Raw genomic sequence first — 70909 nt, forward strand, 5'->3', positions numbered from 1 at the left:
AAAATTGGGGATACTTAATTTTTCGCCCCCCCAAAAAAAACGTAAGGGGTAACACTGTCGGTTTTTTTTTCTGTTAGAAATTTTGAGTTTCCATATCTCAGCTCTGGAAGGGTGTAGAGGCTCCATTTTTGCACTCAGGTCTAAGTCTCATGGCCCTCTGTCATAATCCAGAGTTTCAAGACGATTGGGGATACTTAATTTTTCGCCCAAAAAAAAAAAACGTAAGGGGTAACACTGTCGTTTTTTTTTCTGGTCGAAATTTTGAGTTTCCATATCTCAGCTCTGGAAGGGTCTAGAGCCTCCATTTTTGCACTCAGGTCTAAGTCTCACGGCCCTCTATCATAATCCAGAGTTTCGAGAAAATTGGGGATACTTAATTTTTCGCCCCCCCCAAAAAAACGTAAGGGGTAACACTGTCGTTTTTTTTCTGGTCGAAATTTTGAGTTTCCATATCTCAGCTCTGGAAGGGTCTAGAGCCTCGATTTTTGCACTCAGGTCTAAGTCTCATGGCCCTCTATCATAATCCAGAGTTTCGAGAAAATTGGTGATACTTAATTTATCGCCCAAAAAAAAAAAAACTTAAGGGGTAACACTGTCGTTTTTTTTTCTGGTCGAAATTTTGAGTTTCCATATCTCAGCTCTGGAAGGGTCTAGAGCCTCCATTATTGCACTCAGGTCTAAGTCTCATGGCCCTCTATCATAATCCAGAGTTTCGAGAAAATTGGGGATACTTAATTTTTCGCCCCACCAAAAAAAACGTAAGGGGTAACACTGTCGTTTTTTTTTTCTGGTTGAAATTTTGAGTTTCCATATCTCAGCTCTGGAAGGGTCTAGAGCCTCCATTTTTGCACTCAGGTCTAAGTCTCATGGCCCGCTATCATAATCCAGAGTTTCAAGACGATTGGGGATACTTATTTTTTTGCCCAAAAAAAAAACGTAAGGGGTAACACTGTCGTTTTTTTTTCTGGTCGAATTTTTGAGTTTCCATATCTCAGCTCTGGAAGGGTCTAGAGCCTCCATTTTTGCACTCAGGTCTAAGTCTCATGGCCCGCTATCATAATCCAGAGTTTCAAGAAGATTGGGGATACTTAATTTTTCGCCCAAAAAAAAAAAACGTAAGGGGTAACACTGTCGTTTTTTTTTCTGGTCGAAATTTTGAGTTTCCATATCTCAGCTCTGGAAGGGTCTAGAGCCTCCATTTTTGCACTCAGGTCTAAGTCTCATGGCCCTCTATCATAATCCAGAGTTTCAAGAAGATTGGGGATACTTAATTTTTTCGCCCAAAAAAAACGTAAGGGGTAACACTGTCGTTTTTTTTTCTGGTCGAAATTTTGAGTTTCCATATCTCAGCTCTGGAAGGGTCTAGAGTCTCCATTTTTGCACTCAGGTCTAAGTCTCATGGCCCTCTATCATAATCCAGAGTTTCGAGAAAATTGGGAATACTTAATTTTTCGCCCCCCCCAAAAAAACGTAAGGGGTAACACTGTCGTTTTTTTTCTGGTCGAAATTTTGAGTTTCGATATCTCAGCTCTGGAAGTGTCTAGAGCCTCCATTTTTGCACTCAGGTCTAAGTCTCATGGCCCTCTATCATAATCCAGAGTTTCAAGAAGATTGGGGATACTTAATTTTTCGCCCAAAAAAAAAAAAAACGTAAGGGGTAACACTGTCGGTTTTTTTTCTGGTCGAAATTTTTAGTTTCCATATCTCAGCTCTGGAAGGGTCTAGAGCCTCCATTTTTGCACTCAGGTCTAAGTCTCATGGCCCTCTGTCATAATCCAGAGTTTCAAGAAGATTGGGGATACTTAATTTTTCGCCCAAAAAAAAAACCTAAGGGGTAACACTGTCGTTTTTTTTTTCTGGTCTAAATTTTGAGTTTCCATATCTCAGCTCTGGAAGGGTCTAGAGCCTCCATTTTTGCACTCAGGTCTAAGTCTCATGGCCCTCTATCATAATCCAGAGTTTCGAGAAAATTGGGAATACTTAATTTTTCGCCCCCCCAAAAAAAACGTAAGGGGTAACACTGTCGTTTTTTTTCTGGTCGAAATTTTGAGTTTCGATATCTCAGCTCTGGAAGGGTCTAGAGCCTCCATTTTTGCACTCAGGTCTAAGTCTCATGGCCCTCTGTCATAATCCAGAGTTTCAAGACGATTGGGGATACTTAATTTTTCGCCCAAAAAAAAAAAACGTAAGGGGTAACACTGTCGTTTTTTTTTCTGGTCGAAATTTTGAGTTTCCATATCTCAGCTCTGGAAGGGTTTAGAGCCTCCATTATTGCACTCAGGTCTAAGTCTCATGGCCCTCTATCATAATCCAGAGTTTCGAGAAAATTGGGGATACTTAATTTTTCACCCCCCCAAAAAAAACGTAAGGGGTAACACTGTCGTTTTTTTTTTCTGGTTGAAATTTTGAGTTTCCATATCTCAGCTCTGGAAGGGTCTAGAGCCTCCATTTTTGCACTCAGGTCTAAGTCTCATGGCCCTCTATCATAATCCAGAGTTTCAAGAAGATTGGGGATACTTAATTTTTCGCCCAAAAAAAAAAAACGTAAGGGGTAACACTGTCGTTTTTTTTTCTGGTCGAAATTTTGAGTTTCCATATCTCAGCTCTGGAAGGGTCTAGATCCTCCATTTTTGCACTCAGGTCTAAGTCTCGTGGCCCTCTATCATAATCCAGAGTTTCGAGAAAATTGGGGATACTTAATTTTTCGCCCCAAAAAAAAAAACGTAAGGGGTAACACTGTCGTTTTTTTTTCTGGTCGAAATTTTGAGTTTCCATATCTCAGCTCTGGAAGGGTCTAGAGCCTCCATTTTTGCACTCAGGTCTAAGTCTCATGGCCCTCTATCATAATCCAGAGTTTCAAGACGATTGGGGATACTTATTTTTTTGCCCAAAAAAAAAACCGTAAGGGGTAACACTGTCGTTTTTTTTTCTGGTCGAATTTTTGAGTTTCCATATCTCAGCTCTGGAAGGGTCTAGAGCCTCCATTTTTGCACTCAGGTCTAAGTCTCATGGCCCGCTAACATAATCCAGAGTTTCAAGAAGATTGGGGATACTTAATTTTTCGCCCAAAAAAAAAAATCGTAACGGGTAACACTGTCGTTTTTTTTTCTGGTCGAAATTTTGAGTTTCCATATCTCAGCTCTGGAAGGGTCTAGAGCCTCCATTTTTGCACTCAGGTCTAAGTCTCATGGCCCTCTATCATAATCCAGAGTTTCAAGAACATTGGGGATACTTAATTTTTTCGCCCAAAAAAAAAAACGTAAGGGGTAACACTGTCGTTTTTTTTTCTGGTCGAAATTTTGAGTTTCCATATCTCAGCTCTGGAAGGGTCTAGAGCCTCCATTTTTGCACTCAGGTCTAAGTCTCATGGCTCTCTATCATAATCCAGAGTTTCGAGAAAATTGGGGATACTTAATTTTTCGCCCCCCCAAAAAAAACGTAAGGGGTAACACTGTCGTTTTTTTTTCTGGTCGAAATTTTGAGTTTCCATATCTCAGCTCTGGAAGGGTCTAGAGCCTCCATTTTTGCACTCAGGTCTAAGTCTCATGGCCCTCTATCATAATCCAGAGTTTCGAGAAAATTGGGGATACTTAATTTTTCGCCCCCCCAAAAAAACGTAAGGGGTAACACTGTCGTTTTTTTTTTCTGTTAGAAATTTTGAGTTTCCATATCTCAGCTCTGGAAGGGTGTAGAGGCTCCATTTTTGCACTCAGGTCTAAGTCTTATGGCCCTCTGTCATAATCCAGAGTTTCAAGACGATTGGGGATACTTAATTTTTCGCCCAAAAAAAAAAAACGTAAGGGGTAACACTGTCGTTTTTTTTTTCTGGTCGAAATTTTGAGTTTCCATTTCTCAGCTCTGGAAGGGTCTAGAGCCTCCATTATTGCACTCAGGTCTAAGTCTCATGGCCATCTATCATAATCCAGAGTTTCGAGAAAATTGGGGATACTTAATTTTTCGCCCCCCCGCCAAAAAAAAAAAAAAAACGTAAGGGGTAACACTGTCGTTTTTTTTTTCTGGTCGAAATTTTGAGTTTCAATATCTCAGCTCTGGAAGGGTCTAGAGCCTCCATTTTTGCACTCAGGTCTAAGTCTCATGGCCCTCTATCATAATCCAGAGTTTCAAGAAGATTGGGGATACTTAATTTTTCGCCCAAAAAAAAAACCTAAAGGGTAACACTGTCGTTTTTTTTTTTCTGGTCGAAATTTTGAGTTTCCATATCTCAGCTCTGGAAGGGTCTAGAGCCTCCATTTTTGCACTCAGGTCTAAGTCTCACGGCCCTCTATCATAATCCAGAGTTTCGAGAATATTGGGGATACTTAATTTTTCGCCCCCCCAAAAAAAACGTAAGGGGTAACACTGTCGTTTTTTTTTCTGGTCGAAATTTTGAGTTTCCATATCTCAGCTCTGGAAGGGTCTAGAGCCTCCATTTTTGCACTCAGGTCTAAGTCTCATGGCCCTCTATCATAATCCAGAGTTTCGAGAAAATTGGGGATACTTAATTTTTAGCCCCCCCCAAAAAAACGTAAGGGGTAACACTGTCGTTTTTTTTTTCTGTTCGAAATTTTGAGTTTCCATATCTCAGCTCTGGAAGGGTGTAGAGCCTCCATTTTTGCACTCAGGTCTAAGTCTCGTGGCCCTCTATCATAATCCAGAGTTTCAAGAAGATTGGGGATACTTAATTTTTCGCCCAAAAAAAAAACGTAAGGGGTAACACTGTCGTTTTTTTTTCTGGTCGAAATTTTGAGTTTCCATATCTCAGCTCTGGAAGGGTCTAGAGCCTCCATTTTTGCACTCAGGTCTAAGTCTCATGGCCCTCTATCATAATCCAGAGTTTCAAGACGATTGGGGATACTTAATTTTTCGCCCCCCCAAAAAAAACGTAAGGGGTAAAACTGTCGTTTTTTTTTCTGGTCGAAATTTTGAGTTTCCATATCTCAGCTCTGGAAGGGTCTAGAGCCTCCATTTTTGCACTCAGGTCTAAGTCTCATGGCCCTCTATCATAATCCAGAGTTTCGAGAAAATTGGGGATACTTAATTTTTCGCCCCCCCAAAAAAAACGTAAGGGGTAACACTGTCGTTTTTTTTTTCTGTTAGAAATTTTGAGTTTCCATATCTCAGCTCTGGAACTGTGTAGAGGCTCCATTTTTGCACTCAGGTCTAAGTCTTATGGCCCTCTGTCATAATCCAGAGTTTCAAGACGATTGGGGATACTTAATTTTTCGCCCAAAAAAAAAAAAATGTAAGGGGTAACACTGTCGTTTTTTTTTTCTGGTCGAAATTTTGAGTTTCCATTTCTCAGCTCTGGAAGGGTCTAGAGCCTCCATTATTGCACTCAGGTCTAAGTCTCATGGCCATCTATCATAATCCAGAGTTTCGAGAAAATTGGGGATACTTAATTTTTCGCCCCCCCGCCAAAAAAAAAAAAAACGTAAGGGGTAACACTGTCGTTTTTTTTTTCTGGTCGAAATTTTGAGTTTCAATATCTCAGCTCTGGAAGGGTCTAGAGCCTCCATTTTTTGCACTCAGGTCTAAGTCTCATGGCCCTCTATCATAATCCAGAGTTTCAAGAAGATTGGGGATACTTAATTTTTCGCCCAAAAAAAAAACCTAAAGGGTAACACTGTCGTTTTTTTTTTTCTGGTCGAAATTTTGAGTTTCCATATCTCAGCTCTGGAAGGGTCTAGAGCCTCCATTTTTGCACTCAGGTCTAAGTCTCACGGCCCTCTATCATAATCCAGAGTTTCGAGAATATTGGGGATACTTAATTTTTCGCCCCCCCAAAAAAAACGTAAGGGCTAACACTGTCGTTTTTTTTTCTGGTCGAAATTTTGAGTTTCCATATCTCAGCTCTGGAAGGGTCTAGAGCCTCCATTTTTGCACTCAGGTCTAAGTCTCATGGCCCTCTATCATAATCCAGAGTTTCGAGAAAATTGGGGATACTTAATTTTTAGCCCCCCCCAAAAAAACGTAAGGGGTAACACTGTCGTTTTTTTTTTTCTGTTCGAAATTTTGAGTTTCCATATCTCAGCTCTGGAAGGGTGTAGAGCCTCCATTTTTGCACTCAGGTCTAAGTCTCGTGGCCCTCTATCATAATCCAGAGTTTCAAGAAGATTGGGGATACTTAATTTTTCGCCCAAAAAAAAAACGTAAGGGGTAACACTGTCGTTTTTTTTTCTGGTCGAAATTTTGAGTTTCCATATCTCAGCTCTGGAAGGGTCTAGAGCCTCCATTTTTGCACTCAGGTCTAAGTCTCATGGCCCTCTATCATAATCCAGAGTTTCGAGAAAATTGGGGATACTTAATTTTTCGCCCCCCCAAAAAAAACGTAAGGGGTAACACTGTCGGTTTTTTTTTCTGTTAGAAATTTTGAGTTTCCATATCTCAGCTCTGGAAGGGTGTAGAGGCTCCATTTTTGCACTCAGGTCTAAGTCTTATGGCCCTCTGTCATAATCCAGAGTTTCAAGACGATTGGGGATACTTAATTTTTCGCCCAAAAAAAAAAAACGTAAGGGGTAACACTGTCGTTTTTTTTTTCTGGTCGAAATTTTGAGTTTCCATTTCTCAGCTCTGGAAGGGTCTAGAGCCTCCATTTTTGCACTCAGGTCTAAGTCTCATGGCCCGCTATCATAATCCAGAGTTTCGAGAAAATTGGGGATACTTAATTTTTAGCCCCCCCCAAAAAAACGTAAGGGGTAACACTGTCGTTTTTTTTTTCTGTTCGAAATTTTGAGTTTCCATATCTCAGCTCTGGAAGGGTGTAGAGCCTCCATTTTTGCACTCAGGTCTAAGTCTCGTGGCCCTCTATCATAATCCAGAGTTTCAAGAAGATTGGGGATACTTAATTTTTCGCCCAAAAAAAAAACGTAAGGGGTAACACTGTCGTTTTTTTTTCTGGTCGAAATTTTGAGTTTCCATATCTCAGCTCTGGAAGGGTCTAGAGCCTCGATTTTTGCACTCAGGTCTAAGTCTCATGGCCCTCTATCATAATCCAGAGTTTCGAGAAAATTGGGGATACTTAATTTTTCGCCCCCCCAAAAAAAACGTAAGGGGTAAAACTGTCGTTTTTTTTTCTGGTTGAATTTTTGAGTTTCCATATCTCAGCTCTGGAAGGGTCTAGAGCCTCCATTTTTGCACTCAGGTCTAAGTCTCATGGCCCTCTATCATAATCCTGAGTTTCGAGAAAATTGGGGATACTTAATTTTTCGCCCAAAAAAAAAAAACGTAAGGGGTAACACTGTCGTTTTTTTTTTTCTGGTCGAAATTTTGAGTTTCCATATCTCAGCTCTGGAAGGGTCTAGAGCCTCCATTTTTGCACTCAGGTCTAAGTCTCATGGCCCTCTATCATAATCCAGAGTTTCGAGAAAATTGGGGATACTTAATTTTTCGCCCAAAAAAAAAAAAAACTTAAGGGGTAACACTGTCGTTTTTTTTTCTGGTCGAAATTTTGAGTTTCCATATCTCAGCTCTGGTAGGGTCTAGAGCCTCCATTTTTGCACTCAGGTCTAAGTCTCATGGCCCTCTATCATAATCCAGAGTTTCGAGAAAATTGGGGATACTTAATTTTTCGCCCCCCCCAAAAAAAACGTAAGGGGTAACACTGTCGTTTTTTTTTCTGGTTGAATTTTTGAGTTTCCATATCTCAGCTCTGGAAGGGTCTAGAGCCTCCATTTTTGCACTCAGGTCTAAGTCTCATGGCCCTCTATCATAATCCAGAGTTTCAAGAAGATTGGGGATACTTAATTTTTTGCCCAAAAAAAAAAAAAACGTAAGGGGTAACACTGTCGTTTTTTTTTTCTGGTCGAAATTTTGAGTTTCCATATCTCAGCTCTGGAAGGGTCTAGAGCCTCCATTTTTGCACTCAGGTCTAAGTCTCGTGGCCCTCTATCATAATCCAGAGTTTCGAGAAAATTGGGGATACTTAATTTTTCGCCCCCAAAAAAAAACGTAAGGGGTAACACTGTCGTTTTTTTTTTCTGGTCGAAATTTTGAGTTTCCATATCTCAGCTCTGGAAGGGTCTAGAGCCTCCATTTTTGCACTCAGGTCTAAGTCTCATGGCCCTCTATCATAATCCAGAGTTTCAAGACGATTGGGGATACTTATTTTTTTGCCCAAAAAAAAAAAAACGTAAGGGGTAACACTGTCGTTTTTTTTTCTGGTCGAATTTTTGAGTTTCCATATCTCAGCTCTGGAAGGGTCTAGAGCCTCCATTTTTGCACTCAGGTCTAAGTCTCATGGCCCGCTATCATAATCCAGAGTTTCAAGACGATTGGGGATACTTATTTTTTTGCCCAAAAAAAAAAAACGTAAGGGGTAACACTGTCGTTTTTTTTTCTGGTCGAATTTTTGAGTTTCCATATCTCAGCTCTGGAAGGGTCTAGAGCCTCCATTTTTGCACTCAGGTCTAAGTCTCATGGCCCGCTATCATAATCCAGAGTTTCAAGAAGATTGGGGATACTTAATTTTTCGCCCAAAAAAAAAAAAACGTAAGGGGTAACACTGTCGTTTTTTTTTTTCTGGTCGAAATTTTGAGTTTCCATATCTCAGCTCTGGAAGGGTCTAGAGCCTCCATTTTTGCACTCAGGTCTAAGTCTCATGGCCCTCTATCATAATCCAGAGTTTCGAGAAAATTGGGGATACTTAATTTTTCGCCCAAAAAAAAAAAACTTAAGGGGTAACACTGTCGTTTTTTTTTCTGGTCGAAATTTTGAGTTTCCATATCTCAACTCTGGAAGGGTCTAGAGCCTCCATTTTTGCACTCAGGTCTAAGTCTCATGGCCCTCTATCATAATCCAGAGTTTCGAGAAAATTGGGGATACTTAATTTTTCGCCCCCCCAAAAAAAACGTAAGGGGTAACACTGTCGTTTTTTTTCTGGTTGAATTTTTGAGTTTCCATATCTCAGCTCTGGAAGGGTCTAGAGCCTCCATTTTTGCACTCAGGTCTAAGTCTCATGGCCCTCTATCATAATCCAGAGTTTCAAGACGATTGGGGATACTTAATTTTTCGCCCAAAAAAAAAAAACGTAAGGGGTAACACTGTCGTTTTTTTTTCTGGTCGAAATTTTGAGTTTCCATATCTCAGCTCTGGAAGGGTCTAGAGCCTCCATTTTTGCACTCAGGTCTAAGTCTCGTGGCCCTCTATCATAATCCAGAGTTTCGAGAAAATTGGGGATACTTAATTTTTCGCCCCAAAAAAAAAAACGTAAGGGGTAACACTTTCGTTTTTTTTTTCTGGTCGAAATTTTGAGTTTCCATATCTCAGCTCTGGAAGGGTCTAGAGCCTCCATTTTTGCACTCAGGTCTAAGTCTCATGGCCCTCTATCATAATCCAGAGTTTCAAGACGATTGGGGATACTTATTTTTTTGCCCAAAAAAAAAAAAAACGTAAGGGGTAACACTGTCGTTTTTTTTCTGGTCGAATTTTTGAGTTTCCATATCTCAGCTCTGGAAGGGTCTAGAGCCTCCATTTTTGCACTCAGGTCTAAGTCTCATGGCCCGCTATCATAATCCAGAGTTTCAAGAAGATTGGGGATACTTAATTTTTCGCCCAAAAAAAAAAAAACGTAAGGGGTAACACTATCGTTTTTTTTTCTGGTCGAAATTTTGAGTTTCCATATCTCAGCTCTGGAAGGGTCTAGAGCCTCCATTTTTGCACTCAGGTCTAAGTCTCATGGCCCTCTATCATAATCCAGAGTTTCAAGAAGATTGGGGATACTTAATTTTTCGCCCAAAAAAAAAACGTAAGGGGTAACACTGTCGGTTTTTTTTCTGGTCGAAATTTTTAGTTTCCATATCTCAGCTCTGGAAGGGTCTAGAGCCTCCATTTTTGCACTCAGGTCTAAGTCTCATGGCCCTCTATCATAATCCAGAGTTTCGAGAAAATTGGGAATACTTAATTTTTCGCCCCCCCCCAAAAAAAAACGTAAGGGGTAACACTGTCGTTTTTTTTCTGGTCGAAATTTTGAGTTTCGATATCTCAGCTCTGGAAGGGTCTAGAGCCTCCATTTTTGCACTCAGGTCTAAGTCTCATGGCCCTCTGTCATAATCCAGAGTTTCAAGACGATTGGGGATACTTAATTTTTCGCCCAAAAAAAAAAAACGTAAGGGGTAACACTGTCGTTTTTTTTTCTGGTCGAAATTTTGAGTTTCCATATCTCAGCTCTGGAAGGGTCTAGAGCCTCCATTTTTGCACTCAGGTCTAAGTCTCACGGCCCTCTATCATAATCCAGAGTTTCGAGAAAATTGGGGATACTTAATTTTTCGCCCCCCCCAAAAAAACGTAAGGGGTAACACTGTCGTTTTTTTTTCTGGTCGAAATTTTTGAGTTTCCATATCTCAGCTCTGGAAGGGTCTAGAGCCTCGATTTTTGCACTCAGGTCTAAGTCTCATGGCCCTCTGTCATAATCCAGAGTTTCAAGACGATTGGGGATACTTAATTTTTCGCCCAAAAAAAAAAAACGTAAGGGGAAACACTGTCGTTTTTTTTTCTGGTCGAAATTTTGAGTTTCCATATCTCAGCTCTGGAAGGGTCTAGAGCCTCCATTTTTGCACTCAGGTCTAAGTCTCACGGCCCTCTATCATAATCCAGAGTTTCGAGAAAATTGGGGATACTTAATTTTTCGCCCCCCCCAAAAAAACGTAAGGGGTAACACTGTCGTTTTTTTTTCTGGTCGAAATTTTTGAGTTTCCATATCTCAGCTCTGGAAGGGTCTAGAGCCTCGATTTTTGCACTCAGGTCTAAGTCTCATGGCCCTCTATCATAATCCAGAGTTTCGAGAAAATTGGTGATACTTAATTTATCGCCCAAAAAAAAAAAAACTTAAGGGGTAACACTGTCGTTTTTTTTTCTGGTCGAAATTTTGAGTTTCCATATCTCAGCTCTGGAAGGGTCTAGAGCCTCCATTATTGCACTCAGGTCTAAGTCTCATGGCCCTCTATCATAATCCAGAGTTTCGAGAAAATTGGGGATACTTAATTTTTCGCCCCCCCCAAAAAAAACGTAAGGGGTAACACTGTCGTTTTTTTTTTCTGGTTGAAATTTTGAGTTTCCATATCTCAGCTCTGGAAGGGTCTAGAGCCTCCATTTTTGCACTCAGGTCTAAGTCTCATGGCCCGCTATCATAATCCAGAGTTTCAAGACGATTGGGGATACTTATTTTTTTGCCCAAAAAAAAAAAACGTAAGGGGTAACACTGTCGGTTTTTTTTCTGGTCGAATTTTTGAGTTTCCATATCTCAGCTCTGGAAGGGTCTAGAGCCTCCATTTTTGCACTCAGGTCTAAGTCTCGTGGCCCTCTATCATAATCCAGAGTTTCGAGAAAATTGGGGATACTTAATTTTTCGCCCCAAAAAAAAAAACGTAAGGGGTAACACTGTCGTTTTTTTTTTCTGGTCGAAATTTTGAGTTTCCATATCTCAGCTCTGGAAGGGTCTAGAGCCTCCATTTTTGCACTCAGGTCTAAGTCTCATGGCCCTCTATCATAATCCAGAGTTTCGAGAAAATTGGGGATACTTAATTTTTCGCCCCCCCAAAAAAAACGTAAGGGGTAACACTGTCGTTTTTTTTTTCTGTTAGAAATTTTGAGTTTCCATATCTCAGCTCTGGAACTGTGTAGAGGCTCCATTTTTGCACTCAGGTCTAAGTCTTATGGCCCTCTGTCATAATCCAGAGTTTCAAGACGATTGGGGATACTTAATTTTTCGCCCAAAAAAAAAAAACGTAAGGGGTAACACTGTCGTTTTTTTTTTCTGGTCGAAATTTTGAGTTTCCATTTCTCAGCTCTGGAAGGGTCTAGAGCCTCCATTATTGCACTCAGGTCTAAGTCTCATGGCCATCTATCATAATCCAGAGTTTCGAGAAAATTGGGGATACTTAATTTTTCGCCCCCCCGCCAAAAAAAAAAAAAACGTAAGGGGTAACACTGTCGTTTTTTTTTTCTGGTCGAAATTTTGAGTTTCAATATCTCAGCTCTGGAAGGGTCTAGAGCCTCCATTTTTTGCACTCAGGTCTAAGTCTCATGGCCCTCTATCATAATCCAGAGTTTCAAGAAGATTGGGGATACTTAATTTTTCGCCCAAAAAAAAAAAACGTAAGGGGTAACACTGTCGTTTTTTTTTTTCTGGTCGAAATTTTGAGTTTCCATATCTCAGCTCTGGAAGGGTCTAGAGCCTCCATTTTTGCACTCAGGTCTAAGTCTCACGGCCCTCTATCATAATCCAGAGTTTCGAGAATATTGGGGATACTTAATTTTTCGCCCCCCCAAAAAAAACGTAAGGGGTAACACTGTCGTTTTTTTTTCTGGTCGAAATTTTGAGTTTCCATATCTCAGCTCTGGAAGGGTCTAGAGCCTCCATTTTTGCACTCAGGTCTAAGTCTCATGGCCCTCTATCATAATCCAGAGTTTCGAGAAAATTGGGGATACTTAATTTTTAGCCCCCCCCAAAAAAACGTAAGGGGTAACACTGTCGTTTTTTTTTTCTGTTCGAAATTTTGAGTTTCCATATCTCAGCTCTGGAAGGGTGTAGAGCCTCCATTTTTGCACTCAGGTCTAAGTCTCGTGGCCCTCTATCATAATCCAGAGTTTCAAGAAGATTGGGGATACTTAATTTTTCGCCCAAAAAAAAAACGTAAGGGGTAACACTGTCGTTTTTTTTTCTGGTCGAAATTTTGAGTTTCCATATCTCAGCTCTGGAAGGGTCTAGAGCCTCCATTTTTGCACTCAGGTCTAAGTCTCATGGCCCTCTATCATAATCTAGAGTTTCGAGAAAATTGGGGATACTTAATTTTTCGCCCCCCCAAAAAAAACGTAAGGGGTAAAACTGTCGTTTTTTTTTCTGGTTGAATTTTTGAGTTTCCATATCTCAGCTCTGGAAGGGTCTAGAGCCTCCATTTTTGCACTCAGGTCTAAGTCTCATGGCCCTCTATCATAATCCAGAGTTTCGAGAAAATTGGGGATACTTAATTTTTCGCCCCCCCAAAAAAAACGTAAGGGGTAACACTGTCGGTTTTTTTTTCTGTTAGAAATTTTGAGTTTCCATATCTCAGCTCTGGAAGGGTGTAGAGGCTCCATTTTTGCACTCAGGTCTAAGTCTTATGGCCCTCTGTCATAATCCAGAGTTTCAAGACGATTGGGGATACTTAATTTTTCGCCCAAAAAAAAAAAACGTAAGGGGTAACACTGTCGTTTTTTTTTTCTGGTCGAAATTTTGAGTTTCCATTTCTCAGCTCTGGAAGGGTCTAGAGCCTCCATTTTTGCACTCAGGTCTAAGTCTCATGGCCCGCTATCATAATCCAGAGTTTCGAGAAAATTGGGGATACTTAATTTTTAGCCCCCCCCAAAAAAACGTAAGGGGTAACACTGTCGTTTTTTTTTTCTGTTCGAAATTTTGAGTTTCCATATCTCAGCTCTGGAAGGGTGTAGAGCCTCCATTTTTGCACTCAGGTCTAAGTCTCGTGGCCCTCTATCATAATCCAGAGTTTCAAGAAGATTGGGGATACTTAATTTTTCGCCCAAAAAAAAAACGTAAGGGGTAACACTGTCGTTTTTTTTTCTGGTCGAAATTTTGAGTTTCCATATCTCAGCTCTGGAAGGGTCTAGAGCCTCGATTTTTGCACTCAGGTCTAAGTCTCATGGCCCTCTATCATAATCCAGAGTTTCGAGAAAATTGGGGATACTTAATTTTTCGCCCCCCCCAAAAAAAACGTAAGGGGTAAAACTGTCGTTTTTTTTTCTGGTTGAATTTTTGAGTTTCCATATCTCAGCTCTGGAAGGGTCTAGAGCCTCCATTTTTGCACTCAGGTCTAAGTCTCATGGCCCTCTATCATAATCCTGAGTTTCGAGAAAATTGGGGATACTTAATTTTTCGCCCAAAAAAAAAAAACGTAAGGGGTAACACTGTCGTTTTTTTTTTCTGGTCGAAATTTTGAGTTTCCATATCTCAGCTCTGGAAGGGTCTAGAGCCTCCATTTTTGCACTCAGGTCTAAGTCTCATGGCCCTCTATCATAATCCAGAGTTTCGAGAAAATTGGGGATACTTAATTTTTCGCCCAAAAAAAAAAAAACTTAAGGGGTAACACTGTCGTTTTTTTTTCTGGTCGAAATTTTGAGTTTCCATATCTCAGCTCTGGAAGGGTCTAGAGCCTCCATTTTTGCACTCAGGTCTAAGTCTCATGGCCCTCTATCATAATCCAGAGTTTCGAGAAAATTGGGGATACTTAATTTTTCGCCCCCCCCAAAAAAAACGTAAGGGGTAACACTGTCGTTTTTTTTTCTGGTTGAATTTTTGAGTTTCCATATCTCAGCTCTGGAAGGGTCTAGAGCCTCCATTTTTGCACTCAGGTCTAAGTCTCATGGCCCTCTATCATAATCCAGAGTTTCAAGAAGATTGGGGATACTTAATTTTTTGCCCAAAAAAAAAAAAACGTAAGGGGTAACACTGTCGTTTTTTTTTTCTGGTCGAAATTTTGAGTTTCCATATCTCAGCTCTGGAAGGGTCTAGAGCCTCCATTTTTGCACTCAGGTCTAAGTCTCGTGGCCCTCTATCATAATCCAGAGTTTCGAGAAAATTGGGGATACTTAATTTTTCGCCCCAAAAAAAAAAACGTAAGGGGTAACACTGTCGTTTTTTTTTTCTGGTCGAAATTTTGAGTTTCCATATCTCAGCTCTGGAAGGGTCTAGAGCCTCCATTTTTGCACTCAGGTCTAAGTCTCATGGCCCTCTATCATAATCCAGAGTTTCGAGAAAATTGGGGATACTTAATTTTTCGCCCCCCCAAAAAAAACGTAAGGGGTAACACTGTCGTTTTTTTTTTCTGTTAGAAATTTTGAGTTTCCATATCTCAGCTCTGGAACTGTGTAGAGGCTCCATTTTTGCACTCAGGTCTAAGTCTTATGGCCCTCTGTCATAATCCAGAGTTTCAAGACGATTGGGGATACTTAATTTTTCGCCCAAAAAAAAAAAACGTAAGGGGTAACACTGTCGTTTTTTTTTTCTGGTCGAAATTTTGAGTTTCCATTTCTCAGCTCTGGAAGGGTCTAGAGCCTCCATTATTGCACTCAGGTCTAAGTCTCATGGCCATCTATCATAATCCAGAGTTTCGAGAAAATTGGGGATACTTAATTTTTCGCCCCCCCGCCAAAAAAAAAAAAAACGTAAGGGGTAACACTGTCGTTTTTTTTTTCTGGTCGAAATTTTGAGTTTCAATATCTCAGCTCTGGAAGGGTCTAGAGCCTCCATTTTTTGCACTCAGGTCTAAGTCTCATGGCCCTCTATCATAATCCAGAGTTTCAAGAAGATTGGGGATACTTAATTTTTCGCCCAAAAAAAAAAAACGTAAGGGGTAACACTGTCGTTTTTTTTTTTCTGGTCGAAATTTTGAGTTTCCATATCTCAGCTCTGGAAGGGTCTAGAGCCTCCATTTTTGCACTCAGGTCTAAGTCTCACGGCCCTCTATCATAATCCAGAGTTTCGAGAATATTGGGGATACTTAATTTTTCGCCCCCCCAAAAAAAACGTAAGGGGTAACACTGTCGTTTTTTTTTCTGGTCGAAATTTTGAGTTTCCATATCTCAGCTCTGGAAGGGTCTAGAGCCTCCATTTTTGCACTCAGGTCTAAGTCTCATGGCCCTCTATCATAATCCAGAGTTTCGAGAAAATTGGGGATACTTAATTTTTAGCCCCCCCCAAAAAAACGTAAGGGGTAACACTGTCGTTTTTTTTTTCTGTTCGAAATTTTGAGTTTCCATATCTCAGCTCTGGAAGGGTGTAGAGCCTCCATTTTTGCACTCAGGTCTAAGTCTCGTGGCCCTCTATCATAATCCAGAGTTTCAAGAAGATTGGGGATACTTAATTTTTCGCCCAAAAAAAAAACGTAAGGGGTAACACTGTCGTTTTTTTTTCTGGTCGAAATTTTGAGTTTCCATATCTCAGCTCTGGAAGGGTCTAGAGCCTCCATTTTTGCACTCAGGTCTAAGTCTCATGGCCCTCTATCATAATCTAGAGTTTCGAGAAAATTGGGGATACTTAATTTTTCGCCCCCCCAAAAAAAACGTAAGGGGTAAAACTGTCGTTTTTTTTTCTGGTTGAATTTTTGAGTTTCCATATCTCAGCTCTGGAAGGGTCTAGAGCCTCCATTTTTGCACTCAGGTCTAAGTCTCATGGCCCTCTATCATAATCCAGAGTTTCGAGAAAATTGGGGATACTTAATTTTTCGCCCCCCCAAAAAAAACGTAAGGGGTAACACTGTCGGTTTTTTTTTCTGTTAGAAATTTTGAGTTTCCATATCTCAGCTCTGGAAGGGTGTAGAGGCTCCATTTTTGCACTCAGGTCTAAGTCTTATGGCCCTCTGTCATAATCCAGAGTTTCAAGACGATTGGGGATACTTAATTTTTCGCCCAAAAAAAAAAAACGTAAGGGGTAACACTGTCGTTTTTTTTTTCTGGTCGAAATTTTGAGTTTCCATTTCTCAGCTCTGGAAGGGTCTAGAGCCTCCATTTTTGCACTCAGGTCTAAGTCTCATGGCCCGCTATCATAATCCAGAGTTTCGAGAAAATTGGGGATACTTAATTTTTAGCCCCCCCCAAAAAAACGTAAGGGGTAACACTGTCGTTTTTTTTTTCTGTTCGAAATTTTGAGTTTCCATATCTCAGCTCTGGAAGGGTGTAGAGCCTCCATTTTTGCACTCAGGTCTAAGTCTCGTGGCCCTCTATCATAATCCAGAGTTTCAAGAAGATTGGGGATACTTAATTTTTCGCCCAAAAAAAAAACGTAAGGGGTAACACTGTCGTTTTTTTTTCTGGTCGAAATTTTGAGTTTCCATATCTCAGCTCTGGAAGGGTCTAGAGCCTCGATTTTTGCACTCAGGTCTAAGTCTCATGGCCCTCTATCATAATCCAGAGTTTCGAGAAAATTGGGGATACTTAATTTTTCGCCCCCCCCAAAAAAAACGTAAGGGGTAAAACTGTCGTTTTTTTTTCTGGTTGAATTTTTGAGTTTCCATATCTCAGCTCTGGAAGGGTCTAGAGCCTCCATTTTTGCACTCAGGTCTAAGTCTCATGGCCCTCTATCATAATCCTGAGTTTCGAGAAAATTGGGGATACTTAATTTTTCGCCCAAAAAAAAAAAACGTAAGGGGTAACACTGTCGTTTTTTTTTTTCTGGTCGAAATTTTGAGTTTCCATATCTCAGCTCTGGAAGGGTCTAGAGCCTCCATTTTTGCACTCAGGTCTAAGTCTCATGGCCCTCTATCATAATCCAGAGTTTCGAGAAAATTGGGGATACTTAATTTTTCGCCCAAAAAAAAAAAAACTTAAGGGGTAACACTGTCGTTTTTTTTTCTGGTCGAAATTTTGAGTTTCCATATCTCAGCTCTGGAAGGGTCTAGAGCCTCCATTTTTGCACTCAGGTCTAAGTCTCATGGCCCTCTATCATAATCCAGAGTTTCGAGAAAATTGGGGATACTTAATTTTTCGCCCCCCCCAAAAAAAACGTAAGGGGTAACACTGTCGTTTTTTTTTCTGGTTGAATTTTTGAGTTTCCATATCTCAGCTCTGGAAGGGTCTAGAGCCTCCATTTTTGCACTCAGGTCTAAGTCTCATGGCCCTCTATCATAATCCAGAGTTTCAAGAAGATTGGGGATACTTAATTTTTTGCCCAAAAAAAAAAAAACGTAAGGGGTAACACTGTCGTTTTTTTTTTCTGGTCGAAATTTTGAGTTTCCATATCTCAGCTCTGGAAGGGTCTAGAGCCTCCATTTTTGCACTCAGGTCTAAGTCTCGTGGCCCTCTATCATAATCCAGAGTTTCGAGAAAATTGGGGATACTTAATTTTTCGCCCCAAAAAAAAAACGTAAGGGGTAACACTGTCGTTTTTTTTTTCTGGTCGAAATTTTGAGTTTCCATATCTCAGCTCTGGAAGGGTCTAGAGCCTCCATTTTTGCACTCAGGTCTAAGTCTCATGGCCCTCTATCATAATCCAGAGTTTCAAGACGATTGGGGATACTTATTTTTTTGCCCAAAAAAAAAAACGTAAGGGGTAACACTGTCGTTTTTTTTTCTCGTCGAATTTTTGAGTTTCCATATCTCAGCTCTGGAAGGGTCTAGAGCCTCCATTTTTGCACTCAGGTCTAAGTCTCATGGCCCGCTATCATAATCCAGAGTTTCAAGACGATTGGGGATACTTATTTTTTTGCCCAAAAAAAAAAAACGTAAGGGGTAACACTGTCGTTTTTTTTTCTGGTCGAATTTTTGAGTTTCCATATCTCAGCTCTGGAAGGGTCTAGAGCCTCCATTTTTGCACTCAGGTCTAAGTCTCATGGCCCGCTATCATAATCCAGAGTTTCAAGAAGATTGGGGATACTTAATTTTTCGCCCAAAAAAAAAAAACGTAAGGGGTAACACTGTCGTTTTTTTTTTTCTGGTCGAAATTTTGAGTTTCCATATCTCAGCTCTGGAAGGGTCTAGAGCCTCCTTTTTTGCACTCAGGTCTAAGTCTCATGGCCCTCTATCATAATCCAGAGTTTCGAGAAAATTGGGGATACTTAATTTTTCGCCCCCCCAAAAAAAACGTAAGGGGTAACACTGTCGTTTTTTTTTCTGGTTGAATTTTTGAGTTTCCATATCTCAGCTCTGGAAGGGTCTAGAGCCTCCATTTTTGCACTCAGGTCTAAGTCTCATGGCCCTCTATCATAATCCAGAGTTTCAAGACGATTGGGGATACTTAATTTTTCGCCCAAAAAAAAAAAACGTAAGGGGTAACACTGTCGTTTTTTTTTCTGGTCGAAATTTTGAGTTTCCATATCTCAGCTCTGGAAGGGTCTAGAGCCTCCATTTTTGCACTCAGGTCTAAGTCTCGTGGCCCTCTATCATAATCCAGAGTTTCGAGAAAATTGGGGATACTTAATTTTTCGCCCCAAAAAAAAAAAACGTAAGGGGTAACACTTTCGTTTTTTTTTTCTGGTCGAAATTTTGAGTTTCCATATCTCAGCTCTGGAAGGGTCTAGAGCCTCCATTTTTGCACTCAGGTCTAAGTCTCATGGCCCTCTATCATAATCCAGAGTTTCAAGACGATTGGGGATACTTATTTTTTTGCCCAAAAAAAAAAAAAAACGTAAGGGGTAACACTGTCGTTTTTTTTTCTGGTCGAAATTTTGAGTTTCCATATCTCAGCTCTGGAAGGGTCTAGAGCCTCCATTTTTGCACTCAGGTCTAAGTCTCGTGGCCCTCTATCATAATCCAGAGTTTCGAGAAAATTGGGGATACTTAATTTTTCGCCCAAAAAAAAAAAACGTAAGGGGTAACACTTTCGTTTTTTTTTTCTGGTCGAAATTTTGAGTTTCCATATCTCAGCTCTGGAAGGGTCTAGAGCCTCCATTTTTGCACTCAGGTCTAAGTCTCATGGCCCTCTATCATAATCCAGAGTTTCAAGAAGATTGGGGATACTTAATTTTTCGCCCAAAAAAAAAACGTAAGGGGTAACACTGTCGGTTTTTTTTCTGGTCGAAATTTTTAGTTTCCATATCTCAGCTCTGGAAGGGTCTAGAGCCTCCATTTTTGCACTCAGGTCTAAGTCTCATGGCCCTCTGTCATAATCCAGAGTTTCAAGAAGATTGGGGATACTTAATTTTTCACCCAAAAAAAAAACCTAAGGGGTAACACTGTCGTTTTTTTTTCCTGGTCGAAATTTTGAGTTTCCATATCTCAGCTCTGGAAGGGTCTAGAGCCTCCATTTTTGCACTCAGGTCTAAGTCTCATGGCCCTCTATCATAATCCAGAGTTTCGAGAAAATTGGGAATACTTAATTTTTCGCCCCCCCCCCAAAAAAAAAAACGTAAGGGGTAACACTGTCGTTTTTTTTCTGGTCGAAATTTTGAGTTTCGATATCTCAGCTCTGGAAGGGTCTAGAGCCTCCATTTTTGCACTCAGGTCTAAGTCTCATGGCCCTCTGTCATAATCCAGAGTTTCAAGACGATTGGGGATACTTAATTTTTCGCCCAAAAAAAAAAAACGTAAGGGGTAACACTGTCGTTTTTTTTTCTGGTCGAAATTTTGAGTTTCCATATCTCAGCTCTGGAAGGGTCTAGAGCCTCCATTTTTGCACTCAGGTCTAAGTCTCACGGCCCTCTATCATAATCCAGAGTTTCGAGAAAATTGGGGATACTTAATTTTTCGCCCCCCCCAAAAAAACGTAAGGGGTAACACTGTCGTTTTTTTTTCTGGTCGAAATTTTTGAGTTTCCATATCTCAGCTCTGGAAGGGTCTAGAGCCTCGATTTTTGCACTCAGGTCTAAGTCTCATGGCCCTCTATCATAATCCAGAGTTTCGAGAAAATTGGTGATACTTAATTTATCGCCCAAAAAAAAAAAAACTTAAGGGGTAACACTGTCGTTTTTTTTTCTGGTCGAAATTTTGAGTTTCCATATATCAGCTCTGGAAGGGTCTAGAGCCTCCATTATTGCACTCAGGTCTAAGTCTCATGGCCCTCTATCATAATCCAGAGTTTCGAGAAAATTGGGGATACTTAATTTTTCGCCCCCCCCAAAAAAAACGTAAGGGGTAACACTGTCGTTTTTTTTTTTCTGGTTGAAATTTTGAGTTTCCATATCTCAGCTCTGGAAGGGTCTAGAGCCTCCATTTTTGCACTCAGGTCTAAGTCTCATGGCCCGCTATCATAATCCAGAGTTTCAAGACGATTGGGGATACTTATTTTTTTGCCCAAAAAAAAAAAACGTAAGGGGTAACACTGTCGGTTTTTTTTCTGGTCGAATTTTTTAGTTTCCATATCTCAGCTCTGGAAGGGTCTAGAGCCTCCATTTTTGCACTCAGGTCTAAGTCTCGTGGCCCTCTATCATAATCCAGAGTTTCGAGAAAATTGGGGATACTTAATTTTTCGCCCCAAAAAAAAAAACGTAAGGGGTAACACTGTCGTTTTTTTTTTCTGGTCGAAATTTTGAGTTTCCATATCTCAGCTCTGGAAGGGTCTAGAGCCTCCATTTTTGCACTCAGGTCTAAGTCTCATGGCCCTCTATCATAATCCAGAGTTTCAAGACGATTGGGGATACTTATTTTTTTGCCCAAAAAAAAAAAAACGTAAGGGGTAACACTGTCGTTTTTTTTTCTGGTCGAATTTTTGAGTTTCCATATCTCAGCTCTGGAAGGGTCTAGAGCCTCCATTTTTGCACTCAGGTCTAAGTCTCATGGCCCGCTATCATAATCCAGAGTTTCAAGAAGATTGGGGATACTTAATTTTTTGCCCAAAAAAAAAAAACGTAAGGGGTAACACTGTGTTTTTTTTTTCTGGTCGAAATTTTGAGTTTCCATATCTCAGCTCTGGAAGGGTCTAGAGCCTCCATTTTTGCACTCAGGTCTAAGTCTCATGGCCCTCTATCATAATCCAGAGTTTCAAGAAGATTGGGGATACTTAATTTTTCGCCCAAAAAAAAAACGTAAGGGGTAACACTGTCGGTTTTTTTTCTGGTCGAAATTTTTAGTTTCCATATCTCAGCTCTGGAAGGGTCTAGAGCCTCCATTTTTGCACTCAGGTCTAAGTCTCATGGCCCTCTATCATAATCCAGAGTTTCGAGAAAATTGGGAATACTTAATTTTTCGCCCCCCCCCCCCAAAAAAAAAACGTAAGGGGTAACGCTGTCGTTTTTTTTCTGGTCGAAATTTTGAGTTTCGATATCTCAGCTCTGGAAGGGTCTAGAGCCTCCATTTTTGCACTCAGGTCTAAGTCTCATGGCCCTCTGTCATAATCCAGAGTTTCAAGACGATTGGGGATACTTAATTTTTCGCCCAAAAAAAAAAACGTAAGGGGTAACACTGTCGTTTTTTTTTCTGGTCGAAATTTTGAGTTTCCATATCTCAGCTCTGGAAGGGTCTAGAGCCTCCATTATTGCACTCAGGTCTAAGTCTCATGGCCCTCTATCATAATCCAGAGTTTCGAGAAAATTGGGGATACTTAATTTTTCGCCCCCCCCAAAAAAAACGTAAGGGGTAACACTGTCGTTTTTTTTTTCTGGTTGAAATTTTGAGTTTCCATATCTCAGCTCTGGAAGGGTCTAGAGCCTCCATTTTTGCACTCAGGTCTAAGTCTCATGGCCCGCTATCATAATCCAGAGTTTCAAGACGATTGGGGATACTTATTTTTTTGCCCAAAAAAAAAAAACGTAAGGGGTAACACTGTCGTTTTTTTTTCTGGTCGAATTTTTGAGTTTCCATATCTCAGCTCTGGAAGGGTCTAGAGCCTCCATTTTTGCACTCAGGTCTAAGTCTCGTGGCCCTCTATCATAATCCAGAGTTTCGAGAAAATTGGGGATACTTAATTTTTCGCCCCAAAAAAAAAACGTAAGGGGTAACACTGTCGTTTTTTTTTTCTGGTCGAAATTTTGAGTTTCCATATCTCAGCTCTGGAAGGGTCTAGAGCCTCCATTTTTGCACTCAGGTCTAAGTCTCATGGCCCTCTATCATAATCCAGAGTTTCAAGACGATTGGGGATACTTATTTTTTTGCCCAAAAAAAAAAAAACGTAAGGGGTAACACTGTCGTTTTTTTTTCTGGTCGAATTTTTGAGTTTCCATATCTCAGCTCTGGAAGGGTCTAGAGCCTCCATTTTTGCACTCAGGTCTAAGTCTCATGGCCCGCTATCATAATCCAGAGTTTCAAGAAAATTGGGGATACTTAATTTTTTGCCCAAAAAAAAAAAACGTAAGGGGTAACACTGTGGTTTTTTTTTCTGGTCGAAATTTTGAGTTTCCATATCTCAGCTCTGGAAGGGTCTAGAGCCTCCATTTTTGCACTCAGGTCTAAGTCTCATGGCCCTCTATCATAATCCAGAGTTTCAAGAAGATTGGGGATACTTAATTTTTCGCCCAAAAAAAAAACGTAAGGGGTAACACTGTCGGTTTTTTTTCTGGTCGAAATTTTTAGTTTCCATATCTCAGCTCTGGAAGGGTCTAGAGCCTCCATTTTTGCACTCAGGTCTAAGTCTCATGGCCCTCTGTCATAATCCAGAGTTTCAAGAAGATTGGGGATACTTAATTTTTCACCCAAAAAAAACCCTAAGGGGTAACACTGTCGTTTTTTTTTCCTGGTCGAAATTTTGAGTTTCCATATCTCAGCTCTGGAAGGGTCTAGAGCCTCCATTTTTGCACTCAGGTCTAAGTCTCATGGCCCTCTATCATAATCCAGAGTTTCGAGAAAATTGGGAATACTTAATTTTTCGCCCCCCCCCCCCAAAAAAAAACGTAAGGGGTAACGCTGTCGTTTTTTTTTCTGGTCGAAATTTTGAGTTTCGATATCTCAGCTCTGGAAGGGTCTAGAGCCTCCATTTTTGCACTCAGGTCTAAGTCTCATGGCCCTCTGTCATAATCCAGAGTTTCAAGACGATTGGGGATACTTAATTTTTCGCCCAAAAAAAAAAAACGTAAGGGGTAACACTGTCGTTTTTTTTTCTGGTCGAAATTTTGAGTTTCCATATCTCAGCTCTGGAAGGGTCTAGAGCCTCCATTTTTGCACTCAGGTCTAAGTCTCACGGCCCTCTATCATAATCCAGAGTTTCGAGAAAATTGGGGATACTTAATTTTTCGCCCCCCCCAAAAAAACGTAAGGGGTAACACTGTCGTTTTTTTTCTGGTCGAAATTTTGAGTTTCCATATCTCAGCTCTGGAAGGGTCTAGAGCCTCGATTTTTGCACTCAGGTCTAAGTCTCATGGCCCTCTATCATAATCCAGAGTTTCGAGAAAATTGGTGATACTTAATTTATCGCCCAAAAAAAAAAAACTTAAGGGGTAACACTGTCGTTTTTTTTTCTGGTCGAAATTTTGAGTTTCCATATCTCAGCTCTGGAAGGGTCTAGAGCCTCCATTATTGCACTCAGGTCTAAGTCTCATGGCCCTCTATCATAATCCAGAGTTTCGAGAAAATTGGGGATACTTAATTTTTCGCCCCCCCAAAAAAAACGTAAGGGGTAACACTGTCGTTTTTTTTTTTCTGGTTGAAATTTTGAGTTTCCATATCTCAGCTCTGGAAGGGTCTAGAGCCTCCATTTTTGCACTCAGGTCTAAGTCTCATGGCCCGCTATCATAATCCAGAGTTTCAAGACGATTGGGGATACTTATTTTTTTGCCCAAAAAAAAAAAACGTAAGGGGTAACACTGTCGTTTTTTTTTCTGGTCGAATTTTTGAGTTTCCATATCTCAGCTCTGGAAGGGTCTAGAGCCTCCATTTTTGCACTCAGGTCTAAGTCTCATGGCCCGCTATCATAATCCAGAGTTTCAAGAAGATTGGGGATACTTAATTTTTCGCCCAAAAAAAAAACGTAAGGGGTAACACTGTCGTTTTTTTTTCTGGTCGAAATTTTGAGTTTCCATATCTCAGCTCTGGAAGGGTCTAGAGCCTCCATTTTTGCACTCAGGTCTAAGTCTCATGGCCCTCTATCATAATCCAGAGTTTCAAGAAGATTGGGGATACTTAATTTTTTCGCCCAAAAAAAAAAACGTAAGGGGTAACACTGTCGTTTTTTTTTCTGGTCGAAATTTTGAGTTTCCATATCTCAGCTCTGGAAGGGTCTAGAGCCTCCATTTTTGCACTCAGGTCTAAGTCTCATGGCCCTCTATCATAATCCAGAGTTTCGAGAAAATTGGGAATACTTAATTTTTCGCCCCCCCAAAAAAAAACGTAAGGGGTAACACTGTCGTTTTTTTTCTGGTCGAAATTTTGAGTTTCGATATCTCAGCTCTGGAAGTGTCTAGAGCCTCCATTTTTGCACTCAGGTCTAAGTCTCATGGCCCTCTATCATAATCCAGAGTTTCAAGAAGATTGGGGATACTTAATTTTTCGCCCAAAAAAAAAAAACGTAAGGGGTAACACTGTCGGTTTTTTTTCTGGTCGAAATTTTTAGTTTCCATATCTCAGCTCTGGAAGGGTCTAGAGCCTCCATTTTTGCACTCAGGTCTAAGTCTCATGGCCCTCTGTCATAATCCAGAGTTTCAAGAAGATTGGGGATACTTAATTTTTCGCCCAAAAAAAAAAAAACGTAAGGGGTAACACTGTCGTTTTTTTTTCTGGTCGAAATTTTGAGTTTCCATATCTCAGCTCTGGAAGGGTCTAGAGCCTCCATTATTGCACTCAGGTCTAAGTCTCATGGCCCTCTATCATAATCCAGAGTTTCGAGAAAATTGGGGATACTTAATTTTTCGCCCCCCCAAAAAAAACGTAAGGGGTAACACTGTCGTTTTTTTTTTCTGGTTGAAATTTTGAGTTTCCGTATCTCAGCTCTGGAAGGGTCTAGAGCCTCCATTTTTGCACTCAGGTCTAAGTCTCATGGCCCTCTATCATAATCCAGAGTTTCAAGAAGATTGGGGATACTTAATTTTTTGCCCAAAAAAAAAACGTAAGGGGTAACACTGTCGTTTTTTTTTCTGGTCGAAATTTTGAGTTTCCATATCTCAGCTCTGGAAGGGTCTAGATCCTCCATTTTTGCACTCAGGTCTAAGTCTCGTGGCCCTCTATCATAATCCAGAGTTTCGAGAAAATTGGGGATACTTAATTTTTCGCCCCAAAAAAAAAACGTAAGGGGTAACACTGTCGTTTTTTTTTTCTGGTCGAAATTTTGAGTTTCCATATCTCAGCTCTGGAAGGGTCTAGAGCCTCCATTTTTGCACTCAGGTCTAAGTCTCATGGCCCTCTATCATAATCCAGAGTTTCAAGACGATTGGGGATACTTATTTTTTTGCCCAAAAAAAAAAACGTAAGGGGTAACACTGTCGTTTTTTTTTCTCGTCGAATTTTTGAGTTTCCAATCTCAGCTCTGGAAGGGTCTAGAGCCTCCATTTTTGCACTCAGGTCTAAGTCTCATGGCCCGCTATCATAATCCAGAGTTTCAAGACGATTGGGGATACTTATTTTTTTGCCCAAAAAAAAAAAACGTAAGGGGTAACACTGTCGTTTTTTTTTCTGGTCGAATTTTTGAGTTTCCATATCTCAGCTCTGGAAGGGTCTAGAGCCTCCATTTTTGCACTCAGGTCTAAGTCTCATGGCCCGCTATCATAATCCAGAGTTTCAAGAAGATTGGGGATACTTAATTTTTCGCCCAAAAAAAAAAAAACGTAAGGGGTAACACTGTCGTTTTTTTTTTTCTGGTCGAAATTTTGAGTTTCCATATCTCAGCTCTGGAAGGGTCTAGAGCCTCCATTTTTGCACTCAGGTCTAAGTCTCATGGCCCTCTATCATAATCCAGAGTTTCGAGAAAATTGGGGATACTTAATTTTTCGCCCAAAAAAAAAAAACTTAAGGGGTAACACTGTCGTTTTTTTTTCTGGTCGAAATTTTGAGTTTCCATATCTCAACTCTGGAAGGGTCTAGAGCCTCCTTTTTTGCACTCAGGTCTAAGTCTCATGGCCCTCTATCATAATCCAGAGTTTCGAGAAAATTGGGGATACTTAATTTTTCGCCCCCCCAAAAAAAACGTAAGGGGTAACACTGTCGTTTTTTTTTCTGGTTGAATTTTTGAGTTTCCATATCTCAGCTCTGGAAGGGTCTAGAGCCTCCATTTTTGCACTCAGGTCTAAGTCTCATGGCCCTCTATCATAATCCAGAGTTTCAAGACGATTGGGGATACTTAATTTTTCGCCCAAAAAAAAAAAACGTAAGGGGTAACACTGTCGTTTTTTTTTCTGGTCGAAATTTTGAGTTTCCATATCTCAGCTCTGGAAGGGTCTAGAGCCTCCATTTTTGCACTCAGGTCTAAGTCTCGTGGCCCTCTATCATAATCCAGAGTTTCGAGAAAATTGGGGATACTTAATTTTTCGCCCCAAAAAAAAAAACGTAAGGGGTAACACTTTCGTTTTTTTTTTCTGGTCGAAATTTTGAGTTTCCATATCTCAGCTCTGGAAGGGTCTAGAGCCTCCATTTTTGCACTCAGGTCTAAGTCTCATGGCCCTCTATCATAATCCAGAGTTTCAAGACGATTGGGGATACTTATTTTTTTGCCCAAAAAAAAAAAAAAACGTAAGGGGTAACACTGTCGTTTTTTTTTCTGGTCGAAATTTTGAGTTTCCATATCTCAGCTCTGGAAGGGTCTAGAGCCTCCATTTTTGCACTCAGGTCTAAGTCTCGTGGCCCTCTATCATAATCCAGAGTTTCGAGAAAATTGGGGATACTTAATTTTTCGCCCCAAAAAAAAAAACGTAAGGGGTAACACTTTCGTTTTTTTTTTCTGGTCGAAATTTTGAGTTTCCATATCTCAGCTCTGGAAGGGTCTAGAGCCTCCATTTTTGCACTCAGGTCTAAGTCTCATGGCCCTCTATCATAATCCAGAGTTTCAAGAAGATTGGGGATACTTAATTTTTCGCCCAAAAAAAAAACGTAAGGGGTAACACTGTCGGTTTTTTTTCTGGTCGAAATTTTTAGTTTCCATATCTCAGCTCTGGAAGGGTCTAGAGCCTCCATTTTTGCACTCAGGTCTAAGTCTCATGGCCCTCTGTCATAATCCAGAGTTTCAAGAAGATTGGGGATACTTAATTTTTCACCCAAAAAAAAAACCTAAGGGGTAACACTGTCGTTTTTTTTTCCTGGTCGAAATTTTGAGTTTCCATATCTCAGCTCTGGAAGGGTCTAGAGCCTCCATTTTTGCACTCAGGTCTAAGTCTCATGGCCCTCTATCATAATCCAGAGTTTCGAGAAAATTGGGAATACTTAATTTTTCGCCCCCCCCCAAAAAAAAAAACGTAAGGGGTAACACTGTCGTTTTTTTTCTGGTCGAAATTTTGAGTTTCGATATCTCAGCTCTGGAAGGGTCTAGAGCCTCCATTTTTGCACTCAGGTCTAAGTCTCATGGCCCTCTGTCATAATCCAGAGTTTCAAGACGATTGGGGATACTTAATTTTTCGCCCAAAAAAAAAAAACGTAAGGGGTAACACTGTCGTTTTTTTTTCTGGTCGAAATTTTGAGTTTCCATATCTCAGCTCTGGAAGGGTCTAGAGCCTCCATTTTTGCACTCAGGTCTAAGTCTCACGGCCCTCTATCATAATCCAGAGTTTCGAGAAAATTGGGGATACTTAATTTTTCGCCCCCCCCAAAAAAACGTAAGGGGTAACACTGTCGTTTTTTTTTCTGGTCGAAATTTTTGAGTTTCCATATCTCAGCTCTGGAAGGGTCTAGAGCCTCGATTTTTGCACTCAGGTCTAAGTCTCATGGCCCTCTATCATAATCCAGAGTTTCGAGAAAATTGGTGATACTTAATTTATCGCCCAAAAAAAAAAAAACTTAAGGGGTAACACTGTCGTTTTTTTTTCTGGTCGAAATTTTGAGTTTCCATATCTCAGCTCTGGAAGGGTCTAGAGCCTCCATTATTGCACTCAGGTCTAAGTCTCATGGCCCTCTATCATAATCCAGAGTTTCGAGAAAATTGGGGATACTTAATTTTTCGCCCCCCCCAAAAAAAACGTAAGGGGTAACACTGTCGTTTTTTTTTTCTGGTTGAAATTTTGAGTTTCCATATCTCAGCTCTGGAAGGGTCTAGAGCCTCCATTTTTGCACTCAGGTCTAAGTCTCATGGCCCGCTATCATAATCCAGAGTTTCAAGACGATTGGGGATACTTATTTTTTTGCCCAAAAAAAAAAAACGTAAGGGGTAACACTGTCGGTTTTTTTTCTGGTCGAATTTTTTAGTTTCCATATCTCAGCTCTGGAAGGGTCTAGAGCCTCCATTTTTGCACTCAGGTCTAAGTCTCGTGGCCCTCTATCATAATCCAGAGTTTCGAGAAAATTGGGGATACTTAATTTTTCGCCCCAAAAAAAAAAACGTAAGGGGTAACACTGTCGTTTTTTTTTTCTGGTCGAAATTTTGAGTTTCCATATCTCAGCTCTGGAAGGGTCTAGAGCCTCCATTTTTGCACTCAGGTCTAAGTCTCATGGCCCTCTATCATAATCCAGAGTTTCAAGACGATTGGGGATACTTATTTTTTTGCCCAAAAAAAAAAAAACGTAAGGGGTAACACTGTCGTTTTTTTTTCTGGTCGAATTTTTGAGTTTCCATATCTCAGCTCTGGAAGGGTCTAGAGCCTCCATTTTTGCACTCAGGTCTAAGTCTCATGGCCCGCTATCATAATCCAGAGTTTCAAGAAGATTGGGGATACTTAATTTTTTGCCCAAAAAAAAAAACGTAAGGGGTAACACTGTGTTTTTTTTTTCTGGTCGAAATTTTGAGTTTCCATATCTCAGCTCTGGAAGGGTCTAGAGCCTCCATTTTTGCACTCAGGTCTAAGTCTCGTGGCCCTCTATCATAATCCAGAGTTTCGAGAAAATTGGGGATACTTAATTTTTCGCCCCAAAAAAAAAAAACGTAAGGGGTAACACTTTCGTTTTTTTTTTCTGGTCGAAATTTTGAGTTTCCATATCTCAGCTCTGGAAGGGTCTAGAGCCTCCATTTTTGCACTCAGGTCTAAGTCTCATGGCCCTCTATCATAATCCAGAGTTTCAAGACGATTGGGGATACTTATTTTTTTGCCCAAAAAAAAAAAAAAACGTAAGGGGTAACACTGTCGTTTTTTTTTCTGGTCGAAATTTTGAGTTTCCATATCTCAGCTCTGGAAGGGTCTAGAGCCTCCATTTTTGCACTCAGGTCTAAGTCTCGTGGCCCTCTATCATAATCCAGAGTTTCGAGAAAATTGGGGATACTTAATTTTTCGCCCCCAAAAAAAAAAACGTAAGGGGTAACACTTTCGTTTTTTTTTTCTGGTCGAAATTTTGAGTTTCCATATCTCAGCTCTGGAAGGGTCTAGAGCCTCCATTTTTGCACTCAGGTCTAAGTCTCATGGCCCTCTATCATAATCCAGAGTTTCAAGAAGATTGGGGATACTTAATTTTTCGCCCAAAAAAAAAACGTAAGGGGTAACACTGTCGGTTTTTTTTCTGGTCGAAATTTTTAGTTTCCATATCTCAGCTCTGGAAGGGTCTAGAGCCTCCATTTTTGCACTCAGGTCTAAGTCTCATGGCCCTCTGTCATAATCCAGAGTTTCAAGAAGATTGGGGATACTTAATTTTTCACCCAAAAAAAAAACCTAAGGGGTAACACTGTCGTTTTTTTTTCCTGGTCGAAATTTTGAGTTTCCATATCTCAGCTCTGGAAGGGTCTAGAGCCTCCATTTTTGCACTCAGGTCTAAGTCTCATGGCCCTCTATCATAATCCAGAGTTTCGAGAAAATTGGGAATACTTAATTTTTCGCCCCCCCCCAAAAAAAAAAACGTAAGGGGTAACACTGTCGTTTTTTTTCTGGTCGAAATTTTGAGTTTCGATATCTCAGCTCTGGAAGGGTCTAGAGCCTCCATTTTTGCACTCAGGTCTAAGTCTCATGGCCCTCTGTCATAATCCAGAGTTTCAAGACGATTGGGGATACTTAATTTTTCGCCCAAAAAAAAAAAACGTAAGGGGTAACACTGTCGTTTTTTTTTCTGGTCGAAATTTTGAGTTTCCATATCTCAGCTCTGGAAGGGTCTAGAGCCTCCATTTTTGCACTCAGGTCTAAGTCTCACGGCCCTCTATCATAATCCAGAGTTTCGAGAAAATTGGGGATACTTAATTTTTCGCCCCCCCCAAAAAAACGTAAGGGGTAACACTGTCGTTTTTTTTTCTGGTCGAAATTTTTGAGTTTCCATATCTCAGCTCTGGAAGGGTCTAGAGCCTCGATTTTTGCACTCAGGTCTAAGTCTCATGGCCCTCTATCATAATCCAGAGTTTCGAGAAAATTGGTGATACTTAATTTATCGCCCAAAAAAAAAAAAACTTAAGGGGTAACACTGTCGTTTTTTTTTCTGGTCGAAATTTTGAGTTTCCATATCTCAGCTCTGGAAGGGTCTAGAGCCTCCATTATTGCACTCAGGTCTAAGTCTCATGGCCCTCTATCATAATCCAGAGTTTCGAGAAAATTGGGGATACTTAATTTTTCGCCCCCCCCAAAAAAAACGTAAGGGGTAACACTGTCGTTTTTTTTTTCTGGTTGAAATTTTGAGTTTCCATATCTCAGCTCTGGAAGGGTCTAGAGCCTCCATTTTTGCACTCAGGTCTAAGTCTCATGGCCCGCTATCATAATCCAGAGTTTCAAGACGATTGGGGATACTTATTTTTTTGCCCAAAAAAAAAAAACGTAAGGGGTAACACTGTCGGTTTTTTTTCTGGTCGAATTTTTTAGTTTCCATATCTCAGCTCTGGAAGGGTCTAGAGCCTCCATTTTTGCACTCAGGTCTAAGTCTCGTGGCCCTCTATCATAATCCAGAGTTTCGAGAAAATTGGGGATACTTAATTTTTCGCCCCAAAAAAAAAAACGTAAGGGGTAACACTGTCGTTTTTTTTTTCTGGTCGAAATTTTGAGTTTCCATATCTCAGCTCTGGAAGGGTCTAGAGCCTCCATTTTTGCACTCAGGTCTAAGTCTCATGGCCCTCTATCATAATCCAGAGTTTCAAGACGATTGGGGATACTTATTTTTTTGCCCAAAAAAAAAAAAACGTAAGGGGTAACACTGTCGTTTTTTTTTCTGGTCGAATTTTTGAGTTTCCATATCTCAGCTCTGGAAGGGTCTAGAGCCTCCATTTTTGCACTCAGGTCTAAGTCTCATGGCCCGCTATCATAATCCAGAGTTTCAAGAAGATTGGGGATACTTAATTTTTTGCCCAAAAAAAAAAAACGTAAGGGGTAACACTGTGTTTTTTTTTTCTGGTCGAAATTTTGAGTTTCCATATCTCAGCTCTGGAAGGGTCTAGAGCCTCCATTTTTGCACTCAGGTCTAAGTCTCATGGCCCTCTATCATAATCCAGAGTTTCAAGAAGATTGGGGATACTTAATTTTTCGCCCAAAAAAAAAACGTAAGGGGTAACACTGTCGGTTTTTTTTCTGGTCGAAATTTTTAGTTTCCATATCTCAGCTCTGGAAGGGTCTAGAGCCTCCATTTTTGCACTCAGGTCTAAGTCTCATGGCCCTCTATCATAATCCAGAGTTTCGAGAAAATTGGGAATACTTAATTTTTCGCCCCCCCCCCCAAAAAAAAAACGTAAGGGGTAACGCTGTCGTTTTTTTTCTGGTCGAAATTTTGAGTTTCGATATCTCAGCTCTGGAAGGGTCTAGAGCCTCCATTTTTGCACTCAGGTCTAAGTCTCATGGCCCTCTGTCATAATCCAGAGTTTCAAGACGATTGGGGATACTTAATTTTTCGCCCAAAAAAAAAAACGTAAGGGGTAACACTGTCGTTTTTTTTTCTGGTCGAAATTTTGAGTTTCCATATCTCAGCTCTGGAAGGGTCTAGAGCCTCCATTATTGCACTCAGGTCTAAGTCTCATGGCCCTCTATCATAATCCAGAGTTTCGAGAAAATTGGGGATACTTAATTTTTCGCCCCCCCCAAAAAAAACGTAAGGGGTAACACTGTCGTTTTTTTTTTCTGGTTGAAATTTTGAGTTTCCATATCTCAGCTCTGGAAGGGTCTAGAGCCTCCATTTTTGCACTCAGGTCTAAGTCTCATGGCCCGCTATCATAATCCAGAGTTTCAAGACGATTGGGGATACTTATTTTTTTGCCCAAAAAAAAAAAACGTAAGGGGTAACACTGTCGTTTTTTTTTCTGGTCGAATTTTTGAGTTTCCATATCTCAGCTCTGGAAGGGTCTAGAGCCTCCATTTTTGCACTCAGGTCTAAGTCTCGTGGCCCTCTATCATAATCCAGAGTTTCGAGAAAATTGGGGATACTTAATTTTTCGCCCCAAAAAAAAAACGTAAGGGGTAACACTGTCGTTTTTTTTTTCTGGTCGAAATTTTGAGTTTCCATATCTCAGCTCTGGAAGGGTCTAGAGCCTCCATTTTTGCACTCAGGTCTAAGTCTCATGGCCCTCTATCATAATCCAGAGTTTCAAGACGATTGGGGATACTTATTTTTTTGCCCAAAAAAAAAAAAACGTAAGGGGTAACACTGTCGTTTTTTTTTCTGGTCGAATTTTTGAGTTTCCATATCTCAGCTCTGGAAGGGTCTAGAGCCTCCATTTTTGCACTCAGGTCTAAGTCTCATGGCCCGCTATCATAATCCAGAGTTTCAAGAAAATTGGGGATACTTAATTTTTTGCCCAAAAAAAAAAAACGTAAGGGGTAACACTGTGGTTTTTTTTCTGGTCGAAATTTTGAGTTTCCATATCTCAGCTCTGGAAGGGTCTAGAGCCTCCATTTTTGCACTCAGGTCTAAGTCTCATGGCCCTCTATCATAATCCAGAGTTTCAAGAAGATTGGGGATACTTAATTTTTCGCCCAAAAAAAAAACGTAAGGGGTAACACTGTCGGTTTTTTTTCTGGTCGAAATTTTTAGTTTCCATATCTCAGCTCTGGAAGGGTCTAGAGCCTCCATTTTTGCACTCAGGTCTAAGTCTCATGGCCCTCTGTCATAATCCAGAGTTTCAAGAAGATTGGGGATACTTAATTTTTCACCCAAAAAAAAAACCCTAAGGGGTAACACTGTCGTTTTTTTTTCCTGGTCGAAATTTTGAGTTTCCATATCTCAGCTCTGGAAGGGTCTAGAGCCTCCATTTTTGCACTCAGGTCTAAGTCTCATGGCCCTCTATCATAATCCAGAGTTTCGAGAAAATTGGGAATACTTAATTTTTCGCCCCCCCCCCCCAAAAAAAAAACGTAAGGGGTAACGCTGTCGTTTTTTTTCTGGTCGAAATTTTGAGTTTCGATATCTCAGCTCTGGAAGGGTCTAGAGCCTCCATTTTTGCACTCAGGTCTAAGTCTCATGGCCCTCTGTCATAATCCAGAGTTTCAAGACGATTGGGGATACTTAATTTTTCGCCCAAAAAAAAAAAACGTAAGGGGTAACACTGTCGTTTTTTTTTCTGGTCGAAATTTTGAGTTTCCATATCTCAGCTCTGGAAGGGTCTAGAGCCTCCATTTTTGCACTCAGGTCTAAGTCTCACGGCCCTCTATCATAATCCAGAGTTTCGAGAAAATTGGGGATACTTAATTTTTCGCCCCCCCCAAAAAAACGTAAGGGGTAACACTGTCGTTTTTTTTCTGGTCGAAATTTTGAGTTTCCATATCTCAGCTCTGGAAGGGTCTAGAGCCTCGATTTTTGCACTCAGGTCTAAGTCTCATGGCCCTCTATCATAATCCAGAGTTTCGAGAAAATTGGTGATACTTAATTTATCGCCCAAAAAAAAAAAACTTAAGGGGTAACACTGTCGTTTTTTTTTCTGGTCGAAATTTTGAGTTTCCATATCTCAGCTCTGGAAGGGTCTAGAGCCTCCATTATTGCACTCAGGTCTAAGTCTCATGGCCCTCTATCATAATCCAGAGTTTCGAGAAAATTGGGGATACTTAATTTTTCGCCCCCCCAAAAAAAACGTAAGGGGTAACACTGTCGTTTTTTTTTTTCTGGTTGAAATTTTGAGTTTCCATATCTCAGCTCTGGAAGGGTCTAGAGCCTCCATTTTTGCACTCAGGTCTAAGTCTCATGGCCCGCTATCATAATCCAGAGTTTCAAGACGATTGGGGATACTTATTTTTTTGCCCAAAAAAAAAAAACGTAAGGGGTAACACTGTCGTTTTTTTTTCTGGTCGAATTTTTGAGTTTCCATATCTCAGCTCTGGAAGGGTCTAGAGCCTCCATTTTTGCACTCAGGTCTAAGTCTCATGGCCCGCTATCATAATCCAGAGTTTCAAGAAGATTGGGGATACTTAATTTTTCGCCCAAAAAAAAAACGTAAGGGGTAACACTGTCGTTTTTTTTTCTGGTCGAAATTTTGAGTTTCCATATCTCAGCTCTGGAAGGGTCTAGAGCCTCCATTTTTGCACTCAGGTCTAAGTCTCATGGCCCTCTATCATAATCCAGAGTTTCAAGAAGATTGGGGATACTTAATTTTTTCGCCCAAAAAAAAAAACGTAAGGGGTAACACTGTCGTTTTTTTTTCTGGTCGAAATTTTGAGTTTCCATATCTCAGCTCTGGAAGGGTCTAGAGCCTCCATTTTTGCACTCAGGTCTAAGTCTCATGGCCCTCTATCATAATCCAGAGTTTCGAGAAAATTGGGAATACTTAATTTTTCGCCCCCCCAAAAAAAAACGTAAGGGGTAACACTGTCGTTTTTTTTCTGGTCGAAATTTTGAGTTTCGATATCTCAGCTCTGGAAGTGTCTAGAGCCTCCATTTTTGCACTCAGGTCTAAGTCTCATGGCCCTCTATCATAATCCAGAGTTTCAAGAAGATTGGGGATACTTAATTTTTCGCCCAAAAAAAAAAAACGTAAGGGGTAACACTGTCGGTTTTTTTTCTGGTCGAAATTTTTAGTTTCCATATCTCAGCTCTGGAAGGGTCTAGAGCCTCCATTTTTGCACTCAGGTCTAAGTCTCATGGCCCTCTGTCATAATCCAGAGTTTCAAGAAGATTGGGGATACTTAATTTTTCGCCCAAAAAAAAAAAAAACGTAAGGGGTAACACTGTCGTTTTTTTTTCTGGTCGAAATTTTGAGTTTCCATATCTCAGCTCTGGAAGGGTCTAGAGCCTCCATTATTGCACTCAGGTCTAAGTCTCATGGCCCTCTATCATAATCCAGAGTTTCGAGAAAATTGGGGATACTTAATTTTTCGCCCCCCCAAAAAAAACGTAAGGGGTAACACTGTCGTTTTTTTTTTCTGGTTGAAATTTTGAGTTTCCGTATCTCAGCTCTGGAAGGGTCTAGAGCCTCCATTTTTGCACTCAGGTCTAAGTCTCATGGCCCTCTATCATAATCCAGAGTTTCAAGAAGATTGGGGATACTTAATTTTTTGCCCAAAAAAAAAAACGTAAGGGGTAACACTGTCGTTTTTTTTTCTGGTCGAAATTTTGAGTTTCCATATCTCAGCTCTGGAAGGGTCTAGATCCTCCATTTTTGCACTCAGGTCTAAGTCTCGTGGCCCTCTATCATAATCCAGAGTTTCGAGAAAATTGGGGATACTTAATTTTTCGCCCCAAAAAAAAAACGTAAGGGGTAACACTGTCGTTTTTTTTTCTGGTCGAAATTTTGAGTTTCCATATCTCAGCTCTGGAAGGGTCTAGAGCCTCCATTTTTGCACTCAGGTCTAAGTCTCATGGCCCTCTATCATAATCCAGAGTTTCAAGACGATTGGGGATACTTATTTTTTCGCCCAAAAAAAAAAACGTAAGGGGTAACACTGTCGTTTTTTTTTCTGGTCGAAATTTTGAGTTTCCATATCTCAGCTCTGGAAGGGTCCATAGCCTCCTTTTTTGCACTCAGGTCTAAGTCTCATGGCCCGCTATCATAATCCAGAGTTTCAAGAAGATTGGGGATACTTAATTTTTCGCCCAAAAAAAAAACGTAAGGGGTAACACTGTCGTTTTTTTTTTCTGGTCGAAATTTTGAGTTTCCATATCTCAGCTCTGGAAGGGTCTAGAGCCTCCATTTTTGCACTCAGGTCTAAGTCTCATGGCCCTCTATCATAATCCAGAGTTTCAAGACGATTGGGGATACTTATTTTTTTGCCCAAAAAAAAAAAACCGTAAGGGGTAACACTGTCGTTTTTTTTTCTGGTCGAATTTTTGAGTTTCCATATCTCAGCTCTGGAAGGGTCTAGAGCCTCCATTTTTGCACTCAGGTCTAAGTCTCATGGCCCTCTATCATAATCCAGAGTTTCAAGAACATTGGGGATACTTAATTTTTTCGCCCAAAAAAAAACGTAAGGGGTAACACTGTCGTTTTTTTTTCTGGTCGAAATTTTGAGTTTCCATATCTCAGCTCTGGAAGGGTCTAGAGCCTCAATTTTTGCACTCAGGTCTAAGTCTCATGGCCCTCTATCATAATCCAGAGTTTCGAGAAAATTGGGGATACTTAATTTTTCGCCCCCCCAAAAAAAACGTAAGGGGTAACGCTGTTGTTTTTTTTTCTGGTCGAAATTTTGAGTTTCCATATCTCAGCTCTGGAAGGGTCTAGAGCCTCCATTTTTGCACTCAGGTCTAAGTCTCATGGCCCTCTATCATAATCCAGAGTTTCGAGAAAATTGGGGATACTTAATTTTTCGCCCCCCCCAAAAAAACGTAAGGGGTAACACTGTCGTTTTTTTTTCTGTTAGAAATTTTGAGTTTCCATATCTCAGCTCTGGAAGGGTGTAGAGGCTCCATTTTTGCACTCAGGTCTAAGTCTTATGGCCCTCTGTCATAATCCAGAGTTTCAAGACGATTGGGGATACTTAATTTTTCGCCCAAAAAAAAAAAACGTAAGGGGTAACACTGTCGTTTTTTTTTTCTGGTCGAAATTTTGAGTTTCCATTTCTCAGCTCTGGAAGGGTCTAGAGCCTCCATTATTGCACTCAGGTCTAAGTCTCATGGCCATCTATCATAATCCAGAGTTTCGAGAAAATTGGGGATACTTAATTTTTCGACCCCCCCCAAAAAAAAAAAAACGTAAGGGGTAACACTGTCGTTTTTTTTTTCTGGTCGAAATTTTGAGTTTCAATATCTCAGCTCTGGAAGGGTCTAGAGCCTCCATTTTTGCACTCAGGTCTAAGTCTCATGGCCCTCTATCATAATCCAGAGTTTCAAGAAGATTGGGGATACTTAATTTTTCGCCCCCCCAAAAAAAACGTAAGGGGTAAAACTGTCGTTTTTTTTTCTGGTTGAATTTTTGAGTTTCCATATCTCAGCTCTGGAAGGGTCTAGAGCCTCCATTTTTGCACTCAGGTCTAAGTCTCATGGCCCTCTATCATAATCCAGAGTTTAAAGAAGATTGGGGATACTTAATTTTTCGCCCAAAAAAAAAACGTAAGGGGTAACACTGTCGTTTTTTTTTCTGGTCGAAATTTTGAGTTTCCATATCTCAGCTCTGGAAGGGTCTAGAGCCTCGATTTTTGCACTCAGGTCTAAGTCTCATGGCCCTCTATCATAATCCTGAGTTTCGAGAAAATTGGGGATACTTAATTTTTCGCCCAAAAAAAAAAAACGTAAGGGGTAACACTGTCGTTTTTTTTTTTTCTGGTCGAAATTTTGAGTTTCCATATCTCAGCTCTGGAAGGGTCTAGAGCCTCCATTTTTGCACTCAGGTCTAAGTCTCATGGCCCTCTATCATAATCCAGAGTTTCGAGAAAATTGGGGATACTTAATTTTTCGCCCAAAAAAAAAAAAAACTTAAGGGGTAACACTGTCGTTTTTTTTTCTGGTCGAAATTTTGAGTTTCCATATCTCAGCTCTGGAAGGGTCTAGAGCCTCCATTTTTGCACTCAGGTCTAAGTCTCATGGCCCTCTATCATAATCCAGAGTTTCGAGAAAATTGGGGATACTTAATTTTTCGCCCCCCCCAAAAAAAACGTAAGGGGTAACACTGTCGTTTTTTTTTCTGGTTGAATTTTTGAGTTTCCATATCTCAGCTCTGGAAGGGTCTAGAGCCTCCATTTTTGCACTCAGGTCTAAGTCGCATGGCCCTCTATCATAATCCAGAGTTTCAAGAAGATTGGGGATACTTAATTTTTCGCCCAAAAAAAAAAAACGTAAGGGGTAACACTGTCGTTTTTTTTTTCTGGTCGAAATTTTGAGTTTCCATATCTCAGCTCTGGAAGGGTCTAGAGCCTCCATTTTTGCACTCAGGTCTAAGTCTCGTGGCCCTCTATCATAATCCAGAGTTTCGAGAAAATTGGGGATACTTAATTTTTCGCCCCAAAAAAAAAAACGTAAGGGGTAACACTGTCGTTTTTTTTTCTGGTCGAAATTTTGAGTTTCCATATCTCAGCTCTGGAAGGGTCTAGAGCCTCCATTTTTGCACTCAGGTCTAAGTCTCATGGCCCTCTATCATAATCCAGAGTTTCAAGACGATTGGGGATACTTATTTTTTTGCCCAAAAAAAAAAAAACGTAAGGGGTAACACTGTCGTTTTTTTTTCTGGTCGAATTTTTGAGTTTCCATATCTCAGCTCTGGAAGGGTCTAGAGCCTCCATTTTTGCACTCAGGTCTAAGTCTCATGGCCCGCTATCATAATCCAGAGTTTCAAGAAGATTGGGGATACTTAATTTTTCGCCCAAAAAAAAAAACGTAAGGGGTAACACTGTCGTTTTTTTTTCTGGTCGAAATTTTGAGTTTCCATATCTCAGCTCTGGAAGGGTCTAGAGCCTCCATTTTTGCACTCAGGTCTAAGTCTCATGGCCCTCTATCATAATCCAGAGTTTCAAGAAGATTGGGGATACTTAATTTTTCGCCCAAAAAAAAAACGTAAGGGGTAACACTGTCGGTTTTTTTTCTGGTCGAAATTTTTAGTTTCCATATCTCAGCTCTGGAAGGGTCTAGAGCCTCCATTTTTGCACTCAGGTCTAAGTCTCATGGCCCTCTGTCATAATCCAGAGTTTCAAGAAGATTGGGGATACTTAATTTTTCACCCAAAAAAAAAAACCTAAGGGGTAACACTGTCGTTTTTTTTTCCTGGTCGAAATTTTGAGTTTCCATATCTCAGCTCTGGAAGGGTCTAGAGCCTCCATTTTTGCACTCAGGTCTAAGTCTCATGGCCCTCTGTCATAATCCAGAGTTTCAAGAAGATTGGGGATACTTAATTTTTCACCCAAAAAAAAAAACCTAAGGGGTAACACTGTCGTTTTTTTTTCCTGGTCGAAATTTTGAGTTTCCATATCTCAGCTCTGGAAGGGTCTAGAGCCTCCATTTTTGCACTCAGGTCTAAGTCTCATGGCCCTCTATCATAATCCAGAGTTTCGAGAAAATTGGGAATACTTAATTTTTCGCCCCCCCCAAAAAAAAACATAAGGGGTAACACTGTCGTTTTTTTTCTGGTCGAAATTTTGAGTTTCGATATCTCAGCTCTGGAAGGGTCTAGAGCCTCCATTATTGCACTCAGGTCTAAGTCTCATGGCCCTCTGTCATAATCCAGAGTTTCAAGACGATTGGGGATACTTAATTTTTCGCCCAAAAAAAAAAAACGTAAGGGGTAACACTGTCGTTTTTTTTTCTGGTCGAAATTTTGAGTTTCCATATCTCAGCTCTGGAAGGGTCTAGAGCCTCCATTTTTGCACTCAGGTCTAAGTCTCACGGCCCTCTATCATAATCCAGAGTTTCGAGAAAATTGGGGATACTTAATTTTTCGCCCCCCCCCAAAAAACGTAAGGGGTAACACTGTCGTTTTTTTTTCTGGTCGAAATTTTGAGTTTCCATATCTCAGCTCTGGAAGGGTCTAGAGCCTCGATTTTTGCACTCAGGTCTAAGTCTCATGGCCCTCTATCATAATCCAGAGTTTCGAGAAAATTGGTGATACTTAATTTATCGCCCAAAAAAAAAACTTAAGGGGTAACACTGTCGTTTTTTTTTCTGGTCGAAATTTTGAGTTTCCATATCTCAGCTCTGGAAGGGTCTAGAGCCTCCATTTTTGCACTCAGGTCTAAGTCTCATGGCCCTCTATCATAATCCAGAGTTTCAAGACGATTGGGGATACTTATTTTTTCGCCCAAAAAAAAAAAACGTAAGGGGTAACACTGTCGTTTTTTTTTCTGGTCGAAATTTTGAGTTTCCATATCTCAGCTCTGGAAGGGTCCATAGCCTCCTTTTTTGCACTCAGGTCTAAGTCTCATGGCCCGCTATCATAATCCAGAGTTTCAAGAAGATTGGGGATACTTAATTTTTCGCCCAAAAAAAAAACGTAAGGGGTAACACTGTCGTTTTTTTTTTCTGGTCGAAATTTTGAGTTTCCATATCTCAGCTCTGGAAGGGTCTAGAGCCTCCATTTTTGCACTCAGGTCTAAGTCTCATGGCCCTCTATCATAATCCAGAGTTTCAAGACGATTGGGGATACTTATTTTTTTGCCCAAAAAAAAAAACCGTAAGGGGTAACACTGTCGTTTTTTTTTCTGGTCGAATTTTTGAGTTTCCATATCTCAGCTCTGGAAGGGTCTAGAGCCTCCATTTTTGCACTCAGGTCTAAGTCTCATGGCCCTCTATCATAATCCAGAGTTTCAAGAACATTGGGGATACTTAATTTTTTCGCCCAAAAAAAAAACGTAAGGGGTAACACTGTCGTTTTTTTTTCTGGTCGAAATTTTGAGTTTCCATATCTCAGCTCTGGAAGGGTCTAGAGCCTCAATTTTTGCACTCAGGTCTAAGTCTCATGGCCCTCTATCATAATCCAGAGTTTCGAGAAAATTGGGGATACTTAATTTTTCGCCCCCCCCAAAAAAACGTAAGGGGTAACGCTGTTGTTTTTTTTTCTGGTCGAAATTTTGAGTTTCCATATCTCAGCTCTGGAAGGGTCTAGAGCCTCCATTTTTGCACTCAGGTCTAAGTCTCATGGCCCTCTATCATAATCCAGAGTTTCGAGAAAATTGGGGATACTTAATTTTTCGCCCCCCCCAAAAAAACGTAAGGGGTAACACTGTCGTTTTTTTTTCTGTTAGAAATTTTGAGTTTCCATATCTCAGCTCTGGAAGGGTGTAGAGGCTCCATTTTTGCACTCAGGTCTAAGTCTTATGGCCCTCTGTCATAATCCAGAGTTTCAAGACGATTGGGGATACTTAATTTTTCGCCCAAAAAAAAAAAACGTAAGGGGTAACACTGTCGTTTTTTTTTTCTGGTCGAAATTTTGAGTTTCCATTTCTCAGCTCTGGAAGGGTCTAGAGCCTCCATTATTGCACTCAGGTCTAAGTCTCATGGCCATCTATCATAATCCAGAGTTTAGAGAAAATTGGGGATACTTAATTTTTCGACCCCCCCCAAAAAAAAAAAAAACGTAAGGGGTAACACTGTCGTTTTTTTTTTCTGGTCGAAATTTTGAGTTTCAATATCTCAGCTCTGGAAGGGTCTAGAGCCTCCATTTTTGCACTCAGGTCTAAGTCTCATGGCCCTCTATCATAATCCAGAGTTTCAAGAAGATTGGAGATACTTAATTTTTCGCCCCCCCAAAAAAAACGTAAGGGGTAAAACTGTCGTTTTTTTTTCTGGTTGAATTTTTGAGTTTCCATATCTCAGCTCTGGAAGGGTCTAGAGCCTCCATTTTTGCACTCAGGTCTAAGTCTCATGGCCCTCTATCATAATCCAGAGTTTAAAGAAGATTGGGGATACTTAATTTTTCGCCCAAAAAAAAAACGTAAGGGGTAACACTGTCGTTTTTTTTTCTGGTCGAAATTTTGAGTTTCCATATCTCAGCTCTGGAAGGGTCTAGAGCCTCGATTTTTGCACTCAGGTCTAAGTCTCATGGCCCTCTATCATAATCCTGAGTTTCGAGAAAATTGGGGATACTTAATTTTTCGCCCAAAAAAAAAAAACGTAAGGGGTAACACTGTCGTTTTTTTTTTTTCTGGTCGAAATTTTGAGTTTCCATATCTCAGCTCTGGAAGGGTCTAGAGCCTCCATTTTTGCACTCAGGTCTAAGTCTCATGGCCCTCTATCATAATCCAGAGTTTCAAGACGATTGGGGATACTTATTTTTTTGCCCAAAAAAAAAAAAACGTAAGGGGTAACACTGTCGTTTTTTTTTCTGGTCGAATTTTTGAGTTTCCATATCTCAGCTCTGGAAGGGTCTAGAGCCTCCATTTTTGCACTCAGGTCTAAGTCTCATGGCCCGCTATCATAATCCAGAGTTTCAAGAAGATTGGGGATACTTAATTTTTCGCCCAAAAAAAAAAAACGTAAGGGGTAACACTGTCGTTTTTTTTTCTGGTCGAAATTTTGAGTTTCCATATCTCAGCTCTGGAAGGGTCTAGAGCCTCCATTTTTGCACTCAGGTCTAAGTCTCATGGCCCTCTATCATAATCCAGAGTTTCAAGAAGATTGGGGATACTTAATTTTTCGCCCAAAAAAAAAACGTAAGGGGTAACACTGTCGGTTTTTTTTCTGGTCGAAATTTTTAGTTTCCATATCTCAGCTCTGGAAGGGTCTAGAGCCTCCATTTTTGCACTCAGGTCTAAGTCTCATGGCCCTCTGTCATAATCCAGAGTTTCAAGAAGATTGGGGATACTTAATTTTTCACCCAAAAAAAAAAACCTAAGGGGTAACACTGTCGTTTTTTTTTCCTGGTCGAAATTTTGAGTTTCCATATCTCAGCTCTGGAAGGGTCTAGAGCCTCCATTTTTGCACTCAGGTCTAAGTCTCATGGCCCTCTGTCATAATCCAGAGTTTCAAGAAGATTGGGGATACTTAATTTTTCACCCAAAAAAAAAAACCTAAGGGGTAACACTGTCGTTTTTTTTTCCTGGTCGAAATTTTGAGTTTCCATATCTCAGCTCTGGAAGGGTCTAGAGCCTCCATTTTTGCACTCAGGTCTAAGTCTCATGGCCCTCTATCATAATCCAGAGTTTCGAGAAAATTGGGAATACTTAATTTTTCGCCCCCCCCAAAAAAAAACATAAGGGGTAACACTGTCGTTTTTTTTCTGGTCGAAATTTTGAGTTTCGATATCTCAGCTCTGGAAGGGTCTAGAGCCTCCATTTTTGCACTCAGGTCTAAGTCTCATGGCCCTCTGTCATAATCCAGAGTTTCAAGACGATTGGGGATACTTAATTTTTCGCCCAAAAAAAAAAAACGTAAGGGGTAACACTGTCGTTTTTTTTTCTGGTCGAAATTTTGAGTTTCCATATCTCAGCTCTGGAAGGGTCTAGAGCCTCCATTTTTGCACTCAGGTCTAAGTCTCACGGCCCTCTATCATAATCCAGAGTTTCGAGAAAATTGGGGATACTTAATTTTTCGCCCCCCCCCAAAAAACGTAAGGGGTAACACTGTCGTTTTTTTTTTCTGGTCGAAATTTTGAGTTTCCATATCTCAGCTCTGGAAGGGTCTAGAGCCTCGATTTTTGCACTCAGGTCTAAGTCTCATGGCCCTCTATCATAATCCAGAGTTTCGAGAAAATTGGTGATACTTAATTTATCGCCCAAAAAAAAAACTTAAGGGGTAACACTGTCGTTTTTTTTTCTGGTCGAAATTTTGAGTTTCCATATCTCAGCTCTGGAAGGGTCTAGAGCCTCCATTTTTGCACTCAGGTCTAAGTCTCATGGCCCTCTATCATAATCCAGAGTTTCGAGAAAATTGGGGATACTTAATTTTTCGCCCCCCCCAAAAAAAACGTAAGGGGTAACACTGTCGTTTTTTTTTCTGGTTGAATTTTTGAGTTTCCATATCTCAGCTCTGGAAGGGTCTAGAGCCTCCATTTTTGCACTCAGGTCTAAGTCTCATGGCCCTCTATCATAATCCAGAGTTTTAAGAAGATTGGGGATACTTAATTTTTCGCCCAAAAAAAAAAAACGTAAGGGGTAACACTGTCGTTTTTTTTTTCTGGTCGAAATTTTGAGTTTCCATATCTCAGCTCTGGAAGGGTCTAGAGCCTCCATTTTTGCACTCAGGTCTAAGTCTCATGGCCCGCTATCATAATCCAGAGTTTCAAGAAGATTGGGGATACTTAATTTTTCGCCCAAAAAAAAAAAAAACGTAAGGGGTAACACTGTCGTTTTTTTTTCTGGTCGAAATTTTGAGTTTCCATATCTCAGCTCTGGAAGGGTCTAGAGCCTCGATTTTTGCACTCAGGTCTAAGTCTCATGGCCCTCTATCATAATCCTGAGTTTCGAGAAAATTGGGGATACTTAATTTTTCGCCCAAAAAAAAAAAACGTAAGGGGTAACACTGTCGTTTTTTTTTTTTTCTGGTCGAAATTTTGAGTTTCCATATCTCAGCTCTGGAAGGGTCTAGAGCCTCCATTTTTGCACTCAGGTCTAAGTCTCATGGCCCTCTATCATAATCCAGAGTTTCGAGAAAATTGGGGATACTTAATTTTTCGCCCAAAAAAAAAAAAACTTAAGGGGTAACACTGTCGTTTTTTTTTCTGGTCGAAATTTTGAGTTTCCATATCTCAGCTCTGGAAGGGTCTAGAGCCTCCATTTTTGCACTCAGGTCTAAGTCTCATGGCCCTCTATCATAATCCAGAGTTTCGAGAAGATTGGGGATACTTAATTTTTCGCCCAAAAAAAAAAAACGTAAGGGGTAACACTGTCGTTTTTTTTTCTGGTCGAAATTTTGAGTTTCCATATCTCAGCTCTGGAAGGGTCTAGAGCCTCCATTTTTGCACTCAGGTCTAAGTCTCATGGCCCTCTATCATAATCCAGAGTTTCAAGAAGATTGGGGATACTTAATTTTTTCGCCCAAAAAAAAAACGTAAGGGGTAACACTGTCGTTTTTTTTTCTGGTCGAAATTTTGAGTTTCCATATCTCAGCTCTGGAAGGGTCTAGAGCCTCCATTTTTGCACTCAGGTCTAAGTCTCATGGCCCTCTATCATAATCCAGAGTTTCGAGAAAATTGGGGATACTTAATTTTTCGCCCCCCCAAAAAAAACGTAAGGGGTAACACTGTCGTTTTTTTTTTCTGTTAGAAATTTTGAGTTTCCATATCTCAGCTCTGGAAGGATATAGAGGCTCCATTTTTGCACTCAGGTCTAAGTCTCATGGCCCTCTGTCATAATCCAGAGTTTCAAGACGATTGGGGATACTTAATTTTTCGCCCAAAAAAAAAAAAACGTAAGGGGTAACACTGTCGTTTTTTTTTCTGGTCGAAATTTTGAGTTTCCATATCTCAGCTCTGGAAGGGTCTAGAGCCTCCATTTTTGCACTCAGGTCTAAGTCTCATGGCCCGCTATCATAATCCAGAGTTTCAAGAAGATTGGGGATACTTAATTTTTTGCCCAAAAAAAAAAACGTAAGGGGTAACACTGTCGTTTTTTTTTCTGGTCGAAATTTTGAGTTTCCATATCTCAGCTCTGGAAGAGTCTAGAGCCTCCATTTTTGCACTCAGGTCTAAGTCTCATGGCCCTCTATCATAATCCAAAGTTTCAAGAAGATTGGGGATACTTAATTTTTTCGCCCAAAAAAAAAACGTAAGGGGTAACACTGTCGTTTTTTTTTCTGGTCGAAATTTTGAGTTTCCATATCTCAGCTCTGGAAGGGTCTAGAGCCTCCATTTTTGCACTCAGGTCTGAGTCACATGGCCCTCTATCATAATCCAGAGTTTCGAGAAAATTGGGGATACTTAATTTTTCGCCCCCCCAAAAAAACGTAAGGGGTAACACTGTCGTTTTTTTTTTTCTGGTTGAAATTTTGAGTTTCCATATCTCAGCTCTGGAAGGGTCTAGAGCCTCCATTTTTGCACTTAGGTCTAAATCTCATGGCCCTCTATCATAATCCAGAGTTTCAAGAAGATTGGGGATACTTAATTTTTCGCCCAAAAAAAAAAACGTAAGGGGTAACACTGTCGTTTTTTTTTCTGGTCGAAATTTTGAGTTTCCATATCTCAGCTCTGGAAGGGTCTAGAGCCTCCATTTTTGCACTCAGGTCTAAGTCTCATGGCCCTCTATCATAATCCAGAGTTTCAAGACGATTGGGGATACTTATTTTTTCGCCCAAAAAAAAAAAACGTAAGGGGTAACACTGTCGTTTTTTTTTTCTGGTCGAAATTTTGAGTTTCCATATCTCAGCTCTGGAAGGGTCTAGAGCCTCCTTTTTTGCACTCAGGTCTAAGTCTCATGGCCCGCTATCATAATCCAGAGTTTCAAGAAGATTGGGGATACTTAATTTTTCGCCCAAAAAAAAAACGTAAGGGGTAACACTGTCGTTTTTTTTTTCTGGTCGAAATTTTGAGTTTCCACATCTCAGCTCTGGAAGGGTCTAGAGCCTCCATTTTTGCACTCAGGTCTAAGTCTCATGGCCCTCTATCATAATCCAGAGTTTCAAGAAGATTGGGGATACTTAATTTTTCGCCCAAAAAAAAAAACGTGAGGGGTAACACTGTCGTTTTTTTTTCTGGTCGAAATTTTGAGTTTCCATATCTCAGCTCTGGAAGGGTCTAGAGCCTCCATTTTTGCACTCAGGTCTAAGTCTCGTGGCCCTCTATCATAATCCAGAGTTTCGAGAAAATTGGGGATACTTAATTTTTCGCCCCCAAAAAAAAACGTAAGGGGTAACACTGTCGTTTTTTTTTCTGGTCGAAATTTTGAGTTTCCATATCTCAGCTCTGGAAGGGTCTAGAGCCTCCATTTTTGCACTCAGGTCTAAGTCTCATGGCCCTCTACCATAATCCAGAGTTTCAAGACGATTGGGGATACTTATTTTTTTGCCCAAAAAAAAAAAACCGTAAGGGGTAACACTGTCGTTTTTTTTTCTGGTCGAATTTTTGAGTTTCCATATCTCAGCTCTGGAAGGGTCTAGAGCCTCCATTTTTGCACTCAGGTCTAAGTCTCATGGCCCGCTATCATAATCCAGAGTTTCAAGAAGATTGGGGATACTTAATTTTTCGCCCAAAAAAAAAAACGTAACGGGTAACACTGTCGTTTTTTTTTCTGGTCGAAATTTTGAGTTTCCATATCTCAGCTCTGGAAGGGTCTAGAGCCTCCATTTTTGCACTCAGGTCTAAGTCTCATGGCCCTCTATCATAATCCAGAGTTTCAAGAAGATTGGGGATACTTAATTTTTCGCCCAAAAAAAAAAAACGTAAGGGGTAACACTGTCGTTTTTTTTTCTGGTCGAAATTTTGAGTTTCCATATCTCAGCTCTGGAAGGGTCTAGAGCCTCCATTTTTGCACTCAGGTCTAAGTCTCATGGCCCTCTATCATAATCCAGAGTTTCAAGAAGATTGGGGATACTTAATTTTTCGCATAAAAAAAAAACGTAAGGGGTAACACTGTCGGTTTTTTTTCTGGTCGAAATTTTTAGTTTCCATTTCTCAGCTCTGGAAGGGTCTAGAGCCTCCATTTTTGCACTCAGGTCTAAGTCTCATGGCCCTCTGTCATAATCCAGAGTTTCAAGAAGATTGGGGATACTTAATTTTTCACCCAAAAAAAAAAACCTAAGGGGTAACACTGTCGTTTTTTTTTCCTGGTCGAAATTTTGAGTTTCCATATCTCAGCTCTGGAAGGGTCTAGAGCCTCCATTTTTGCACTCAGGTCTAAGTCTCATGGCCCTCTATCATAATCCAGAGTTTCGAGAAAATTAGGAATACTTAATTTTTCGCCCCCCCGAAAAAAAAACGTAAGGGGTAACACTGTCGTTTTTTTTCTGGTCGAAATTTTGAGTTTCGATATCTCAGCTCTGGAAGGGTCTAGAGCCTCCATTTTTGCACTCAGGTCTAAGTCTCATGGCCCTCTGTCATAATCCAGAGTTTCAAGACGATTGGGGATACTTAATTTTTCGCCCAAAAAAAAAAACGTAAGGGGTAACACTGTCGTTTTTTTTTCTGGTCGAAATTTTGAGTTTCCATATCTCAGCTCTGGAAGGGTCTAGAGCCTCCATTTTTGCACTCAGGTCTAAGTCTCACGGCCCTCTATCATAATCCAGAGTTTCGAGAAAATTGGGGATACTTAATTTTTCGCCCCCCCCAAAAAAACGTAAGGGGTAACACTGTCGTTTTTTTTTCTGGTCGAAATTTTGAGTTTCCATATCTCAGCTCTGGAAGGGTCTAGAGCCTCCATTTTTGCACTCAGGTTTAAGTCTCGTGGCCCTCTATCATAATCCAGAGTTTCGAGAAAATTGGGGATACTTAATTTTTCGCCCCAAAAAAAAAACGTAAGGGGTAACACTGTCGTTTTTTTTTTCTGGTCGAAATTTTGAGTTTCCATATCTCAGCTCTGGAAGGGTCTAGAGCCTCCATTTTTGCACTCAGGTCTAAGTCTCATGGCCCTCTATCATAATCCAGAGTTTCAAGACGATTGGGGATACTTATTTTTTTGCCCAAAAAAAAAAAACGTAAGGGGTAACACTGTCGTTTTTTTTTCTGGTCGAATTTTTGAGTTTCCATATCTCAGCTCTGGAAGGGTCTAGAGCCTCCATTTTTGCACTCAGGTCTAAGTCTCATGGCCCGCTATCATAATCCAGAGTTACAAGAAGATTGGGGATACTTAATTTTTCGCCCAAAAAAAAAAAACGTAAGGGGTAACACTGTCGTTTTTTTTTCTGGTCGAAATTTTTAGTTTCCATATCTCAGCTCTGGAAGGGTCTAGAGCCTCCATTTTTGCACTCAGGTCTAAGTCTCATGGCCCTCTATCATAATCCAGAGTTTCAAGAAGATTGGGGATACTTAATTTTTCGCCCAAAAAAAAAAACGTAAGGGGTAACACTGTCGGGTTTTTTTCTGGTCGAAATTTTTAGTTTCCATATCTCAGCTCTGGAAGGGTCTAGAGCCTCCATTTTTGCACTCAGGTCTAAGTCTCATGGCCCTCTGTCATAATCCAGAGTTTCAAGAAGATTGGGGATACTTAATTTTTCACCCAAAAAAAAAAACCTAAGGGGTAACACTGTCGTTTTTTTTTCCTGGTCGAAATTTTGAGTTTCCATATCTCAGCTCTGGAAGGGTCTAGAGCCTCCATTTTTGCACTCAGGTCTAAGTCTCATGGCCCTCTATCATAATCCAGAGTTTCGAGAAAATTGGGAATACTTAATTTTTCGCCCCCCCCCAAAAAAAACATAAGGGGTAACACTGTCGTTTTTTTTTCTGGTCGAAATTTTGAGTTTCGATATCTCAGCTCTGGAAGGGTCTAGAGCCTCCATTTTTGCACTCAGGTCTAAGTCTCATGGCCCTCTGTCATAATCCAGAGTTTCAAGACGATTGGGGATACTTAATTTTTCGCCCAAAAAAAAAAACGTAAGGGGTAACACTGTCGTTTTTTTTTCTGGTCGAAATTTTGAGTTTCCATATCTCAGCTCTGGAAGGGTCTAGAGCCTCCATTTTTGCACTCAGGTCTAAGTCTCACGGCCCTCTATCATAATCCAGAGTTTCGAGAAAATTGGGGATACTTAATTTTTCGCCCCCCCCAAAAAAAACGTAAGGGGTAACACTGTCGTTTTTTTTTCTGGTCGAAATTTTGAGTTTCCATATCTCAGCTCTGGAAGGGTCTAGAGCCTCGATTTTTGCACTCAGGTCTAAGTCTCATGGCCCTCTATCATAATCCAAAGTTTCGAGAAAATTGGTGATACTTAATTTATCGCCCAAAAAAAAAACTTAAGGGGTAACACTGTCGTTTTTTTTTCTGGTCGAAATTTTGAGTTTCCATATCTCAGCTCTGGAAGGGTCTAGAGCCTCCATTATTGCACTCAGGTCTAAGTCTCATGGCCCTCTATCATAATCCAGAGTTTCGAGAAAATTGGGGATACTTAATTTTTCGCCCCCCCAAAAAAAACGTAAGGGGTAACACTGTCGTTTTTTTTTTCTGGTTGAAATTTTGAGTTTCCATATCTCAGCTCTGGAAGGGTCTAGAGCCTCCATTTTTGCACTCAGGTCTAAGTCTCATGGCCCTCTATCATAATCCAGAGTTTCAAGAAGATTGGGGATACTTAATTTTTCGCCCAAAAAAAAAAACGTAAGGGGTAACACTGTCGTTTTTTTTTCTGGTCGAAATTTTGAGTTTCCATATCTCAGCTCTGGAAGGGTCTAGAGCCTCCATTTTTGCACTCAGGTCTAAGTCTCATGGCCCTCTATCATAATCCAGAGTTTCGAGAAAATTGGGAATACTTAATTTTTCGCCCCCCCCCCAAAAAAAACGTAAGGGGTAACACTGTCGTTTTTTTTCTGGTCGAAATTTTGAGTTTCGATATCTCAGCTCTGGAAGGGTCTAGAGCCTCCATTTTTGCACTCAGGTCTAAGTCTCATGGCCCTCTGTCATAATCCAGAGTTTCAAGACGATTGGGGATACTTAATTTTTCGCCCAAAAAAAAAAAACGTAAGGGGTAACACTGTCGTTTTTTTTTCTGGTCGAAATTTTGAGTTTCCATATCTCAGCTCTGGAAGGGTCTAGAGCCTCCATTTTTGCACTCAGGTCTAAGTCTCACGGCCCTCTATCATAATCCAGAGTTTCGATAAAATTGGGGATACTTAATTTTTCGCCCCCCCCCCCAAAAAAAACGTAAGGGGTAACACTGTCGTTTTTTTTTCTGGTCGAAATTTTGAGTTTCCATATCTCAGCTCTGGAAGGGTCTAGAGCCTCGATTTTTGCACTCAGGTCTAAGTCTCATGGCCCTCTATCATAATCCAGAGTTTCGAGAAAATTGGTGATACTTAATTTATCGCCCAAAAAAAAAAAACGTAAGGGGTAACACTGTCGTTTTTTTTTCTGGTCGAAATTTTGAGTTTCCATATCTCAGCTCTGGAAGGGTCTAGAGCCTCCATTTTTGCACTCAGGTCTGAGTCACATGGCCCTCTATCATAATCCAGAGTTTCGATAAAATTGGGGATACTTAATTTTTCGCCCCCCCAAAAAAAACGTAAGGGGTAACACTGTCGTTTTTTTTTCTGGTTGAATTTTTGAGTTTCCATATCTCAGCTCTGGAAGGGTCTAGAGCCTCCATTTTTGCACTCAGGTCTAAGTCTCATGGCCCTCTATCATAATCCAGAGTTTCAAGAAGATTGGGGATACTTAATTTTTCGCCCAAAAAAAAACGTAAGGGGCAACACTGTCGTTTTTTTTTCTGGTCGAAATTTTGAGTTTCCATATCTCAGCTCTGGGAGGGTCTAGAGCCTCCATTTTTGCACTCAGGTCTAAGTCTCATGGCCCTCTATCATAATCCAGAGTTTCGAGAAAATTGGGGATACTTAATTTTTCGCCCCCCCAAAAAAAACGTAAGGGGTAACACTGTCGTTTTTTTTTCTGTTAGAAATTTTGAGTTTCCATATCTCAGCTCTGGAAGGGTCTAGAGCCTCCATTTTTGCACTCAGGTCTAAGTCTCATGGCCCTCTATCATAATCCAGAGTTTCGAGAAAATTGGGGATACTTAATTTTTCGCCCCCCCAAAAAAAACGTAAGGGGTAACACTGTCGTTTTTTTTTCTGTTCGAAATTTTGAGTTTCCATATCTCAGCTCTGGAAGGGTGTAGAGGCTCCATTTTTGCACTCAGGTCTAAGTCTCATGGCCCTCTGTCATAATCCAGAGTTTCAAGACGATTGGGGATACTTAATTTTTCGCCCCAAAAAAAAAAAACGTAAGGGGTAACACTGTCGTTTTTTTTTCTGGTCGAAATTTTGAGTTTCCATATCTCAGCTCTGGAAGGGTCTAGAGCCTCCATTTTTGCACTCAGGTCTAAGTCTCATGGCCCGCTATCATAATCCAGAGTTTCAAGAAGATTGGGGATACTTAATTTTTTGCCCAAAAAAAAAAACGTAAGGGGTAACACTGTCGTTTTTTTTTCTGGTCGAAATTTTGAGTTTCCATATCTCAGCTCTGGAAGAGTCTAGAGCCTCCATTTTTGCACTCAGGTCTAAGTCTCATGGCCCTCTATCATAATACAAAGTTTCAAGAAGATTGGGGATACATAATTTTTTCGCCCAAAAAAAAAAACGTAAGGGGTAACACTGTCGTTTTTTTTTCTGGTCGAAATTTTGAGTTTCCATATCTCAGCTCTGGAAGGGTCTAGAGCCTCCATTTTTGCACTCAGGTCTGAGTCACATGGCCCTCTATCATAATCCAGAGTTTCGAGAAAATTGGGGATACTTAATTTTTCGCCCCCCCCCCCCCCCCAAAAAAAAAAAACCGTAAGGGGTAACACTGTCGTTTTTTTTCTGGTCGAAATTTTGAGTTTCAATATCTCAGCTCTGGAAGGGTCTAGAGCCTCCATTTTTGCACTCAGGTCTAAGTCTCATGGCCCTCTATCATAATCCAGAGTTTCAAGAAGATTGGGGATACTTAATTTTTCGCCCAAAAAAAAAAAAAACGTAAGGGGTAACACTGTCGGTTTTTTTTCTGGTCGAAATTTTGAGTTTCCATATCTCAGCTCTGGAAGGGTCTAGAGCCTCCATTTTTGCACTCAGGTCTAAGTCTCATGGCCCTCTATCATAATCCAGAGTTTCGAGAAAATTGGGGATACTTAATTTTTCGCCCCCCCAAAAAAAACGTAAGGGGTAACACTGTCGTTTTTTTTTTCTGGTCGAAATTTTGAGTTTCCATATCTCAGCTCTGGAAGGGTCTAGAGCCTCCATTTTTGCACTCAGGTCTAAGTCTCATGGCCCTCTGTCATAATCCAGAGTTTCAAGACGATTGGGGATACTTAATTTTTCGCCCAAAAAAAAAAAACGTAAGGGGTAACACTGTCGTTTTTTTTTCTGGTCGAAATTTTGAGTTTCCATATCTCAGCTCTGGAAGGGTCTAGAGCCTCCATTATTGCACTCAGGTCTAAGTCTCATGGCCCTCTATCATAATCCAGAGTTTCGAGAAAATTGGGGATACTTAATTTTTCGCCCCCCCAAAAAAAACGTAAGGGGTAACACTGTCGTTTTTTTTTTTCTGGTTGAAATTTTGAGTTTCCATATCTCAGCTCTGGAAGGGTCTAGAGCCTCCATTTTTGCACTCAGGTCTAAATCTCATGGCCCTCTATCATAATCCAGAGTTTCAAGAAGATTGGGGATACTTAATTTTTCGCCCAAAAAAAAAACAACGTAAGGGGTAACACTGTCGTTTTTTTTTCTGGTCGAAATTTTGAGTTTCCATATCTCAGCTCTGGAAGGGTCTAGATCCTCCATTTTTGCACTCAGGTCTAAGTCTCGTGGCCCTCTATCATAATCCAGAGTTTCGAGAAGATTGGGGATACTTAATTTTTCGCCCAAAAAAAAAACGTAAGGGGTAACACTGTCGTTTTTTTTTTCTGGTCGAAATTTTGAGTTTCCACATCTCAGCTCTGGAAGGGTCTAGAGCCTCCATTTTTGCACTCAGGTCTAAGTCTCATTGCCCTCTATCATAATCCAGAGTTTCAAGAAGATTGGGGATACTTAATTTTTCGCCCAAAAAAAAAAACGTAAGGGGTAACACTGTCGTTTTTTTTTCTGGTCGAAATTTTGAGTTTCCATATCTCAGCTCTGGAAGGGTCTAGAGCCTCCATTTTTGCACTCAGGTCTAAGTCTCATGGCCCTCTATCATAATCCAGAGTTTCGAGAAAATTGGGAATACTTAATTTTTCGCCCCCCCCCAAAAAAAAACGTAAGGGGTAACACTGTCGTTTTTTTTCTGGTCGAAATTTTGAGTTTCGATATCTCAGCTCTGGAAGGGTCTAGAGCCTCCATTTTTGCACTCAGGTCTAAGTCTCATGGCCCTCTGTCATAATCCAGAGTTTCAAGACGATTGGGGATACTTAATTTTTCGCCCAAAAAAAAAAACGTAAGGGGTAACACTGTCGTTTTTTTTTCTGGTCGAAATTTTGAGTTTCCATATCTCAGCTCTGGAAGGGTCTAGAGCCTCCATTTTTGCACTCAGGTCTAAGTCTCATGGCCCTCTATCATAATCCAGAGTTTCGAGAAAATTGGGAATACTTAATTTTTCGCCCCCCCCCAAAAAAAACGTAAGGGGTAACACTGTCGTTTTTTTTCTGGTCGAAATTTTGAGTTTCGATATCTCAGCTCTGGAAGGGTCTAGAGCCTCCATTTTTGCACTCAGGTCTAAGTCTCATGGCCCTCTGTCATAATCCAGAGTTTCAAGACGATTGGGGATACTTAATTTTTCGCCCAAAAAAAAAACGTAAGGGGTAACACTGTCGTTTTTTTTTCTGGTCGAAATTTTGAGTTTCCATATCTCAGCTCTGGAAGGGTCTAGAGCCTCCATTTTTGCACTCAGGTCTAAGTCTCACGGCCCTCTATCATAATCCAGAGTTTCGAGAAAATTGGGGATACTTAATTTTTCGCCCCCCCCAAAAAAAACGTAAGGGGTAACACTGTCGTTTTTTTTTCTGGTCGAAATTTTGAGTTTCCATATCTCAGCTCTGGAAGGGTCTAGAGCCTCGATTTTTGCACTCAGGTCTAAGTCTCATGGCCCTCTATCATAATCCAGAGTTTCGAGAAAATTGGTGATACTTAATTTATCGCCCAAAAAAAAAAAACTTAAGGGGTAACACTGTCGTTTTTTTTTCTGGTCGAAATTTTGAGTTTCCATATCTCAGCTCTGGAAGGGTCTAGAGCCTCCATTATTGCACTCAGGTCTAAGTCTCATGGCCCTCTATCATAATCCAGAGTTTCGAGAAAATTGGGGATACTTAATTTTTCGCCCCCCCAAAAAAAACGTAAGGGGTAACACTGTCGTTTTTATTTTCTGGTTGAAATTTTGAGTTTCCATATCTCAGCTCTGGAAGGGTCTAGAGCCTCCATTTTTGCACTCAGGTCTAAGTCTCATGGCCCTCTATCATAATCCAGAGTTTCAAGAAGATTGGGGATACTTAATTTTTCGCCCAAAAAAAAAAACGTAAGGGGTAACACTGTCGTTTTTTTTTCTGGTCGAAATTTTGAGTTTCCATATCTCAGCTCTGGAAGGGTCTAGAGCCTCGATTTTTGCACTCAGGTCTAAGTCTCATGGCCCTCTATCATAATCCTGAGTTTCGAGAAAATTGGGGATACTTAATTTTTCGCCCAAAAAAAAAAAACGTAAGGGGTAACACTGTCGTTTTTTTTTCTGGTCGAAATTTTGAGTTTCCACATCTCAGCTCTGGAAGGGTCTAGAGCCTCCATTTTTGCACTCAGGTCTAAGTCTCGTGGCCCTCTATCATAATCCAGAGTTTCGAGAAAATTGGGGATACTTAATTTTTCGCCCCCAAAAAAAAACGTAAGGGGTAACACTGTCGTTTTTTTTTCTGGTCGAAATTTTGAGTTTCCATATCTCAGCTCTGGAAGGGTCTAGAGCCTCCATTTTTGCACTCAGGTCTAAGTCTCATGGCCCTCTATCATAATCCAGAGTTTCAAGACGATTGGGGATACTTATTTTTTTGCCCAAAAAAAAAAACGTAAGGGGTAACACTGTCGTTTTTTTTTCTGGTCGAATTTTTGAGTTTCCATATCTCAGCTCTGGAAGGGTCTAGAGCCTCCATTTTTGCACTCAGGTCTAAGTCTCATGGCCCGCTATCATAATCCAGAGTTTCAAGAAGATTGGGGATACTTAATTTTTCGCCCAAAAAAAAAACGTAACGGGTAACACTGTCGTTTTTTTTTCTGGTCGAAATTTTGAGTTTCCATATCTCAGCTCTGGAAGGGTCTAGAGCCTCCATTTTTGCACTCAGGTCTAAGTCTCATGGCCCTCTATCATAATCCAGAGTTTCAAGAAGATTGGGGATACTTAATTTTTTCGCCCAAAAAAAAAACGTAAGGGGTAACACTGTCGTTTTTTTTTCTGGTCGAAATTTTGAGTTTCCATATCTCAGCTCTGGAAGGCTCTAGAGCCTCCATTTTTGCACTCAGGTCTGAGTCACATGGCCCTCTATCATAATCCAGAGTTTCGATAAAATTGGGGATACTTAATTTTTCGCCCCCCCAAAAAAAACGTAAGGGGTAACACTGTCGTTTTTTTTTCTGGTTGAATTTTTGAGTTTCCATATCTCAGCTCTGGAAGGGTCTAGAGCCTCCATTTTTGCACTCAGGTCTAAGTCTCATGGCCCTCAATCATAATCCAGAGTTTCAAGAAGATTGGGGATACTTAATTTTTCGCCCAAAAAAAAAAAAAAACGTAAGGGGTAACACTGTCGTTTTTTTTTCTGGTCGAAATTTTGAGTTTCCATATCTCAGCTCTGGAAGGGTCTAGAGCCTCCATTTTTGCACTCAGGTCTAAGTCTCATGGCCCGCTATCATAATCCAGAGTTTCAAAAAGATTGGGGATACTTAATTTTTTGCCCAAAAAAAAAAACGTAAGGGGTAACACTGTCGTTTTTTTTTCTGGTCGAAATTTTGAGTTTCCATATCTCAGCTCTGGAAGAGTCTAGAGCCTCCATTTTTGCACTCAGGTCTAAGTCTCATGGCCCTCTATCATAATCCAAAGTTTCAAGAAGATTGGGGATACATAATTTTTTCGCCCAAAAAAAAAACGTAAGGGGTAACACTGTCGTTTTTTTTTCTGGTCGAAATTTAGAGTTTCCATATCTCAGCTCTGGAAGGGTCTAGAGCCTCCATTTTTGCACTCAGGTCTGAGTCACATGGCCCTCTATCATAATCCAGAGTTTCGAGAAAATTGGGGATACTTAATTTTTCGCCCCCCCCCCCCCCCAAAAAAAAAAACCGTAAGGGGTAACACTGTCGTTTTTTTTCTGGTCGAAATTTTGAGTTTCAATATCTCAGCTCTGGAAGGGTCTAGAGCCTCCATTTTTGCACTCAGGTCTAAGTCTCATGACCCTCTATCATAATCCAGAGTTTCAAGAAGATTGGGGATACTTAATTTTTCGCCCAAAAAAAAAAAAAACGTAAGGGGTAACACTGTCGGTTTTTTTTCTGGTCGAAATTTTGAGTTTCCATATCTCAGCTCTGGAAGGGTCTAGATCCTCCATTTTTGCACTCAGGTCTAAGTCTCGTGGCCCTCTATCATAATCCAGAGTTTCGAGAAGATTGGGGATACTTAATTTTTCGCTCAAAAAAAAAACGTAAGGGGTAACACTGTCGTTTTTTTTTTCTGGTCGAAATTTTGAGTTTCCACATCTCAGCTCTGGAAGGGTCTAGAGCCTCCATTTTTGCACTCAGGTCTAAGTCTCATGGCCCTCTATCATAATCCAGAGTTTCAAGAAGATTGGGGATACTTAATTTTTCGCCCAAAAAAAAAAACGTAAGGGGTAACACTGTCGTTTTTTTTTCTGGTCGAAATTTTGAGTTTCCATATCTCAGCTCTGGAAGGGTCTAGAGCCTCCATTTTTGCACTCAGGTCTAAGTCTCATGGCCCTCTATCATAATCCAGAGTTTCGAGAAAATTGGGAATACTTAATTTTTCGCCCCCCCCAAAAAAAAACGTAAGGGGTAACACTGTCGTTTTTTTTCTGGTCGAAATTTTGAGTTTCGATATCTCAGCTCTGGAAGGGTCTAGAGCCTCCATTTTTGCACTCAGGTCTAAGTCTCATGGCCCTCTGTCATAATCCAGAGTTTCAAGACGATTGGGGATACTTAATTTTTCGCCCCAAAAAAAAAAACGTAAGGGGTAACACTGTCGTTTTTTTTTCTGGTCGAAATTTTGAGTTTCCATATCTCAGCTCTGGAAGGGTCTAGAGCCTCCATTTTTGCACTCAGGTCTAAGTCTCACGGCCCTCTATCATAATCCAGAGTTTCGAGAAAATTGGGGATACTTAATTTTTCGCCCCCCCCCCAAAAAAAACGTAAGGGGTAACACTGTCGTTTTTTTTTCTGGTCGAAATTTTGAGTTTCCATATCTCAGCTCTGGAAGGGTCTAGAGCCTCGATTTTTGCACTCAGGTCTAAGTCTCATGGCCCTCTATCATAATCCAGAGTTTCGAGAAAATTGGTGATACTTAATTTATCGCCCAAAAAAAAAAAAACTTAAGGGGTAACACTGTCGTTTTTTTTTCTGGTCGAAATTTTGAGTTTCCATATCTCAGCTCTGGAAGGGTCTAGAGCCTCCATTATTGCACTCAGGTCTAAGTCTCATGGCCCTCTATCATAATCCAGAGTTTCGAGAAAATTGGGGATACTTAATTTTTCGCCCCCCCAAAAAAAACGTAAGGGGTAACACTGTCGTTTTTATTTTCTGGTTGAAATTTTGAGTTTCCATATCTCAGCTCTGGAAGGGTCTAGAGCCTCCATTTTTGCACTCAGGTCTAAGTCTCATGGCCCGCTATCATAATCCAGAGTTTCAAGACGATTGGGGATACTTATTTTTTTGCCCAAAAAAAAAAACGTAAGGGGTAACACTGTCGTTTTTTTTCTGGTCGAATTTTTGAGTTTCCATATCTCAGCTCTGGAAGGGTGTAGAGGCTCCATTTTTGCACTCAGGTCTAAGTCTTATGGCCCTCTGTCATAATCCAGAGTTTCAAGACGATTGGGGATACTTAATTTTTCGCCCAAAAAAAAAAAACGTAAGGGGTAACACTGTCGTTTTTTTTTTCTGGTCGAAATTTTGAGTTTCCATTTCTCAGCTCTGGAAGGGTCTAGAGCCTCCATTTTTGCACTCAGGTCTAAGTCTCATGGCCCTCTATCATAATCCAGAGTTTCGAGAAAATTGGGGATACTTAATTTTTCGCCCCCCCAAAAAAAACGTAAGGGGTAAAACTGTCGTTTTTTTTTCTGGTTGAATTTTTGAGTTTCCATATCTCAGCTCTGGAAGGGTCTAGAGCCTCCATTTTTGCACTCAGGTCTAAGTCTCATGGCCCTCTATCATAATCCAGAGTTTCAAGAAGATTGGGGATACTTAATTTTTCGCCCAAAAAAAAAACGTAAGGGGTAACACTGTCGTTTTTTTTTCTGGTCGAAATTTTGAGTTTCCATATCTCAGCTCTGGAAGGGTCTAGAGCCTCGATTTTTGCACTAAGGTCTAAGTCTCATGGCCCTCTATCATAATCCTGAGTTTCGAGAAAATTGGGGATACTTAATTTTTCGCCCAAAAAAAAAAAACGTAAGGGGTAACACTGTCGTTTTTTTTTTTTCTGGTTGAATTTTTGAGTTTCCATATCTCAGCTCTGGAAGGGTCTAGAGCCTCCATTTTTGCACTCAGGTCTAAGTCTTATGGCCCTCTGTCATAATCCAGAGTTTCAAGACGATTGGGGATACTTAATTTTTCGCCCAAAAAAAAAAACGTAAGGGGTAACACTGTCGTTTTTTTTTTTTCTGGTTGAATTTTTGAGTTTCCATATCTCAGCTCTGGAAGGGTCTAGAGCCTCCATTTTTGCACTCAGGTCTAAGTCTCATAGCCCTCTATCATAATCCAGAGTTTCGAGAAGATTGGGGATACTTAATTTTTCGCCCCAAAAAAAAACGTAAGGGGTAACACTGTCGTTTTTTTTTTCTGGTCGAAATTTTGAGTTTCCACATCTCAGCTCTGGAAGGGTCTAGAGCCTCCATTTTTGCACTCAGGTCTAAGTCTCATGGCCCTCTATCATAATCCAGAGTTTCAAGAAGATTGGGGATACTTAATTTTTCGCCCAAAAAAAAAACGTAAGGGGTAACACTGTCGTTTTTTTTTCTGGTCGAAATTTTGAGTTTCCATATCTCAGCTCTGGAAGGGTCTAGAGCCTCCATTTTTGCACTCAGGTCTAAGTCTCATGGCCCTCTATCATAATCCAGAGTTTCGAGAAAATTGGGAATACTTAATTTTTCGCCCCCCCCAAAAAAAAACGTAAGGGGTAACACTGTCGTTTTTTTTCTGGTCGAAATTTTGAGTTTCGATATCTCAGCTCTGGAAGGGTCTAGAGCCTCCATTTTTGCACTCAGGTCTAAGTCTCATGGCCCTCTGTCATAATCCAGAGTTCCAAGACGATTGGGGATACTTAATTTTTCGCCCAAAAAAAAAAAAACGTAAGGGGTAACACTGTCGTTTTTTTTTCTGGTCGAAATTTTGAGTTTCCATATCTCAGCTCTGGAAGGGTCTAGAGCCTCCATTTTTGCACTCAGGTCTAAGTCTCATGGCCCTCTATCATAATCCAGAGTTTCGAGAAAATTGGGAATACTTAATTTTTCGCCCCCCCCCAAAAAAAAACGTAAGGGGTAACACTGTCGTTTTTTTTCTGGTCGAAATTTTGAGTTTCGATATCTCAGCTCTGGAAGGGTCTAGAGCCTCCATTATTGCACTCAGGTCTAAGTCTCATGGCCCTCTGTCATAATCCAGAGTTTCAAGACGATTGGGGATACTTAATTTTTCGCCCAAAAAAAAAAAACGTAAGGGGTAACACTGTCGTTTTTTTTTCTGGTCGAAATTTTGAGTTTCCATATCTCAGCTCTGGAAGGGTCTAGAGCCTCCATTTTTGCACTCAGGTCTAAGTCTCACGGCCCTCTATCATAATCCAGAGTTTCGAGAAAATTGGGGATACTTAATTTTTCGCCCCCCCCCCAAAAAAACGTAAGGGGTAACACTGTCGTTTTTTTTTCTGGTCGAAATTTTGAGTTTCCATATCTCAGCTCTGGAAGGGTCTAGAGCCTCGATTTTTGCACTCAGGTCTAAGTCTCATGGCCCTCTATCATAATCCAGAGTTTCGAGAAAATTGGTGATACTTAATTTATCGCCCAAAAAAAAAAAAACTTAAGGGGTAACACTGTCGTTTTTTTTTCTGGTCGAAATTTTGAGTTTCCATATCTCAGCTCTGGAAGGGTCTAGAGCCTCCATTTTTGCACTCAGGTCTAAGTCTCATGGCCCTCTATCATAATCCAGAGTTTCGAGAAAATTGGGAATACTTAATTTTTCGCCCCCCCCAAAAAAAAAACGTAAGGGGTAACACTGTCGTTTTTTTTCTGGTCGAAATTTTGAGTTTCGATATCTCAGCTCTGGAAGGGTCTAGAGCCTCCATTTTTGCACTCAGGTCTAAGTCTCATGGCCCTCTGTCATAATCCAGAGTTTCAAGATGATTGGGGATACTTAATTTTTCGCCCAAAAAAAAAAAAACGTAAGGGGTAACACTGTCGTTTTTTTTTCTGGTCGAAATTTTGAGTTTCCATATCTCAGCTCTGGAAGGGTCTAGAGCCTCCATTTTTGCACTCAGGTCTAAGTCTCACGGCCCTCTATCATAATCCAGAGTTTCGAGAAAATTGGGGATACTTAATTTTTCGCCCCCCCCCCAAAAAAACGTAAGGGGTAACACTGTCGTTTTTTTTTCTGGTCGAAATTTTGAGTTTCCATATCTCAGCTCTGGAAGGGTCTAGAGCCTCGATTTTTGCACTCAGGTCTAAGTCTCATGGCCCTCTATCATAATCCAGAGTTTCGAGAAAATTGGTGATACTTAATTTATCGCCCAAAAAAAAAAAAACTTAAGGGGTAACACTGTCGTTTTTTTTTCTGGTCGAAATTTTTAGTTTCCATATCTCAGCTCTGGAAGGGTCTAGAGCCTCCATTATTGCACTCAGGTCTAAGTCTCATGGCCCTCTATCATAATCCAGAGTTTCGAGAAAATTGGGGATACTTAATTTTTCGCCCCCCCAAAAAAAACGTAAGGGGTAACACTGTCGTTTTTATTTTCTGGTTGAAATTTTGAGTTTCCATATCTCAGCTCTGGAAGGGTCTAGAGCCTCCATTTTTGCACTCAGGTCTAAGTCTCATGGCCCTCTATCATAATCCAGAGTTTCAAGAAGATTGGGGATACTTAATTTTTCGCCCAAAAAAAAAAAACGTAAGGGGTAACACTGTCGTTTTTTTTTCTGGTCGAAATTTTGAGTTTCCATATCTCAGCTCTGGAAGGGTCTAGAGCCTCGATTTTTGCACTCAGGTCTAAGTCTCATGGCCCTCTATCATAATCCTGAGTTTCGAGAAAATTGGGGATACTTAATTTTTCGCCCAAAAAAAAAAAACGTAAGGGGTAACACTGTCGTTTTTTTTTCTGGTCGAAATTTTGAGTTTCCATATCTCAGCTCTGGAAGGGTCTAGAGCCTCCATTTTTGCACTCAGGTCTAAGTCTCGTGGCCCTCTATCATAATCCAGAGTTTCGAGAAAATTGGGGATACTTAATTTTTCGCCCCCAAAAAAAAACGTAAGGGGTAACACTGTCGTTTTTTTTTTCTGGTCGAAATTTTGAGTTTCCATATCTCAGCTCTGGAAGGGTCTAGAGCCTCCATTTTTGCACTCAGGTCTAAGTCTCATGGCCCTCTATCATAATCCAGAGTTTCAAGACGATTGGGGATACTTATTTTTTTGCCCAAAAAAAAAAAACGTAAGGGGTAACACTGTCGTTTTTTTTTCTGGTCGAATTTTTGAGTTTCCATATCTCAGCTCTGGAAGGGTCTAGAGCCTCCATTTTTGCACTCAGGTCTAAGTCTCATGGCCCGCTATCATAATCCAGAGTTTCAAGAAGATTGGGGATACTTAATTTTTCGCCCAAAAAAAAAACGTAACGGGTAACACTGTCGTTTTTTTTCTGGTCGAAATTTTGAGTTTCCATATCTCAGCTCTGGAAGGGTCTAGAGCCTCCATTTTTGCACTCAGGTCTAAGTCTCATGGCCCTCTATCATAATCCAGAGTTTCAAGAAGATTGGGGATACTTAATTTTTTCGCCCAAAAAAAAAACGTAAGGGGTAACACTGTCGTTTTTTTTTCTGGTCGAAATTTTGAGTTTCCATATCTCAGCTCTGGAAGGCTCTAGAGCCTCCATTTTTGCACTCAGGTCTGAGTCACATGGCCCTCTATCATAATCCAGAGTTTCGATAAAATTGGGGATACTTAATTTTTCGCCCCCCCAAAAAAAACGTAAGGGGTAACACTGTCGTTTTTTTTTCTGGTTGAATTTTTGAGTTTCCATATCTCAGCTCTGGAAGGGTCTAGAGCCTCCATTTTTGCACTCAGGTCTAAGTCTCATGGCCCTCAATCATAATCCAGAGTTTCAAGACGATTGGGGATACTTAATTTTTCGCCCAAAAAAAAAAACGTAAGGGGTAACACTGTCGTTTTTTTTTCTGGTCGAAATTTTGAGTTTCCATATCTCAGCTCTGGAAGGGTCTAGAGCCTCCATTTTTGCACTCAGGTCTAAGTCTCACGGCCCTCTATCATAATCCAGAGTTTCGAGAAAATTGGGGATACTTAATTTTTCGCCCCCCCCCCAAAAAAACGTAAGGGGTAACACTGTTGTTTTTTTTTCTGGTCGAAATTTTGAGTTTCCATATCTCAGCTCTGGAAGGGTCTAGAGCCTCGATTTTTGCACTCAGGTCTAAGTCTCATGGCCCTCTATCATAATCCAGAGTTTCGAGAAAATTGGTGATACTTAATTTATCGCCCAAAAAAAAAAACTTAAGGGGTAACACTGTCGTTTTTTTTCTGGTCGAAATTTTGAGTTTCCATATCTCAGCTCTGGAAGGGTCTAGAGCCTCCATTATTGCACTCAGGTCTAAGTCTCATGGCCCTCTATCATAATCCAGAGTTTCGAGAAAATTGGGGATACTTAATTTTTCGCCCCCCCAAAAAAAACGTAAGGGGTAACACTGTCGTTTTTATTTTCTGGTTGAAATTTTGAGTTTCCATATCTCAGCTCTGGAAGGGTCTAGAGCCTCCATTTTTGCACTCAGGTCTAAGTCTCATGGCCCTCTATCATAATCCAGAGTTTCAAGAAGATTGGGGATACTTAATTTTTCGCCCAAAAAAAAAAAACGTAAGGGGTAACACTGTCGTTTTTTTTTCTGGTCGAAATTTTGAGTTTCCATATCTCAGCTCTGGAAGGGTCTAGAGCCTCGATTTTTGCACTCAGGTCTAACTCTCATGGCCCTCTATCATAATCCTGAGTTTCGAGAAAATTGGGGATACTTAATTTTTCGCCCAAAAAAAAAAAACGTAAGGGGTAACACTGTCGTTTTTTTTTCTGGTCGAAATTTTGAGTTTCCATATCTCAGCTCTGGAAGGGTCTAGAGCCTCCATTTTTGCACTCAGGTCTAAGTCTCGTGGCCCTCTATCATAATCCAGAGTTTCGAGAAAATTGGGGATACTTAATTTTTCGCCCCAAAAAAAACGTAAGGGGTAACACTGTCGTTTTTTTTTCTGGTCGAAATTTTGAGTTTCCATATCTCAGCTCTGGAAGGGTCTAGAGCCTCCATTTTTGCACTCAGGTCTAAGTCTCATGGCCCTCTATCATAATCCAGAGTTTCAAGACGATTGGGGATACTTATTTTTTTGCCCAAAAAAAAAAAACGTAAGGGGTAACACTGTCGTTTTTTTTTTCTGGTCGAATTTTTGAGTTTCCATATCTCAGCTCTGGAAGGGTCTAGAGCCTCCATTTTTGCACTCAGGTCTAAGTCTCATGGCCCGCTATCATAATCCAGAGTTTCAAGAAGATTGGGGATACTTAATTTTTCGCCCAAAAAAAAAACGTAACGGGTAACACTGTCGTTTTTTTTTCTGGTCGAAATTTTGAGTTTCCATATCTCAGCTCTGGAAGGGTCTAGAGCCTCCATTTTTGCACTCAGGTCTAAGTCTCATGGCCCTCTATCATAATCCAGAGTTTCAAGAAGATTGGGGATACTTAATTTTTTCGCCCAAAAAAAAAACGTAAGGGGTAACACTGTCGTTTTTTTTTCTGGTCGAAATTTTGAGTTTCCATATCTCAGCTCTGGAAGGCTCTAGAGCCTCCATTTTTGCACTCAGGTCTGAGTCACATGGCCCTCTATCATAATCCAGAGTTTCGATAAAATTGGGGATACTTAATTTTTCGCCCCCCCAAAAAAAACGTAAGGGGTAACACTGTCGTTTTTTTTTCTGGTTGAATTTTTGAGTTTCCATATCTCAGCTCTGGAAGGGTCTAGAGCCTCCATTTTTGCACTCAGGTCTAAGTCTCATGGCCCTCAATCATAATCCAGAGTTTCAAGAAGATTGGGGATACTTAATTTTTCGCCCAAAAAAAAACGTAAGGGGTAACACTGTCGTTTTTTTTTCTGGTCGAAATTTTGAGTTTCCATATCTCAGCTCTGGAAGGGTCTAGAGCCTCCATTTTTGCACTCAGGTCTAAGTCTCATGGCCCTCTATCATAATCCAGAGTTTCGAGAAAATTGGGGATACTTAATTTTTCGCCCCCCCAAAAAAAACGTAAGGGGTAACACTGTCGTTTTTTTTTCTGTTAGAAATTTTGAGTTTCCATATCTCAGCTCTGGAAGGGTCTAGAGCCTCCATTTTTGCACTCAGGTCTAAGTCTCATGGCCCTCTATCATAATCCAGAGTTTCGAGAAAATTGGGGATACTTAATTTTTCGCCCCCCCAAAAAAAACGTAAGGGGTAACACTGTCGTTTTTTTTTCTGTTCGAAATTTTGAGTTTCCATATCTCAGCTCTGGAAGGGTGTAGAGGCTCCATTTTTGCACTCAGGTCTAAGTCTCATGGCCCTCTGTCATAATCCAGAGTTTCAAGACGATTGGGGATACTTAATTTTTCGCCCCAAAAAAAAAAAACGTAAGGGGTAACACTGTCGTTTTTTTTTCTGGTCGAAATTTTGAGTTTCCATATCTCAGCTCTGGAAGGGTGTAGAGGCTCCATTTTTGCACTCAGGTCTAAGTCTCATGGCCCTCTGTCATAATCCAGAGTTTCAAGACGATTGGGGATACTTAATTTTTCGCCCCAAAAAAAAAAAAACGTAAGGGGTAACACTGTCGTTTTTTTTTCTGGTCGAAATTTTGAGTTTCCATATCTCAGCTCTGGAAGGGTCTAGAGCCTCCATTTTTGCACTCAGGTCTAAGTCTCATGGCCCGCTATCATAATCCAGAGTTTCAAGAAGATTGGGGATACTTAATTTTTTGCCCAAAAAAAAAAACGTAAGGGGTAACACTGTCGTTTTTTTTTCTGGTCGAAATTTTGAGTTTCCATATCTCAGCTCTGGAAGGGTCTAGAGCCTCCATTTTTGCACTCAGGTCTAAGTCTCATGGCCCTCTGTCATAATCCAGAGTTTCAAGACGATTGGGGATACTTAATTTTTCGCCCAAAAAAAAAAACGTAAGGGGTAACACTGTCGTTTTTTTTTCTGGTCGAAATTTTGAGTTTCCATATCTCAGCTCTGGAAGGGTCTAGAGCCTCCATTTTTGCACTCAGGTCTAATTCTCACGGCCCTCTATCATAATCCAGAGTTTCGATAAAATTGGGGATACTTAATTTTTCGCCCCCCCCCAAAAAAACGTAAGGGGTAACACTGTCGTTTTTTTTTCTGGTCGAAATTTTGAGTTTCCATATCTCAGCTCTGGAAGGGTCTAGAGCCTCGATTTTTGCACTCAGGTCTAAGTCTCATGGCCCTCTATCATAATCCAGAGTTTCGAGAAAATTGGTGATACTTAATTTATCGCCCAAAAAAAAAAAACTTAAGGGGTAACACTGTCGTTTTTTTTTCTGGTCGAAATTTTGAGTTTCCATATCTCAGCTCTGGAAGGGTCTAGAGCCTCCATTATTGCACTCAGGTCTAAGTCTCATGGCCCTCTATCATAATCCAGAGTTTCGAGAAAATTGGGGATACTTAATTTTTCGCCCCCCCAAAAAAAACGTAAGGGGTAACACTGTCGTTTTTATTTTCTGGTTGAAATTTTGAGTTTCCATATCTCAGCTCTGGAAGGGTCTAGAGCCTCCATTTTTGCACTCAGGTCTAAGTCTCATGGCCCTCTATCATAATCCAGAGTTTCAAGAAGATTGGGGATACTTAATTTTTCGCCCAAAAAAAAAAAACGTAAGGGGTAACACTGTCGTTTTTTTTTCTGGTCGAAATTTTGAGTTTCCATATCTCAGCTCTGGAAGGGTCTAGAGCCTCGATTTTTGCACTCAGGTCTAAGTCTCATGGCCCTCTATCATAATCCTGAGTTTCGAGAAAATTGGGGATACTTAATTTTTCGCCCAAAAAAAAAAAAACGTAAGGGGTAACACTGTCGTTTTTTTTTCTGGTCGAAATTTTGAGTTTCCATATCTCAGCTCTGGAAGGGTCTAGAGCCTCCATTTTTGCACTCAGGTCTAAGTCTCGTGGCCCTCTATCATAATCCAGAGTTTCGAGAAAATTGGGGATACTTAATTTTTCGCCCCAAAAAAAAACGTAAGGGGTAACACTGTCGTTTTTTTTTCTGGTCGAAATTTTGAGTTTCCATATCTCAGCTCTGGAAGGGTCTAGAGCCTCCATTTTTGCACTCAGGTCTAAGTCTCATGGCCCTCTATCATAATCCAGAGTTTCAAGACGATTGGGGATACTTATTTTTTTGCCCAAAAAAAAAAAAACGTAAGGGGTAACACTGTCGTTTTTTTTTTCTGGTCGAATTTTTGAGTTTCCATATCTCAGCTCTGGAAGGGTCTAGAGCCTCCATTTTTGCACTCAGGTCTAAGTCTCATGGCCCGCTATCATAATCCAGAGTTTCAAGAAGATTGGGGATACTTAATTTTTCGCCCAAAAAAAAAACGTAACGGGTAACACTGTCGTTTTTTTTTTCTGGTCGAAATTTTGAGTTTCCATATCTCAGCTCTGGAAGGGTCTAGAGCCTCCATTTTTGCACTCAGGTCTAAGTCTCATGGCCCTCTATCATAATCCAGAGTTTCAAGAAGATTGGGGATACTTAATTTTTTCGCCCAAAAAAAAAACGTAAGGGGTAACACTGTCGTTTTTTTTTCTGGTCGAAATTTTGAGTTTCCATATCTCAGCTCTGGAAGGCTCTAGAGCCTCCATTTTTGCACTCAGGTCTGAGTCACATGGCCCTCTATCATAATCCAGAGTTTCGATAAAATTGGGGATACTTAATTTTTCGCCCCCCCAAAAAAAACGTAAGGGGTAACACTGTCGTTTTTATTTTCTGGTAGAAATTTTGAGTTTCCATATCTCAGCTCTGGAAGGGTCTAGAGCCTCCATTTTTGCACTCAGGTCTAAGTCTCATGGCCCTCTATCATAATCCAGAGTTTCAAGAAGATTGGGGATACTTAATTTTTCGCCCAAAAAAAAAAAACGTAAGGGGTAACACTGTCGTTTTTTTTTCTGGTCGAAATTTTGAGTTTCCATATCTCAGCTCTGGAAGGGTCTAGAGCCTCGATTTTTGCACTCAGGTCTAAGTCTCATGGCCCTCTATCATAATCCTGAGTTTCGAGAAAATTGGGGATACTTAATTTTTCGCCCAAAAAAAAAAAACGTAAGGGGTAACACTGTCGTTTTTTTTTCTGGTCGAAATTTTGAGTTTCCATATCTCAGCTCTGGAAGGGTCTAGAGCCTCCATTTTTGCACTCAGGTCTAAGTCTCGTGGCCCTCTATCATAATCCAGAGTTTCGAGAAAATTGGGGATACTTAATTTTTCGCCCCAAAAAAAAACGTAAGGGGTAACACTGTCGTTTTTTTTTCTGGTCGAAATTTTGAGTTTCCATATCTCAGCTCTGGAAGGGTCTAGAGCCTCCATTTTTGCACTCAGGTCTAAGTCTCATGGCCCTCTATCATAATCCAGAGTTTCAAGACGATTGGGGATACTTATTTTTTTGCCCAAAAAAAAAAAAACGTAAGGGGTAACACTGTCGTTTTTTTTTTCTGGTCGAATTTTTGAGTTTCCATATCTCAGCTCTGGAAGGGTCTAGAGCCTCCATTTTTGCACTCAGGTCTAAGTCTCATGGCCCGCTATCATAATCCAGAGTTTCAAGAAGATTGGGGATACTTAATTTTTCGCCCAAAAAAAAAACGTAACGGGTAACACTGTCGTTTTTTTTTCTGGTCGAAATTTTGAGTTTCCATATCTCAGCTCTGGAAGGGTCTAGAGCCTCCATTTTTGCACTCAGGTCTAAGTCTCATGGCCCTCTATCATAATCCAGAGTTTCAAGAAGATTGGGGATACTTAATTTTTTCGCCCAAAAAAAAAACGTAAGGGGTAACACTGTCGTTTTTTTTTCTGGTCGAAATTTTGAGTTTCCATATCTCAGCTCTGGAAGGCTCTAGAGCCTCCATTTTTGCACTCAGGTCTGAGTCACATGGCCCTCTATCATAATCCAGAGTTTCGATAAAATTGGGGATACTTAATTTTTCGCCCCCCCAAAAAAAACGTAAGGGGTAACACTGTCGTTTTTTTTTCTGGTTGAATTTTTGAGTTTCCATATCTCAGCTCTGGAAGGGTCTAGAGCCTCCATTTTTGCACTCAGGTCTAAGTCTCATGGCCCTCAATCATAATCCAGAGTTTCAAGAAGATTGGGGATACTTAATTTTTCGCCCAAAAAAAAACGTAAGGGGTAACACTGTCGTTTTTTTTTCTGGTCGAAATTTTGAGTTTCCATATCTCAGCTCTGGAAGGGTCTAGAGCCTCCATTTTTGCACTCAGGTCTAAGTCTCATGGCCCTCTATCATAATCCAGAGTTTCGAGAAAATTGGGGATACTTAATTTTTCGCCCCCCCAAAAAAAACGTAAGGGGTAACACTGTCGTTTTTTTTTCTGTTAGAAATTTTGAGTTTCCATATCTCAGCTCTGGAAGGGTCTAGAGCCTCCATTTTTGCACTCAGGTCTAAGTCTCATGGCCCTCTATCATAATCCAGAGTTTCGAGAAAATTGGGGATACTTAATTTTTCGCCCCCCCAAAAAAAACGTAAGGGGTAACACTGTCGTTTTTTTTTCTGTTCGAAATTTTGAGTTTCCATATCTCAGCTCTGGAAGGGTGTAGAGGCTCCATTTTTGCACTCAGGTCTAAGTCTCATGGCCCTCTGTCATAATCCAGAGTTTCAAGACGATTGGGGATACTTAATTTTTCGCCCCAAAAAAAAAAAAACGTAAGGGGTAACACTGTCGTTTTTTTTTCTGGTCGAAATTTTGAGTTTCCATATCTCAGCTCTGGAAGGGTGTAGAGGCTCCATTTTTGCACTCAGGTCTAAGTCTCATGGCCCTCTGTCATAATCCAGAGTTTCAAGACGATTGGGGATACTTAATTTTTCGCCCCAAAAAAAAAAAACGTAAGGGGTAACACTGTCGTTTTTTTTTCTGGTCGAAATTTTGAGTTTCCATATCTCAGCTCTGGAAGGGTCTAGAGCCTCCATTTTTGCACTCAGGTCTAAGTCTCATGGCCCGCTATCATAATCCAGAGTTTCAAGAAGATTGGGGATACTTAATTTTTTGCCCAAAAAAAAAAACGTAAGGGGTAACACTGTCGTTTTTTTTTCTGGTCGAAATTTTGAGTTTCCATATCTCAGCTCTGGAAGGGTCTAGAGCCTCCATTTTTGCACTCAGGTCTAAGTCTCATGGCCCTCTGTCATAATCCAGAGTTTCAAGACGATTGGGGATACTTAATTTTTCGCCCAAAAAAAAAAACGTAAGGGGTAACACTGTCGTTTTTTTTTCTGGTCGAAATTTTGAGTTTCCATATCTCAGCTCTGGAAGGGTCTAGAGCCTCCATTTTTGCACTCAGGTCTAAGTCTCACGGCCCTCTATCATAATCCAGAGTTTCGATAAAATTGGGGATACTTAATTTTTCGCCCCCCCCCCCAAAAAAACGTAAGGGGTAACACTGTCGTTTTTTTTTCTGGTCGAAATTTTGAGTTTCCATATCTCAGCTCTGGAAGGGTCTAGAGCCTCGATTTTTGCACTCAGGTCTAAGTCTCATGGCCCTCTATCATAATCCAGAGTTTCGAGAAAAT

Source organism: Pimephales promelas, chromosome 3 (genome assembly GCF_988280905.1).
Source record: "Pimephales promelas chromosome 3, fPimPro1.hap1.1, whole genome shotgun sequence".
Lineage (NCBI taxonomy): Eukaryota > Metazoa > Chordata > Actinopteri > Cypriniformes > Leuciscidae > Pimephales > Pimephales promelas.